The 60,948-nt window shown below is 36.8% G+C and overlaps 1 protein-coding gene and 1 pseudogene across 2 annotated transcripts; one reads left to right on the top strand and one right to left on the bottom strand.

The window, feature by feature from the left end:
* The first annotated feature begins 33,948 nt into the window (after positions 1-33,948).
* On the top strand, positions 33,949-60,736 carry CFAP300 (cilia and flagella associated protein 300). Its single transcript, XM_081062316.1, has 7 exons — positions 33,949-34,096; positions 34,308-34,389; positions 44,117-44,192; positions 49,839-50,005; positions 54,862-55,034; positions 57,695-57,761; positions 58,609-60,736. The coding sequence occupies exons 1-7, from the start codon at positions 33,987-33,989 to the stop codon at positions 58,735-58,737; spliced, it is 804 nt and encodes a 267-aa protein (XP_080918442.1). The 5' UTR covers positions 33,949-33,986; the 3' UTR covers positions 58,738-60,736.
* LOC308503204 (elongation factor 1-alpha 1-like) lies at positions 52,813-54,261 on the bottom strand (annotated as a pseudogene). Its single transcript has one exon. The product of its transcript is annotated as an elongation factor 1-alpha 1-like (transcript).
* Positions 60,737-60,948: the final 212 nt, after the last annotated feature.

Here is a 60,948-nt window from a genome sequence, read left to right on the forward strand (position 1 = left end):
TATAAAAAACTTAGTCAACACAACACCAAAAAATCAACCCAATTGAAAAATAGCAGAGGACATGCAAAGACAATTTTCCAAAGAGGACATACAGATGGCAAACAGACGTATGAAAAAATGCTCAACCTCACTATTTATTAAAGAAATGCAAATAACCACAATGAGATACCACCTTACTTTAGTCAGAATGGCTATCATCAATAAATAAATAAACAGCAAGTGCTGGCACGGATGTGGAGAAAAGGGAACCCTCAAGCACTGTTGGTGGGATTGCAGATTGGTGCTGCCAGCCACTATGGAAAACAGTATGGAGGCATCACAAAAAATTGAAAATGGAGCTACTTCATGACCCAGCAATTCCACTCTTGGGTTTCTATCCAGAAAATTCCAAAATGCTAATTCGAAAAAATTTGTGCACCCCTATGTTTATTTTGGTGCTATTCACAATAGCCAAAACACGCCCTTCGGTAGATGACTGGATTAAGGAACTGTGGTACATTTATACAATGGAGTATTACGCAGCCATAAAGAAGAATGAAATCTTACCATTTGCAACGATGTGGATGGACCTAGAGAACATTATGCTAAGTGAAATAAGTCAGACAGAGAAAGACAAATACCATATGATCTCACTTATATGTGGAAAATAAAGAATAGAATAAGTGAATGAACTAATCAGAAACAGTCTCAGAGACATAGAGGAAAAACTGAGAGTTGCTAGATGGGGGTGTGGGGATAAGCGGGAAGGTGAGGGGATTAGAAAGCACTGTCGGTAACCACAAGATTGCCCAGAGATACGAAAGTCAATTTGGGGAATATAATCAATAACATTGTAAAGATTTTGTAGGGTATCCAATGGACTCTTGTCTTATTAGGGAGACCACTTCAGGGATGGTGTAGATGCCTGATCACTGCACTGTACACTTGAAGCTGAAGCTGAACAATAATGAATGTCAACTATAATTTTATATATCATAAATGGAGTACAGCATAAGGAATAAAGACAGTGGAAATATAATGGCTGTATGAGATGTCAGAGGAGTAGAAGATTGGGGCCGGGGGGTTATCACTTTGTGAGGGGTATAAATGATAAATGTCTAACTATTACAGTGTTTTGTACACATGAAACTAATAAAAAAAATTTTAATTAAAATTAAAAATATTTAAAAAAAATTAAAAAATTAAAAAATTTAAAAATATATATACATACACACACACAGATAAATGAGTATAAATGAATATGTGGGTTAGTACACATGTATTTCCTTACTCTGTCTACTAACAGGATTTGACACTCAGATCTTGGTTTCTAAATGTCACTCTCTAATAAAAGGAACCAGGGCTTTGGGGGAAGTGGTTGATTCCAGGATTTGCACAGGGAAAATACAAGAGAGGCCTGGAGTAAGGATGTACTAAATAAAATAAATAAATAAATAAATAAATAAATAAATAAATAAATAAGGCAACATTTTAAAAGAACACAGGAACCAGCCTGAAAGGTCTCCCAATAGCCAAAGCTGGAACAATTTGAACAACAAAATAAATAATAATAATATTACAACACAAAGAATAAAACAAATATGTATGTCTATAATTATATAAGTAATTGATTAAATGAATAGATTGGGGAGAAGAAGCAACTTTTCTTTACAGAAGAATTTTGATTAATAAATGTAGAAGAAATGAGAGAAATAGAAAAATCATTATTAGAAAACCACACAATTGTTGCAAGCAAAATCAACAAATGGATGCTAAAATTAGCTGGGAAGTTTAAGAAAAAGGATATATTTACATAGCCTCAAATATCTCCACCAAAGTATTTAGTAATTACAAAGGAAAAAAGTAATTTTACAGTAGAGAAGCATGGCAAATAGCATCTGAACCAAGTGATGAAGTTTAAAATTACCAGTAAGAAAATATATCAATATTATGTTGTACTCCCCCCCCCCGCCATATAACGCACTGAGAAGAGTACATCACTTCTGCAATATTCCTCCCCAAAATCTGCAACCTTAATTAAATCAGGAGAAAATCATCACACAAACTGGGACAAATTGAGGACATTCTACAAAATGCCTCACTGATACTTTCCCAAAGTGTGAAATTTATGAAAGAAAAGGAAAGACAAAGTCACCATCACAGAAGAGACTAAAAGACATGAAACATAACATGTTATCTTGAATTGGACCCTGAAACAGAATAAGGATATTAGTGGAAAAACACTGGTGAAATCCTAATAAAGCCTGTAGTTTACTTAATAGTATTATACATGTTTGTTTCTAAGCTTTGCTAACTCTACCATGATTATGTAAGATGTCAATATTAGGGAAAGCTAGGTGAGTGGGTATAGAGAACTTCTGTACTATCAAGACAACTCTTCTGCAAGTCTAAAATTATTTCTTAAAAGTTAAAAAATTTTTAAACTCTCAAAATGTTTAAAATCTTTTCTTGTACCAGATGTTCTTATTTTTAGTTCAGAACAAATTTCATTATAACTATATAAAACATTAAACATATTCTTAATAGTTTGTTTTACAATGTATTAAGCACTTGTGTACATATGCCATTTTGATGTGGATTATACAGAGCAATGTTCCTACCCACAGGAATTAACAATTTGGACAATCTGTTTGAAAACCATATTCCAAGCCCAACATCAGTGATGCTAAAGAAGAGAAATCTCACTCTTGTCAAAGTAGTAGAAGAGCCTCAAAGTGCTCGATAACGAGGCAGTATTTCCCACTGCCTCTGCATGGATAGCAAAAGTAAGAACTCTGGGTGGGAAACACTGTGAGAGACTTTTATGAGGCCCATTGAGTCCCCCCTGGGCTGTGGCATCCTACAGGGGAAGGCTTCACTTCACCTTCACCAAGGTTCTCATGGTCACAAGCCCTCATTCACTTATGGCGTATCTCTAACCAAAATGACAAAAAGAACACCTGTTACTGCTGTATTCAGTGGGGAGGGGGGTGGGGTGAACCCCTTAAGTACTGGTTATTGAAAGAAAAAAAAAGTCTATATGCCGTGAAAAATTGATTTTATCTTATAATAAAGATCTTTATCCTGTAGTAATAGCTAACATTTAATGTAAGCTTACAATATGTCAAATCTTGTGCACAACTCTTTATATGAAGGATCTCCTCTAATCCTCCTAGCAACCCAATGAGGTAAGTGCTGTTATTGTGTCCATATTTCAAGTGAGGGAACTAAGGTAAAGTGAGGTTGTGTAATGTGCCCAGGCCACAAAGCTATGAAAAGACATATCCAGGAGTCAAACCAAAGTCTATTTGACTTTAGAGCTCACTTAATCCCTATAATATATAACCAGGTCTCTTTACACAAAAGAATTTTCTAGATGATTATGAGTATGGGCATATCTACAAGATTTAAAACAAGCAAAAGTATTTTTTCCTCTTTTTGCAGATATATTTGAAGTGAACATAAAACAAAAACATTTACAAACAAACACTTATACCACCTAGGTGGAGAATTGTTTAATTTGCCGCATGGTGCTTAGGGCATGTTGAAGCTTCACTCTAATTCCTTTAGCTTTTGTAGACCACAAGTGGAATGTACCATGTCTTCCTAATGCTGAATATGTCTAGGTATTACCTGCTAGCCAAATGGCAAACAAAACCACTTTACCCATTTAGCCAAATAAACAATACTAGTGTAAGACAGGGATGGAAAAACAAGGATTATTTAGTCTTAGCCGTGTATTTCTGAAGTGCATATCATCCCCCAAGTTGACAAGGGGGAAATAGTAATTATCCTCCAAAATTCCCTTTCCCTTTTTTGTTGGGCAGAGCCTAACTCTCCCTCACCACCTGCAAGTCAAAATAGTCCATCTTTGGTTTGCTTTGGAGGTTGATAGCTGCTTTTTAGTGGTATGTACGGAAGGAGGGGGTGGAAGAATCAATGAAGAGATTAGGTAGGAAATTTTCTCATTACATCATCTGTTCAGAGCACTTTTATTTGCTCACTTATTAAATATGCCTTTTAAGCGCTATGTGACAGCCAATACCACAGCTAGAGAAACAAAAATAACATCCTCTGCCTTCCAGGAGCTCAGTTTCCTGGGGAAAGAGACATAAGTAATCAACTGTAATAGGACTAAACTTGACCCCAAAGGAGTGGAGTGGAGAAAGCACATAGCTGCACTTAGCTCTGCTGGGGCAAGTCAGGGTGTTGGGGCTCGAGGTGTAAGTTGGTGTTCAGGCAGAGAGACGCAGGAACAATATTCCGGAAAAGAGAACAGCATGTTCAAGGACTCCACAAGTAGTTCAGCATGACTGCAGCTCAGGTTGCAAGTTGAGGAGTGGCAGTATATGAGGTTGGAAAGACAGACATACGCCAAAAAGACACGGGTAACTGCCTTGTTGTCTTCTTACTAAATTATAGAACATGTCTTAATTCATCAATATATTCCTAAGTGGGTGTGTACCACATACAGATCCTCAAATAACATTACATGAGCAGTCCAACGTGTTTTTAAGTGTAATTTTATGTCTATCAGAATCAGTTGTAAAACTAGGTCAGTTATGAACTAAGCCATTATAGCTCAGGGTTTTTAAAAAAACTAATATCATATACTGCCCTCTAGTGGTTATGAAACAATGGACTTTTCTATCACAGTCAATGCGGGTAGCTTTCACTCTAAAAACAAGGCTGGTTGTTTCCAAATCTTGGCTATTGTAAATAATGTTGCAATTAATATGGGGGGGGTGCAGATATCTTTTCAAGATAATGATTTTGTTTCTTTCAGATAAATACCCAGAAGTGGAATTGCTGGATCATGTGTTAGTTCTATTTTTAATGTTTTGAGGAGTTTGAAAGTTGCTTGGGTGTTGAATTTCTTGTGGTAATCTTTTTGCAATATATACAACCAATAAGATATCTTCCCTCACTAATATATTGCTACCTGATTTGAAAATTAGTGGTCTCTGACAACACTTGTTTTATTTATGTATAAATATGTATACTTATGTATATTATGTATATTTATATATGTTGTAGACTATGGTTCATGATATAATTCATTCTGAAAGTAGATATGGTCTAATTTTTTCCCAAATGGTAAGTTGGTTAAATTTAATAATACAAATAATACAAATAAAATTCTCCATACACTAATACTAATAATTAAACAAAGTAAATATATTTTCTAATTTATATGCATTTCACGGTATTATCTCAAGTCTCTACTAAGAAACTCTAAAGACTAAATATTCTTAAGGATAACAAGACAATATATGTATAATAAAGCTTACTGTTATAATAGGAATAATAAAGCTCTCTATATGACAATAGGAAATTTGTTAAATTATGTACTTCATATGATGACCATTATGCAACCATTAAAATCATATTTTCAAAGAATACTTAATGAAATAGAGAAATAGCAATGATTCGTTACTAACTGGGAAAAGAGGATTATGGAGCTACACTTTTTGTGTCTTAACTATGCAAGGAAACAAACATAGAGAAAGAAAATCAGGAAATTATTGCAACAGAGTATTAGCAGTAGTGGTTTCTCAGTAGTAGGATTTCCGGGCATTTTAATTTTCTCAATTTTTTTTATATTTTTCACACTATCTACTTTGTGCATTTATTACTTTTTTATCCAGATAAGTCCAAAAAATTAACAGCATATGAAATTGTCTCCTTTGATAAATACACAAGAGGAGAATAAATGCCCCTCAAACTTAGGCTTTCCAGATATCCTATGAAGCTGAATTATAAACCATATAACAGTTTTTCCATAATGGAGCTTGAGTTTGCTTGTCACAAAAGCATTTTTCAGGGAAGTTTTTAAGTAAGTGTTTCTAAAAGGGGCTCCTGTGCCTTCAGAATCAGAAGAAGAGTAAATAAGCACAAATTTGCTTCAAATTTTTAATTTTAATATATGAATACCAGGGAAAATAAACTCTCCAATAACTTCCTCTGGAAATGTTATATCAGTCTGATTTTTGTTCCAGTGGTTAGCACTTATGAAAACAAGGTATAATAAATTACGATTAGAGTATTGTACTACAGAATGGTAATATTAAAAGACTGCTTTAATGATTGTTAATGCTTATGTTTCCTAAAATTTGGAAAATGACCTAAAAATATTTATGAACCACCTAAAATATTTTTTTAAATATCTTCTCCATTTTTAACATTTGATCCTCATATTTTAATGCTTATGAAGTAGTTGTCATAATGCCTTTCTCCCAGAGATTTTTATAATGCTTAAATATTAAAAGAAGTTTAAGTAGTAAACTTTCAAAGAATTTTAAAGTAAGAAAGAAGTTTACACATTATCTACTCAGAAACTCTTCGTATTAGTGATGAAATTCAAGTACTTTTAAAATGTCATTGGATAACATCTATAATTCTAATGTCCATGGAAGTAAAATTACTATTTTGCCTTTGCGGTTTCTACAGTCCAGCAAAAAAAGAAAAGAGAATATATACTTATGTATAGAAAAGTGAGAGCTTTATAAGTTACTGCATTTTTTGGAAATTAGTTCAAAGTTCTGTGATTTATTTATTTATGTATTAACTCAGTACAATTCTACTGAGTACCTCTTAAATCATATCTGTGCTTGGGACTTCAGACTTCAACAGAGATAAAACATAGCCCCCTGTCAATAAATGTATAGCCTATGAGTTCTTCAAGGCTGATAAATAATTTATCACAGCAAAGTGTGATCAATGTTACAATAAAAATGACAAAGATTGTAATGAAATCACATAGGAGTATCTAACCCAGACCTGGGCTGTGAAGGCAAACTTCCTGGAGAATCTGACTACTAAACTGAGACCTAAAGGGTAAGTACGTCAGACAAGCAAGGATGGAGAAGGAAGAAAGGGCAATTTCAGGTGTTACAAATAGCATTTGTCAAACTCCACCTGCTTTATCTTTGCTTCATAGATCTCTAAATCAGAATGAGAGAGCTTCCAGGCAAAGAGGGCAATTGAATGCACACTTTTACCTCTGCTCCTTCCAGAACCTAACTTAAATGACAATTGAAGGATAAAAACGAGAGAATACAAGGAAAAAACGACCAGGACAGAAGACAGCACAAAACCTTTGAAGGCTAGAAAGCAAGTGGTCACATGGTAACTGACTTAGATGACCGAAGAAAGCTAATACCCCTGCTTAGTAGAGGGGGAAGCCTGAAAGCAAGCCAGTCTGTCCCTGCAAAGGCACAGAAAAGCTCAGGTTTGAAGGACAACAGGGAGTTCTGAAAACTGGGGGAAAGGTGACACTGAACCAGGTTAGTTGAAAGTCTGTTTAAGAAGCAGTTAGATGGGAAGAGAGGGGTTATCACTTTGTGAGAGCTGTAAATGTCTAGTACATTGTTTTGTACACCTGAAGCTAATATTATTATTATTATAATAATAACAATAATAATAATAATAATAATAATAATAATAATAAAATAGAGAGAAAAAAGAGGCAGTTAGACCCCTGATCCAATTCCCCACACCGTAGAGCTGGGCAATTCCCCTTCTTTTACCAAAGCAGGAATGTTTAACAAAACTAAGAATAAAAGAGAATTTCTTTAATCCATTAAAGGGCATTTAGTGGTTGCTATGATACTCTGCTGAGATTCCCCCAGCACGACTGAGTCACTCTCCAGGCATTGCCCTCAGGCCAAAAGTCTCTTCACACATAGTCACACCCAACCTCTGAAGGCAGCCCTTTTCCAATGTCTGGTTGATGTGCGGTATACAGCGCCAAACCCCTTTGCCTCAAGGTGGGACAGCTCCAAAAGGCAAAACTATACAATAGCAAAAAACAACAGAAAATGTAACTGGGGAAAAAAAAGATACCATTTACATAAACGGCAAAAATTTAAAGTACCAATGACCAATCTTTAAACAGATATGCAAGCCTTTTCTGGAAAAAAAAAAAAAAAAGACATTTTAAAGGGCTTAAAAAGATGGAAGCATATGCCACATCATTGGATTTTAAGACTCAATGTAAAAAAGGTGTTAGTTCTTACCATTGATCTTAAATATTCAATGCAATTCCCCTCAAATTAAGGGCTGTTTGCGGAACTTGACAAGCTAATCTGAAAATTTATGTGGAAGAGGGAAGGAACAAGAATAGCCCGGATAACACCTGTGTAAGAATAACCTGGAGGTACTTGCTTTATCAAATAACAAGACTTAATAGAAAGCTCTTGTAATTAAGATAATGTGGCATTCTCTTAATAATATCACAGGGATACATATAACATTCAATGGAAGAGAATAGAGAACCCCAAAATAAGTCCATGCAAACAAAGAAATCTGATTTATGACAAAGTAGACATTATAGATGAGTGGGCAACGGATAGTGTGGGGACAGAGTCCCAGAGAGCGATTTCCAGGCTCTCGACCTCACATGGAAAGGTGCTGGCTCAAGTAGTAGATGGCCATCAGCTGTGACTAGTTGGCCATCAGCTGTAACCATTAGCCATTAGCCACTAATATAACTGTCGTTATATTAGCTAATAAGTGCGGATTGCAGCTAGCAAGTGGGGTTGGTTGGTTGGCTGGCAGAGAAGCAGACGGTGGATTGCAGATCGTGTGTTTCCTGCTTCCTGTGTCTCCAACCCAGCCACCAGCGAGGCTATAGTGGTATGAGCCCCCCTCCTATCCATGGATCCACTGGTGTTCTTTTATGGCCTCACCATATCCTGCATTCTTGTGAGGGGAGCGGGACCACAGACCACACATGACAGATAGACGTGACAGCCATGGGGTGCACTGCCCAGATTTCGTTTCAAGAGATAAACTGTCCCAAGGAGGATTCTGGCTGACAACCTTTATCTGCTGTACCTTCAGCACCCACCACAGTGTTTGTAGGATTGCCATGCTCCCCCCAGGCTGTTCCCAGTGACTGAATATATAATCATGTGCTCCATAATGATGTATCAGTCAACAACAACAGTGGTCTTATAAGATTAAAACGGAGCTGAAAATAAAATAATAAAATAAAATGGAGCTGAAAAATTCCTTCTGCCTAGCGACGTAGTCATCAGGAGCTCAACACATTACTCACGTGTGTGTGGTAATGCTGGTGTATAGTGTTTATGAAGTCTACATTAGTGTCCAGTAATGTCCTCGGCCTTCACATTCACTCAATGCTCACTCCTGGACTCAGCCAGAGCAACTTCCAGGTCTGCAAGCTCCATTCCTGGTAAGTGCCCTATATAGGTATATCATTTTTAATCTTTTCTATACTGTACCTTTTCTATATTTAGATATGCATGCTTAGATATACAAACACTTCCTAGTGTGTTATAGTTGCCTGCAGTTGGTGCAGTAACATGCTGTACAGGCTTGTAGCCTAGGAGCTCTAAGCTATACCATCTAGCCTACATGTGTCGTGGGCTGTACCATCCAGCTTTGCGTAAGCGCACTCTGTGATGTTGGCACAATGACACAGTCAAAATTTTCTAATGACACGTTTCTCAGAACAGATCCCTGTTGTTAAAAGCAACGTATGACTGTAGTGAATGTACTAAAAGCAGACCATCCTTGCCCAGTGAGGGACTCCTCTCCTGAGCAGTCCTTTCTCACAGGTGCCTCATTAGCCTGGGCAGGACATTTTCCCAGAGCTGCCGCTTCCTTCCCTCTCTCTTTTCTCAGGTGTCAGATCCACATCATACTATCAAGCCTTTCCCATCTAACCCCTGTCTTGCTCCACTTTATCCTTCATTGGTGTTTCCTCCCGATAAATCTCGTACACCTCTAATTCCATTGTGGTATCTCAGAAGAATTGAACTGGCATGATTGGTACTAGGAATGGTCCAAAAAAACAGCCTATAGGGCAGAGAGATCTGTATGGTAGGAGAGGCACAAGCATCGCTAAGAGCTTCAATGGCTGGCAAGGAGAACCCCAGCCTAAGTGGAATGTTGACCACAGATTTTCCCTGGCACAAGGTGGTGGCTCAACTGCTGAGTATTTCACAGATAATAACCTGGGGAAATATTCCAATGGAGAAAAACAGTCTGACCAGTGCAATAACCCAGGCCTTTCAAAGACACAGGGCTGATGATGCCTGCAGAGACAGGGGCTGGTTATTGCTAAGAGAGTTGGAACCCTTCAGAGGGATAATGAGAAACAGAGAGCAGTCCACGAGCCATTAAGGCTACGTGTGAGAGTCACTATACACTTGCGGTGGTGTTGCTTACAAAGAGATCCTTGTATCCCTACAGTGGAAGAAAGCACAGCTGAGGAGAAATCACAGGACTTAAGAGGTAGGACGGGGCACTGCAGAGGCCATTAAATGCTCTGTTACACTAAAGTGACAGCACTGAAACATGGGGACATCTGAGTAGATATCCCCAGAAATTTGGGCTCAGCAGATCCCCAGCTCTGTGCCTACTCTCCTACCATCAGAGGGGAACCACACTGAAGTTCTTAGTAATTCTGGCACTTGTCCCACTATGCAGATCCTTCTTACAGACCCTTCAGGCCCGGCGCTCCCATAGCTGTATTGTGCAGGGATGTAACACTCGTTATCTTCCTGTCAGCCAGGAGACCAAGTGGAGACAACTCTGACTGGTATCGATTGCTTGTGGTAGAGAGGTCTCAGTAGGGTCTTCTCACCTGGGATAAGTACTAGCTCTTAATAGAAAGAGGCTGTATCACTAGGAACTTCAGTGCTGGTTCTCCTCTGTAGACCAGGGCCGAAAGTCACAGAGCAGGGTTCATTAATAGTGATGGACATGATGAGCCCCCAAAGTAAGACAGACTTCGTAGCAGCACTTAACTGCCAGAAGCCAGGGAACCATAGTTACCATAACAACAAGTAAGGTTAAAGAGGCATCGAAGAGAACTTGACTGAGAGATGATTAATAGAATTTGGGGTCTCTAGAGGCAAAATCGCCAGGTTTCCTTGACAGGTGCTACTTAACATCTACAATCAGCAAAAGGTAAGAAAGGAGGAGTTGGAAACTGAGGATGGGGGTCCCAAAAAACAGTTGCAATTCTTTGCTCAGTTCCCAGACCCAATCCAATTTTTAGATCTGGAACCCACGGAACAAAGAGATGGCCAAGTCCCAGGAAGAAGTACCTTGCAATACCTCCAACAAATATATGCTATAAAGATTCTTTCAGTCCTTGCCTAAAGAAATCTATGGCCATTACAGTGACTGTATACTGAGGAAAGGGGAATAACCAAATTTTAAGGAATGTTAGACACAAGCTTTTAGTGCACAGTGATCTTAAGCTACCAGAGGATGTGATCTACCAAAATAAGGGAGTAAACTGTGAAAACAAAGATATGAAATCTGAGAAACAAGGTAGCTGTGGTGGCAGTTAGAGTGCACCTTGCAGACTTCCAACTTCAGGAGCAGAATTGACCCAGGGCCCTAGATGCTGTGCTCTGAAATCCAGCCCAGTCCACACCTCCCATGCATTGGTCCCAGCCAACAACTCCATGACTAAGACAGGCTTATTCCTGAGAGAGACTAGAACTCTACTGATGGGCCACTTGAAGACTTGTTTAATTTTCATTAGACCACACAGGGATCTAAGACACTTCCATCCAATCATCCTTCCCTCAAGGTCAGACTTGCCCTGTGGTCTGATGGATTAAATGAAAGTTAAAAGGAAAACAAAGCAATGAGACTACTTCTAGACATATACACCAGAGAACTGAAAACCTATGTCCACACAAAAACTTATACACAAATGTTCATATCAGCATATTCATGATAGCTAAGAAGTGACAAATAGATAAATAAAATGTGGTATATCACATAATGGAATATTATTTGGCAATAAAAAAAGAATGAATTTCTAATACATGCTGCAAAATGGATGAGTCTTGAAAATGTTATCCTAACTGAAACAAGTCAGTCACAAAAGGACACATATTGCATTTCATTAACATGAATGTCCAGAATAAGCAAATCCACAGAAGCCAAAAATAGCTTCGTGGTTGCCAGAGGCTGGTGGAGGGGGAAATAGGGAGTGATTACTAATGGATATGGAGTTGTTTTTTTATGGGATTATGAAAATATTCTCAAATTAGACAGTGGTGATGATTGCACAATTCTATGAATATTAAGAACCGCTGAATAATAGCGTTTGAAATCTTGCTTCCTTATATGTCATCAGTTTGGCTCAAATAAACTCATAAAAAAATATTTTAAAACACTGAATTGTATACTTTATAAAGATAAATATTATGGTATGTAAATTATATCTCAATAAAGCCCTGCTGTAAAAAATAAAACCCCAAAGAACAGTAAAAAAACAAAATAAAAAATAAAAAAAGTGCAGAGCAGAGGAAAATAGTAAGATTAAACAAGGAGGAAACAGAAGAAAAGCAAAAACTGTATTTCCGGTAAATGTGTTTCATGGTTAATAAATGAGGGATAAATTATAGAGATCCTCACTAGTGGGGTCACATTGACGCTTAAGTCTCAACTTTGAACACAGTAAGTATAAGGGTCATATTCCTTTTGATGTGTCATTTCTGCATACAAAATATTTTACATACCAATTACCACCAAAAAAAATGTCCAAATGGTTGGTTTTTTTTTTTAACTTTTATTTTAAGAGTGTTTTTTCCAGAACCCATCAGCTCCAAGTCAAGTAGTTTCAATCTAGTTGCAGAGGGCACAGCTCACAGTGGCCCATGTGGAGATCGAACCGGCAATCTGGTTGTTAAGAGCACCGTGCTCTAACCAACTGAGCTAACCGCTGCCTCAATCAGTTTTTTTAAAAACATTTTTAAGGGCTACGGTTAGAATAGAAACTTATCACAGAATCTATTTCATCAACATAGAGAAGGATGACTATTTTCTTGTTGGCTTAAGAAAAAAAGAATAACTGGGATTTTTTTTTTTTTTTTTGAGTTGCAATGTTTAGAACGTTTTATTAAAGTACAAAACTGTTGGAATTATGCTAAATAGAAAAACATAGTAAATATTTACAAAAACATGAACAACACCAGTCAGGCCACACACATGTAAAATGCAGAAAGGTCTTTAAAAAATAACTGGGATTTCTTAAAAACAGAACTATTAAAGCCACCAACTCAGCAAGCAGATACTGCATTTCTAGGAGAATCTAGCTGATCTATTCCCCATGCGAAATATTCCATTGTATTTATTTAGGTTGTTTTCCAAATGTGTGTATTACCGTGAGTAAGGTTTTCTAATGGCTTTTTGCCAAATGGTTTGGGAAGTCAAAAATATCATCAAAGACCCAGAGATGCTATCAGAGCATTACAAGAGAAGACTTGGAAGGTGTATGTGGCTAGGAAGCCAAGAGGACCTTTAATCCAATTGAATCATGAGCCAAAAGCATCGTTTTAAATAGGAGAGAATGAAATCCGTCTCTTCCATAAAACCATCTCATCTATTTCCAGTTTATTTTCATGACAATCTAGAAATTGCATGTGATTTAATTGGCAAGGTTAGTTTTTTAATTTATAAGTCAGATATAAACAAGTAATCTCCTCCCAGAAACATCTGCTAAAGTATTTCTCCTACATGGAGATTTCATTGACATATATTTTCTCAGTCAAGTCAATTCTTAAATAGTTAACATAACCTCATCTTTCAGCATGGTACCTAAATATATACCAAATAAACACAAACATTTTTAAAGAAAACTTTTTTTAAGAAAATAAAATAAAAACAAAAGAAGCAATTCTTTCAAAGAACAGTGTGCATTTTAGATATTAAGAAGGCAGGATTGTGTGTCAGCCTCTAAGCCTACGTAGCTAATATATCTGTCTCTTGAATCTTTTTTTATCATTATGAGTAAAAATTGCTATGGCAATATTAAAATTTGTACATTATATCTACACTTTTGTTAAAATAATTTTAAATATTTCTATTCAGATATACTATTTTGAAAATTTCTCACTTCAAAAAGAATGATTATTTTTATGTCCAATTTCCAGAATACATTTAATTTTAAGGTAAAATTCAAACTTCCTATCAATCAAGTATTTTGATATGATTTTTTTAAAGATTAAAGCAATCAAATAAAAATAATTTAAGTGACACTTGATTTAACATATATGATCTGACAATAGATTCAAGTACCCTATAAACAGAAAGCCAAGAAAGCCCCAGCTAAATTTTAGTCAGCTTTTATTGAGGACCCACTTTTATGTTAAGACTTCATAAATTAAGGAACTCTAGATAATTTTTCAGAAGTAGACAGTGGTCTGCAGTCATGGGCAGATTTTGAGCAAGTTACAGTGAAAATAATTTACTGACATTTATGATTGATGTCAACTGATATTGACAATGATAATTTAATGACAATTTATTGAACACTTACCAAGTGCCAAGCATTCTGCTGGGCACAGTACATGATAATCTCATTTAATGGTCTCAGAACCATATAATGTAGGTGGTACAGTCTTCCCCCTTTTAACATATGGGAACTGTGAAGCATAGGGAGGTTAAGAAACTTACTCAAAGCCACACAGAAAGTTTGACAAACTGGAATTCTTTATATATATATATATGTGTGTATATATATATATATATATATATATATATATATATACACATATATATATGTGTGTGTGTGTGTGTATATATATATATATGTGTGTGTGTGTATATATATATATATATATATATATATATACATATATATATATATATAAAATTTATTGGGGAACAGTATGTTTCTCCAGGGCCCAGCAGCTCCAAGTTGTTGTCCTTCAATCTAGTCGCCATTTTCAATCTTTAGTTGCAGGGGCACAGCACACTATCCCATGAGGGAATTGAACCAGCAACCTTGTTGTTGAGAGCTCACCCTCTAACCAACTGAGCCATCTGGCTACCCCTCCAGAAGCTCAGCAGCAGCTCGTTGTCTAGTTGTGTCGTTCAGTCTAGTTGTGGAGGGTGCAGCTCCACAACAACCCTGTTGTTCAGAGTTCGAACCAACAACCCTGTTGTTCAGAGTTCGCGCTCTAACCAACTGAGCCACCCAGCCGCCCGTGGAATTCTAAATCAGCCTATCTGACCCCAGAACCTACTATACTACCTCTTCAAATTCAGAATGAATTTTCCTTTAGAAACATATTGTAACTGTAATTAGTTTCATAGGCTAATCTGTAAAAGCCTAGAAACAAGTTTGGACAATAGACTGCACACATATAACTGACTTTAATGACTGGTGAGCCAATTCAGACACAGAAGAAATTGGTAGCAAAAAGGATATTTTCTCTTTATTTCCAGCAATGATCGTTATCTTGAAAAAAGGTTTTTACAAAATTTTAAAGCCAAAGAATCATCTCTGCAAGTGAAATCTTACCCAGCACTTTAATTTCTAAAACAGATAAGAGTAGGGCTGCTCTCACTGAAGTGGGAAAGAAAAAGCCTTATTCTCCTTCCTCCATTCCCCAATATAGACCTTAAGACACATCCCCCAAAATTCAAGGTTCCAAGGAAGACAGCCTGAAAACTACTGAAGTAGAGAGATTGCCATACACCCTGTGGATCTTATTTTCCAGAAACCATTAGACACATTATCTTAGGATGTTCTAGTAGACAAAATAAATATGAGTTGTAAGATAAGATAGTTATGTGTAACAATAGATCTGCCTATCTAATGGAAGGTCTTCAATGTCATGCCAGAGGACTTTGTATCTGGTCCTATCCCATTCAACATTTTTCATCAATAACTTGTATGAAGTCATAGAAGGAATGCTATGAAACAAAATGGGAAGCAGTTGTAAATTATCACCAAATATAATCAAAGAAAGTGTGACCAGCAAGCAGGAATATACATTTTAAAATGTTGAATATTTTTCAGAGAAACCATTTTTAGTGAGACCTAGTGTGCAGGAGTAGATCCTTGAAGGAGTGAAAGCACTCAAGACTTCACCTTAAACTTAATAAACCCAAAAGTTAACTCACCTCCCTCCTTACACAGAGTTAACTTTCCAGTTGTATGAATTCTTACCCCCTCCCCAGGCTGCAGGAATGGATTGCTCACAGGACCACAGGGAATGCCCAAATCAAAAGAACAGAAAGCTAAACTTCAAGACGCCAGAGTGGGGGCGGCCCAGTGGCTCAGACAGTTAGAGCTCCATGCTCCTAACTCCGAAGGCTGCTGGTTCGATTCCCACATGGGCCAGTGGGCTCTCAACCACAAGGTTGCCAGTTCGACTCCTCAACTCCCACAAGGGATGGTGGGCTGCGCCCTCTGCAATTAGCAATGGCAACTGAACTTGGAGCTGAGCTGTGCATGCCACAACTAAGACTGAAAGGACAACAACTTGACTTGGAAAAAAGTCCTGGAAGTACACACTGTTCCCCAATGAAGTGCTGTTCCCCTTCCCCAATAAAATCTTTTTAAAATAATAAATAATAAATATCAATATAAAAAAATAAATAAATAAATAAAAAAGAAGCCAGAGTGAACTACAAATTAAATGGTCTAGAAACAGATACAAAAAACAAGGAAACAGGCAATAACTGATCCATGGATCACAAGGAGAGGTCTGGGTCAAATGTCCTTTTGTTTTGCTTATATAAACTGGTCAGGGTGTGGAGCAAGGGCTGACAGCCAAGTTTGAAAGTCCAGAGTCAAAATAGACACAATTGTCTTCGAGGTACAGTGGAATCGGTCATTTTCCTGGTTAACCCAATGGGGAGTTGTAATAAGTTCCAGGCTATTACTGAGGTGAGTGCATATTCATATGATCTCTTTCAACCCCCAAGCATTATCACAAATATACTAAGTACTTGAGCTGAGTTGGTGTCAAAAGCAATTTGATGCTTTTCCACTCTGTATTCAGTTCCCCATCTCAGACTAACAGAGTGTGGGATAGAAGGCAGGGTTTCAGCTGGCCAGATGAAGCAAGGAAGTGGTGGAAAATGGGGTAGATAACCATGGAAGAGAGGAATTACAGTAGGAATATTACAGCATTCATGAATTCCACAAAGATGAAAGACCTATCTCTGGTTGTTGCTATCGTTGTTGCTGTTTTTTATGGGAAGGCAATACATACATGTTGAAAGGAGAGCTAAACAGTGCCTCCCTCATTGCCCAGTAACAATAGGTCTATGCTTTGTACTATTAGTAATAACCATGTAACAGTGTTTTAGAGAGAATTACGTGATAACCCATGAAAAATGTTTAGAACAATGCCTGGTAAAAACAATGCATGCTCAAAAATATTAGCTATTGTTTTATTATTATACTATCATCACTATGATCCTCATTCTGGCACCTGTCAATCCTCTTGAACAGCCTGTAAATCCTTCAGGTACTGGGGGGGGGGGGGTGATGTAGAGAGAGGATGGCACCATGAAATGGGAATGTTTCAGCCCAGATCTGGAATAAGGGCAAGACTAGGTCTAGAACGTATATGAATGCCATCTTAAAAATTGATTTCAACTGCTTAAGGTGTGTCTTCTGTTAATTACCCTCTCTGGACCAAATAAGTGGTGATGCTTCTTGTAGGCCTAGGCTCTAGGGAGTTGGTCTACTTTGGAGATCAAAGTAAGTAAGAGCAGGTATGATCTAAGATGCTCATTAGTGTCTCAGTAATGGTGGCACATAAAGAGCACGAGGGAGATGGAGTGTCTGATGCAATCTCTGGAAGTTTGCAACTACGTAAGTCAGGAGATACTTTGTTTTTGACTTGGATAGGGAATATACATCTCATACCCTCACCACAGCTCCAAGGACCCCAATTTAGGTTTTTTTTTTTATTCCCAGGCAGGGTCTGAAAATAGCCTCTGGTAAGTGACTTGGCTCATGATTCAAGGCCCACATGGGTTGGGAAGCTGGGATGAAGGGTGAGGTTGTATGAAAATTTATGGGAGTCACAGATAATGCTATTGGCAGCGTTCAGAACATAAAGTATAGAGTATGGGTTTCCAGGCAAAAGAGGCTAAGAGCTAGAGAAAAATACATGCAACATATGAGGAAAACTATCAGTCCTCACAGTCCAATTCCATATGTAACTCAAGGGGACAATTTTATAGAGCACAATGGCCATTAGAAGAAAGTGTCTACCAGCAAAACTTACCTCTTCCACAGCAGATTTGGGTTTAATGAGCTGCTGGACCATGTCTTACAGTATATTCTAGTCTTTTTCCTTATGTATTGTATACGTTTTACAGATAATGGTATGGTTATTACATAGCTTTTCTTAGCTACTCTTTTTTGCCTAACAATATATCAATAAGCTCTTTCCGTATCATTAAATTGTGTTTTATCAAATGTTTTTTTTCATTCAACAAATATGTACTGAGCACATACTCTGTGTCAGGTGCTGTCCTAAGCGCTAAGGATATAGTGATGAATATGACAGATTAAGTTTCCTGTCTCATGGAGATTTCAGTCTGGTAGGGGAGAAAATTAATAAAGAGAAAATAAAAATGCCAGGACTGATAGGTGTTATGCAAAGGATTAAAATGAGGTGATATGATTAAATGTCTGAGACTACTTTCAGTTGGATGATCAGAGAAGGCCTCAATCTTAAATTGAGAGCAAATGACAAGAACCAGCCATACAAAGATTAGGGTAAGAGTATCCCAGACAAATAGAAACTTGGGGCAAAGGTCTAAAGCAGAAACAAGCTCAGTCCACGTAAGAAACAGCAAGAAGGTTAGGGTCACTGAGTACAGTGCTGAAGGGAAATGAGGTAGCAGAGATTAAGAAGGTCTGGATTCCCCACCAGAGGACAGAAGAGTGGAAAGTTCTATTCCAAATGTAAAGGGACACCATAGGAGTTTATTTTATATAAAAGAACATGTGTACTTGCACTCGCATGTGGAAGCTTTAGTGAGGTATAATTTATATGCAATAAAATTCCCTCAATTTTAAGTCTATAATTTCATTAATCTTAATAAAAGTATATGTTTGTGTAATCAACATCATGATCTATGATGTAAAACATTTTCAGCACTCCACAGAGTTTCTTCCTGCCTCTGTAGGAATCCCCTTGCCCCTAACAACCACTGAGCTGCCACTAGAATTTTAACTTCTTGAAAATGTCTTATCAATGGAATCTTGCAGTCAAGACAAACTACATAATTTGCAGGCCCAGAGCAAAATTAAAATGTGGCGCTTCTTGTTAAAAAATTATTAAGAATTTTCAATGCAGTGAAAACAGAGAATTAAACCAAGCATGTGTGTTTGGCTTCTTTGCATGGAGATTCATTTACGTTTTTGCGTGTTCCTGTAGTTTGTCGTTTTTTGTTACTGAGCAGTACTGCATTATGAATGAGTCACAATTTACCTACCAATGGATGGACATTTGTGTAGTTTTCAGTTTGGAGCAGTAATGAATAAACTACTATAGCATTCAAATACAAGTCCTGTGTGATGTCTTTTGAATAGAAGTTTTTAATTTTGATGAAGTCCAATTGACTTTTTTTCTTTTATGGTTCACGCTTTTTGTGTCCTACTTAAGAAATCTTTACCTAACCCAAGGTAACAAAGATTTTTCCCATGTTTTCTTTCAGAAGTTTGAAAATTTTAGGTTTTACATTTAGTTTGCTCCATTTTGAGTTAGTTTTGTGTATATGGTGCAAAGTATAATTCAAAGTTTGTTTTTTCTTTTCTTTGTACATGGATATTCAGTTGTTCCAGATCCATGTGTTGAAAATGTTGTCCTTTCTCCACTGAATTGCCTATGCACTTACATTTAGGTCTATGATCTGTAAAAGGGTTTTAGTCAGAGGAGTGACAAGATCTTTTAATAAAATCAGGCAGCTGCTATGAGAACAATGGATTAACTATAATGAAGCAAAAGTGGAAGCAGAGAGATCAGTTGGAAGACTATTTATAGTACAGGTGAAAAATGATGAAAGTTTGGGCTGGTTTTCAGCAGAGGAATGATAAGATCTCATTGTGGTTTTAATTGGCATTTTCCTAATGACCAATTGATGTTGAGCTTTTTTAATGTGCTTATTTGCCGTCCATTTATCATCTTTGGTGAAGTGTCTATTCAAACTATTTGCCTTATTGTTGTTGTTATTTTATATTTAGGTCCAATATTTACTGCAGAGTTTTAAGCAGAAGAGTGATGAGATCTCATTTTTGTTTTAACTGCCATTTCCCTAATATGTAAAGATGCCAAGCATTTTTCATGTGCTTATTTGTCTTTCATTTAATAATGTCTTTGGTGAAGTGTCTATTCAAATGATTTCTCTCTCTCTCTCTCTCTTTTTTTTTTACATTTAGTTCTATGATCCATTGAACGATTTTAAGCAGAAGAATTAAAAGATCTTTTAACAAGATCATGCAGCTGTTAAGAGAATGGATTTTAATGAAGCAAAAGTAGAATTACAGAGATCAGTTAGGAGATTGTTTATAGCTCAAGTGAGAAATAATGGAGGCTTATACTGGAGTGGGTGTGGGAGACAGGAAAAGAAATGGACAGGTTTGGAATATGTTTTAGAAGTAGACTTGATAGAAAGTGCTGGTAGATTAACTGTGGAAGATAAGAGAAAGATTGGGAATTTAGGGTAATTCTTATATTAGGACTCAAACTGCAATAAGGATGGAGGGGCTGTTGACTAGGATAGAAAAGACTAGAAAGTTGTGGAAGAAGCAGGAGGGGAAGTGGTCTGTGTGAAATGTAGGTGCTTATTTAATATCCATGCCAGATGTGGAGGCATTTGGAGACACAAGTCTGGAATTTCAGAGAGAGGTCAGAGCCAACAGTTTAAAAAAAAAAAAGTTGGCATGTAGATGATATTTAAAACTAAGATAACTTATTATGTATGAAATTGTGTGTCCCCCCTCCTCCCAATTCATAGGCTGATGTCCTAACCCCCGTGTGATTGTATGTGGAGATAGAGACCTTAAGGAAGTATTTAAAGTTAAATGAGGTCATAAAGGTGGACCTCTAATCCAAAAGAACTGGTGTCCTTCTAAGGAGAGGAAGCGACACCAGGAGTACATAATTCCTAAAAGGTCAAGTAAAAGGAAAATAAAGAAGAATCAATAAGATTTAGAAACATTGGAGGTCACTAATGACCTTTACAAGAGTAGTCTTTGTGGATTGGTGCAGACAGGAGTGTGACTGCAGCAGATGGAGTAGAAACTGTGATATCAGACAGTGACTACAGACAAGTCTTCAGGATGTTTTGTCATGAAAGGGAGCTAAGAAATAGAACAGTAACCAGAAGGGGATATGCAATCCAAAGAAGTTTATGAGTTTATTTTTGTTTGTTTTGTTTTTAAGATGGGAGGTAATAGTGCATGTTTGTGTGAACGATCAAGTAAAGACTAAGTTGAGAATCAAGTAGAGAGAGAATCAATACAGAAGAGAGGGAAATAGATGCGGGAGGTAGGTCCTTGAGGAAGTAGAGGAAATGGAATCCAAGTGAAGGGTTTGATGTTTGATGGGGGATGGGACAAGTAAATTGGCAGAGTTAATGGTGTAAAATGAAGGGATGCTCTCTGATTGCTTCTATTTTTCTCATTCAAATCTGAGGCAAGGTCACCAGCTAAAGTGGGAATGGGAATTTAGAGGCTATAGGAGAAGGTGTGGTATAGTTGTTTTGGGAAGTGGGAGAGTGAACATACTATAGTGAAATCCCGTAGGACTGCCCACTAATGTTGAGAATCCAAGAAGGAAAGTCTTCCCTAAAATGTTTTCAGCTGACATAGCCTTCTATTTCAACATCCTAAATGGACCTCAGCTTCACCCCTAAATCAGGGACTGGAACTACCTTCACTGAGAACATTGGGCCTATATCCAATCAGGAAACATCTATGATTCTGTTAGCAAGGAAGAAGGCTGGGTAGGCAACCAACAGGATCTCCAACATATTGCCAAGTTGGTAAGTGAAAAAAAAGAGTATCATTGTTTTAATTTTTACTTATTTCTTTGATTTTTTTTCATTTTGGTTGGTTATTTAATATTTTTTCTTTTGTGAATCATTTGTTCATATAATTTACCCAATTTTCTATTTTTAAATTGAGTTTTATGAGCCTTTTATGTATTCAGGGTAGCAATCCTTAATCTATTTTATTAACTTCAAAATGCATTTCCAATTATCATCTGGCTTTCTTTTTTGGTTATGGTGTTTTACATGTGCAGATGTTTCTAATTTTGTATCTAAATCTGCCAATCTTTTTCTTTCTTGAGTATCCCGCTTAAAAAGGATGCCCCGCCAGGTAACTCCTGTGGCATCATGCTTTGATTTTATAAATATTTACATATTTATAATGTAATTTTATGGTTTGATCATATGTATGTCTTTAATCTACATGGACATTGTTATACAGTGTGAGGTGGAGATTTGATTATTTTTCCTGTATGTTTAGTCATTTGCCTCAATGCGGCTCTGATCATGTTAGTCTTTTAATTAAATACTATCAATACTCTCCTTACCCTCCTAACTTTACCTCCAAAATAATGTCCAGATTTCCTGTCCTGGCATTCAAAGCACTTGATTGTTTGGCCCCATTTTATTTCCTGTCCCATTTCACAGACTGATTTTCCTATTGGTTTTCAAACTGTACTCAGATGAGACCCAAAGGGTTTCTGAGACTCTTCTTGGCATAGCATAAGGGAGCCAAACAGGTAAGAACCCAGCACTCTCTCCTGCTTCAAGCACAGAAACCCCCCTTTCATGTGACTTACATGTTGATGCTTCTAGACAAGAATTTTATTGAAAAAATTCCAATGCTTCAAAAGAAAAAAAATCTCACTTCTCTAGACCAATTGATCTTCCTATGCAAGTCTCATAGTGTCTGCTTATCATAAATCAAGTTCTATAGGAAATAGACTTTGAGCCAGTTTATTTCCTCCATAAGAGGTTTATTGAGGGATGATGTTCCCCTATAAAGAAGGAAGAAAGACTAAGCAGAGGGAGATGTTGGAACTACGAAGCAATTACACAGAGATCCCAGTCAATCCTAGAAGGAACTTTAAAGCTTAGATGAGATGTCCCAAACTGAGGTAAGGGGGCAGTGTTGTCTAATCATTGAATTGTGGCTGCCCTGACGACTAGTGTAAACTTAGATAAAGGAGCTCTCTTTGGTGATGGGCAGTTCCTAGAGAGAGACTCAGAGCTGTAAACCATCCACAGACCACAATATCAACAGTTGGAGGAGTGAGTGCCTCAGTTCTACTAGGGGTTTTAGGAAGCACACACAGCATCTGCACCACTTCTATGCATTGGCTCAGGCTGTTTTTTGTCAAGGATGACATTTCTTACCACCTCCAAATCCCACCCATCCATTAAGCCTAGCTCAAATACTATATCCTCCAATAAATATTACCTGATTCTTATCATTGTAAATAATTTTTTCTCCTTTAAATTTCAAGCACTCTAACTATATTCCTCTTATGGCACTATGGCATTTATCTTGTTCTACCTTCCACTAGAGCTATTTTTTACTTTAATAAATTGAGAAATTTTAATGATGCAGGCAATAAAATAGGACCTGGGGATACAGAGTGAACAAAACAATTATGATTCTCTCCATACTTTAAACAAATAATTAGAAGTTAAAGAATTCACAGTAGTAAAAGAGCATGTAGAATGGAATTTAATTCAAACAAAGGTGTCAGGAAATAACTCTCTAAAGAAGTGATATTGGGGCAGCCGGATGGCCCAGTTGTTTAGAGCATGAGCCCTGAACAACAGGATTGCCGGTTGGATTCCCACATGGGCCAGTGAGCTGCACCCTCCACAACTAAATTGAAGACAATGAGCTGCCGCTGAGCTTCCATAGGGGTGGCCAGATAGCTCAGTTGGTTACAGCATGAGCTTTTAACTACAAGGTTGCCAGTTCAATTCCCTCATGGGATGGTGGGCTGTGCCCACTGCGACTGAAGATTGAAAACGGCAACAGGACTTGGAGCTGAGCTGCTCCCTCCACAACTAGATTGAAGGACAACAACTTGGAGCTGATGGGCCCTGGAGAAACACACTGTTTCCCAATATTCCCCAATTAAAAAAATTAATAAAAAAATAGAGAAGTGATATTAAATGCAAAGAATAGATAGAGAGTTGCTCAAACAAAGGAGGTGGTGGGGATAAGGAGTTGGTTATATTCAAGTAAGAGACGGCTGCAAACGCTGATGTTGACATTTATTCACGAAATATATTTATTGATCCCTTCCTTGTGCCAGACATCATCTTAGGTGCTGGGGTTCCATCACTAAACAAAATAGAATAAAATTCTTCCTCCCATCCCCCACCATGGAGCTAACATTCTAGGAAATGAAAAAAATCCAATATATGTAGCATTTAGAGAACAAAGGAAAAAGTGGTGCAAGATGGTAAAGATAGGGTTGTAAAGATAACTAGAGGCAGACAACTAGTGGCCTGGTAAGAATTTGAAGATTTTAATACCATAGGACCTGATCAGATTGTTTTTTAAACAATCACTCTGACTGTAGTGCACATGCCCTGTCTCCCTTATTATACTGTAAGCTTTTTAGAATATTGCTCTATAACTAATAATCACATAAGACCCCTTTGTAAATAATGGACACCTAGTAAATAATAACACTGGCTAATACTTCATTGCTTTCTATGTGCAGGAGACTAGTCTAAGCACGTTCTGTGTATTAAATCATTGATCCTCAAAACACATACTCTCAGTTGGCTGGCTGAAGGGGAGGAGGTATGCCGATTGCTTTGGAGCATTGGAACCTAAACACACCTGAGAATCTACAGATATTACTTTCTATGTATGATAGGAGAGAGAGGGAGTACAGAAAAAAATCAAAATGCCATACACATAGCTCCATATGCCTTTTTTATTCATGTCTTATTCAAACCAAATCATTTTAAAATATTCACAGTGAACTACAAAGATAAGAAATACATGGACACGAAAACAATGTGATCCTATAGCCAAGAAAGACTGGTATAGGCATTTGCACATCTCTAGGACCCTCATCATATCATCTGCATTAATAATTATTCAAGTGTACTTCTAAAAAACACAATGACAAATATATGGTGATGGAAGGAGAACTGACTCTGGATGGATGGTGAACACAAAATGGGATTTATAGATGATGTAACACAGAATTGTACACCTGAAATCTATGTAACTTTACTAACAATTGTCACCCCAATCAGCTTTAATTAAAAAAAAAAAAAAGATGAGCTAGTTTAATAAAATCACTGTACTTTCTGAGGAGCCATTTATTACAAATCATAACAATCTCATAAGCATCAAAAACAGACCATGTGGGGTGGGGCATTAAACCTCAGGAATTTGTCACCTGGGATCTGTAAAGAGACCTGCCTGATTGGGAGACCACCTCCACCCCCACCCCTTTCTCCCAGCTTCCTGACATTGCCACACACAAGTGAAAGACTCCTCTGTGGACTTGAAAGAGGGGCTGTGCCTCACTGACTGAGAAGCTAGCTAAATATCACGTTTATGAAGAGGCATCAGGGAACAGTCAGGGACTGAGCCTCACAAGTATATTCCTATTTCCAAAGGAGAAACAGCACAATAAGCCAGGCATCTCAGAAGATGAGGAAAAGCAGTACGGGTGTGAGGACGTGGCTCTCTGGTGAAGGAAGGTCACTGTTATTATGGAGGATCTTTGACCAGAATTCCATTTTATTACAAAGCAAGAGTGAAATAGCTTAGTGGTCCTTTCCTTCAAGCAATCCCAAAAAGTCAGTTCTTGGATTGTGTGTAGGTTTATCTATAGGTTTACCCATAAAGAAAAACGTATAAATAATACTCAAGAGCTACACCCTCTCCTACTTGAATTTTAGAGATTTATTTCTTCACACGAATTTCCCTAAGATTCGACCCCTTCTGTCTCTAGCGTTTCCTTCCAATGCAGACTATAGTTATAGCCGCTCCTTGGGCCTTATCCCCTTCTCAGTGCTGAAGGTGTGGTAGACTGATTTGAGTAGAAAATTGGGGTGCCTTGCTTTTTAACATTTCATAAACTTGGTTTAAACAAGTGTAACTAGGATTTTGCAATAAAAAATATTTTTCTAGAAACCAAACAAAACTACCATGAATTGTACCCAGCCATTAGAAAGGCAAAGGAACTGCTTTTCTTGACAGCCCTAAAAAGCTTTAAATTAATGTCAAAGACAGTTCTGTCACAGAACAGAGGGAGACACATTCCAGCCCCTACTTGTTTATATCTTCCTGGGGCCATAACTCCACCCCACTCCATCCCCCCTCTGCCCCACCCCCAAGGGAGACATCTTCCAGAAACAAAAAGAAGTCAGATTTAACCCTCTCCTTTACCACAGGGTCTTTTAACTGCCAACAAATATGTGACATGATGAATAACAGGCTGCTATTATACTAAACGTAGTCAAAATTAATAAGTGAATAACATTAATATTCATTTAGTCAGCACATACCAGGAACTTTTTCTCAATCAATTCTCCCAATCAGCCAGATGAGGAAACTGAAACTTAGAGAAGGTAACATGCCAAGTTATCTTCACATAATCAGTAAGTGGCAGATTGAAGAGCAGATTGACTTGACCCTAACGTCTATGCTTTTACTACAGTACTACACTACCTATAAATTAAACATTTTAAATGTTATCTTTAAATAGGCTTCTTAATCATTAAGAGGTGAAATTGTTTTAAATTAAACATATCCAGATAGCAAGTGTACTATGGCTGAACTTAATGTATACAACTGGTCAACCTAGTCAAATTATTTTCTTTTTCACACACAATGTATAATATAGATTAATAAAATCAGAATAGTTGATTCATTTACTCAGTAAGTTTTTTGGAATTTCCTCTTGTATGCCAGTCACTAAGAACACAGTATTGAATAAAATTACCAGTCTCTGACCTCTTGAATTTTACTGGCTGGTGAGAGAAAAAAACATTAACTACAGAAGCACACAAATATTTAAATAATTGAACATTGTTATAAGCAATGTACGAGACAAGTATGTGTTATGAAAGAATAACCAGAAAAACTAATATTGATTGAAGAGTCAGGAAAGTTTCTAATCCGGGAAGTATGCTAAAAGTAAAGGGGAGAAAGATGTTCCAGGCCGAGAACATCATTTTTGCCAATGCCCTGAGCAAGAGAAGAGTTTGGCTCTTTGTAGACCAATAATCCCTGAGTAGGGAATCTAGGAAGGAGATAGGAAATGAGGCTGGGAGAGAGAGAGAGAGAGAGAGAGAGAGAGAAGGAAGGAAGGAAGGAAGGAAGGAAGGAAGGAAGGAAGGAAGGAAGGAAGGAAGGAAGGAAGGAAGGAAGGAAGGAAAGAAAGAAAGAAAGAAAGAAAGAAAGAAAGAAAGAAAGAAAGAAAGAAAGAAAGAAAGAAAGAAAGAAAGAAAGAAAGAAAGAAAGAAAAAGAAAGGAGGCTGGAAAAGAAGAATACAGATTATCAGGAGTTTGGATTTACCTTAAGTTCAATAGAAACCCATTAAAGGATTCTCAACAGTGTAGTTTTAGAACCCGGTTTATCATTTTTAAAAGTTCGATCTGGCTACTGTGTACAGAATGGATGTCAGGAGGGCAAGAGTGAAGAGGGAGACCAGTTAGGAAGTTTTACTTACAGTCATCCAAGCAAAAAGATGATAGTGACTTGGACTAAAGTCAGCAGTGAAACCTGGAGAGAAGTGGAAAGAATGTATACACATTTAGAAGATTATTAGACTTAGTGATGAATTTGATATGGGAGAAAATGGGAAGTGGGTGGGACAAGGTTGGATCAAATAAAAGTCCTGAGTTTGGAGAATTGAATTGAGCAACAGGGCAGGTAGAGGGGCAGAGTAACTTTAATATAAGAGCAAAAGAGGATGGGACTTGTAAGTATAGTGGATGAATATTGTCTAGATCAGCACTTCTCATTTAATGTGTATGTGAATCACCCGAGGAATCTTGTTAACATGCAGAGTGTGATTCAGTATGTCTGGGGGTGGGGGGCACAAATACTGCATTTCTATAAACTCTCAAATGCTAATGCTGTTGGTCCAGAGACCACATTTTGAGTAGTATGGCTCTACGCTAGCAACCTTATTTTATACACATAAGGTTGTAAACTTTTTGCCAAAATTAAAAAAAAAAAAACTTTTTATTTAATTATCATGATTTCCTAAAGAAAGTGTATTTTAATTACAAAAATGTGAGCATAATTTAAAAATAAAGATGGTTCTGTAATAAAAAGAGATTTAATTTTGGGAAAAGTACATCACCTTTAGTTTGCCCATTCGGCCAGAGATGAAGTGAAATTTTTATTATGGACTGATTTGAATAGCCACTGATCGAAACAAAATAACTTTTGATGAACAACATTTTTCAACTTTTAACTAGTTGTGGTCACAGTCACTATTTCATTCTTCTATAAAAGTCAAAAATCTATCATTATTTATCAGGAACGTCTAACCACTAGAATCAACCTAATATTGTTGGCTTCTAAGTACGTTCAGTAAAACTTTTTCAAATCATTAGAATTATAGAAAATTTACACCAAGTAGAACTACAGAAAGAAAATAAGTGCTGTTTTGGAACACTGATGTAAGTTGACATGAGAATTAGCTCCCTCTTCACATTTTTGACTGTTTTTGGTCAGACTTACTTTAGGTCAGATGTATATGTATTCTAAATTACCAGAGAAAAGCTAGTAGCTTAGCAACTTTAAACAGTGACTAGAAAGCAAATAAATGGTCAGTGAGAAGAGTAGTACTGAATTTTAGAAACTTTAGAGGAAAATTTTAGAGGAAGCAAGTAGAGTTTCAATACATAGAGTAGCAAGGTGACAAAAATTGTTCAATAATTCCAACTATTGTAAGGGCTTTGCAGGCAGGATTGATATTTTATATACTTTGGAATTCTCATACTGCCTAAGAATATGCAGGGTACTAATTGGTCAGAAGAAAGGAATGTAAAACCTGAAAGAACAATAACAGTTAATTACAAAATGATAATGTTTCATGTGGTAAAATTTTACAGGTAAGTGAAGTGAATGGGAGCCAGCAGTAATAATTAACATACTTATCCTGTAGTATCAATTTACAATCTAATGAGGCAGTCAGTATTAGTGTTTATGTTTTAAGGATGCAAAACTTAGGTTCATAGAAATTAACTCATGAAAAACTAGAAACAGGTAAGGGAGAGGAAACAATCATTTTCCAATCAGTCTCTAGAGGATAGCCAAAAATTGCGACATGTCATGTCAAACCTTATGTCCTATATCCACAAACTATATATTGAGATTCTATTCTTAGAAGCCCATATGAACATAGTCATTAATATTAATGACTAACATACATTGTGCTATTAAGTGTCAGTCATTGTGATAAGGACTTCATACAAATTAATTTAATCTTCATGATAACCCCATGAGTTAAAAAAAAAAGTCTTCAATTTACAGATGAGGAAGTATAGACACTAGAGCTAGAAATTGGATTTCATTGTCCATGCTATTAAATATGCTGTGAAAATACCAAAACTGATCATGAAAATCAATAAAGATAAAACAAACTACAAACGTGTGTAAAACTAAACACTGTATAAGAACTGCTTTGTAAATATGGAAGGTTTCTTTCCCTCATATACAAGGTTTTACAATTAAGTTTGTGAACTTGCCATAGTGCACCTACATTGGCAGCACTGTACAAACAGCTCAGTAATGTTTCATAACCTTAGTATATCAGTGTCTCACAGCTGTGTTTGTCAATGTGTGGCAGTGTCTTGCTGAGTGGCGTTCATTATTGTTATTGCATGTTTTTGTGTGTCATCACGGCAATATCTGAGCTTGAATTAGAGCAATGAACAAATATTAAGTTTCTTGTTAAACTTGGCAAGAGTGGAAGTGAAATCAGAGACATGTGAGTCCAAGTTTATGGGGATAATGTAGTGAAGAAAACGGCAGTGTACAAACGGATTAAACATCTTTCTGAGAGGAGAGAATGCATTACTAATGAAGAAAGCTCAGGGCGGCCAGTAACAAACGGAACTGACAAAAACATTGCAAAAATTCATCAAATTGTGCGTCCAAATCATCAGCTGACTGTGAGAAGCATAGCAGACCAAGTAAACGTTGATAGAGAAATAGTTAGGAAAATCTTAATTGAAAATCTTGGCATGAGAAAGGTGTGTCCTTTCTGAGCTCACTGATGAACAAAAGCAAAGGAGAGTCAAAGTTTTCCAAGAACTTTTGGAGAGGCAAGATGATGTTCTGGGCCGTGTATCACTGATAATGAAACATAGGTGTACCAGTACTACCGTGAAACAAAGCGTCAAAGTGCACAATGGAAGTCAGCCAATTCTCCACTACCAAAAATGTTCCATCAGTCCAAATCAAGAGACCAAACGATGTTGCTAACCTTTTTTAATATCAGAGGGATTATTCATTATGAATTTGTACTAACTGGACAAACAGTTAACCAAGTTTACTCTTTGCAAGTGCTGAAAAGGTTGTGTGAAAAAGTTAGACGGAAACGACCTGAACTTTTTGTCAACAATTCATGGCTCTTGCATCACGACAATGCATCAGCTCATATGGCACTGTCTGTGAGGGAGTTTTTAGCCAATGAACAAATAATTGTATTGAGCACCCTCCCTACTCACCTGATCTAGCCCACAATGATTTCTTTCTTTACCTGAAGATAAAGAAAATATTGAAAGGAAGACATTTTGATGACATTCAGGACATCAAGGGTATGGCATGACATGGGTATGTATGACATGACAGAGCATGACAGCTCTGATGGCCATTCCAGAAAAAGAGTTCCAAAATTGCTTTGAAGGGTGGACTAGGTGTGGGTGTTGGTGCATAGCTTCCCAAGGGGAGTATCTCGAAAGTGACCATAGTGATATTCAACAATGAAGTATGTAGCACTTTTTCTAGGATGAGTTCGCGAACTTAATGGTCGTACCTTGTATACTTGTCTGGCCAAAGTTTCTTACTGTGTGAGTTGATGAAATTTAGACTGCAGACATCTTTATCTGGTAAAATTCCCTATAGAAAATATTCTTCATTATTCAAAAAACTTGAAAAATGTGTATCTGGGATTATGAATATTTGTACTCTTTTTGCTTCTTTGTTTTTTTTCTTTATTACACGTGCTGTCTATGTGATTTTTTTAAATTTAAAGATTGGAAGATCCCCAAAAAACAAAAACATTGTCAAGCCTGAATTAAAAAAGGTTGAATGGAACATATACCAATCATGCATATTTAAGTGACAACTAACAATTAGGAAACTATCAATTTCCAAGTAAACATTGAACTTTAATACTATATACTCAAAGTATAACCACTGATTATAAGGTTGAAAAAATGATGAATTTTATCAACACAATAAAAACAATTTACTTTTTTTAAAAAGATTTTATTGGGGAAGGGGAACAGTGTATGTTTCCAGGACTTTATTGAGGAAAAATGGGTTCTTCCCAGGACCCATCAGCTCCAAGTCAAGTTGTTGTCCTTCGATCTTAGTTGTGAAAGGTGCAGCTCAGCTCCAAGTCCAATTGCAGCAGCCTTATTGTTAAGAGCATGCGCTGTAACCAACCGAGCTATCCAGGTGCTCCCAAAATGATTTACTTTTGAGTAATGCAAAATGTATGCAAAGAAGTTCCAACACTTAAATTAGCATCTTGAACCCAAATGAAGATAATTATATCTATATTTTTATTTTGGGATTAAAAAAGACACAAAGATCACGTATATCAAACTTCATTACACTGTACACTTTAAATATGTGCAGTTTATTGTATGTCAGTTATATCTCAATAAAGCTGGAAAAACCTAGAAAAAAACTACTACATGGTTAGGTCCCATGGAAAATGTTTTTTTAAAGTATAACAATCGCTTGATTTTTTTTTTAAGTGCTACTGCAACGCAGTTGGTTAGAAATGGTCTCATCAATGTATAGAGGTAGATTGAATGAAAAAATCGTATGGAAAAACTGAAATGAGCTTTAGAAAAATTATTTTGAGCAGGATCCTAGACATAAGCTCTCTGTGTGAAAAAACTAACATGGAACATAAAAGAAAATTAATTGGACTTCATTAAAATTAAGACTTTCTGAGCATCTAAGCTACAAGCAAGCTACACACAAAAAGGAAAATATTTGCAATACGTATACCTGGCAGTGGACTCATATCCAGACTATTTAAAAACTTCCTATAAATAAGAAAAAGACTGACAACCCTTCACGGACGAAACACTTTACTCAGCACTTCACTGAAGAAGCTATCCAAATGGCCAACCTGCATATAAAAAATTATTTGACAACATTAACTATCAAGGAAATGCAAATTAAAATTCACAATGAAAAATTAATACAACCTCACCAAAATGACTAAAATTTTAAAAGATTGATAAGACTATGTGCTTGCAAAAAAAATTAGAACAACTGGAAATCTCACACATTGCTTGCTGGGGTGTAAATTGACCTACTTTAGAAAACTTTTTGGTACTATGTAGTAAAATCACTATACCCTAGGACTGAACATTCCAATCTTGCATATTATTTCCAACAGGAATGAGTGGGTAGGTCCATAAAAGATGTTTATAGCTGCCTCAGAATACCCTCAAACTGTGAACAATCCAAAACGTTACACTGTGGTGTAGTAATGCAATGACTAATCAACAATGAAAAATAGTCTGTGTGTGTGTGTGTGTGTGTGTCTGCGTGTGTGTGTGTGTGTGTGTGTGCTGCTTCTGAGTAAGAAATAATCAAGATGAGTTTGTGAAGATTAGGAGAAAAGGAAAAGGAATTAGCAAAGAGCTGGAAAAGAAGTATCCTCCCATTCCGAAGTCAGGTACACCGCAATTAGACAAAACAAAACAGCAAAAATTATAGACACAAAAGGTAATTTTCAATAGAAAACAAGAAATATGTGTTTCCAATAGCCAAGATATGGAAACAACCAAAATGCCCATCGGTAGATGACTGGATTAAGAAGCTGTGGTACATTTATACAATGGAGTATTACGCAGCCATAAAGAAGAAAGAAATCTTATCATTTGCAGCAACATGGATGGATCTAGAGAACATTATGTTAAGTGAAATAAGTCAGAAAGAGAAAGACAAGTACCATATGATCTCACTTATATATGGAATCTAAAGAAAAGACTATGTGAATGAACTAATCAGACAGTTTTGGGGACGCAGAGAAAAAACCGAGAGTGGTTAGATGGGTGTGTGGGAGGGGGTTGGGAATAAGGGGAAAGGTGAAGGGATTAGGAAGCAGCTGGTAACCACAAGATGGCCTCAGGGTTTTTTTTGAAAATTAATTTGGGGAACTTATTCTATAATGTTGTAAAGATTTTGTTGGGTATCCGATGGACATGCGTCCTATTTGGGAGACCACCTCAGGGATACTGTGGATACCTGATCATGGCATTGTACACCAGAAGCTAAACATTAATGAATGACAACTATAATTTTATATATATAATGTGATGGCTCAGTGTGAGGTCGGAGGGATAGTGGATGGGGGGAGGGGGGTTCACAGTATGAGGGATATAAATGATGAACGTCTAAGTATTACCTTGTTTTGTACACCTGAAACTAATAAATAAATAAATTAATTAAAATTTTTAAAAAAAAGAAATATGTGTTTCTATTAAACAGCATATTGTATTGTGGTGTGTATGGAAAAACCGTGTTAAGCCTTCAGATGTAGATGGTAAAACAGAATAGTTTCCCAAGTAGTCACATACACATTTGTCTTCCAAAATAGATAAATCTAATTAATTCAGAATAGTTTTTCTTCAGAAATGTTTTGAGTCATCTAACTTAGGTAACTATAAACTTAAGATGACAGCATTTGAGACTAGGAAATTAACCCATGCTGAGTAATTATTAAGAGTTAATTTCTACAACTACGTATTGGCAATTTCTCTTTGTCTCGGACCCCTAGTTTCCACCAGCGCCAGGCGGGGTAGACGAGTAGGAGATGGGACGAGGAGGAGCGCCGGCACCAGCGCGGTCGGAAGCGGCGCGGATTTCCTCCTATGGCAGCCCGCGCTCTGCGTGGCCCCGCCCCGCCCCGCCCCCATAGCGTCGGGCCCGCGTCTCTATGGAAACGAAGCCCACTAACGCGCCAGCGGTACCACCATGGCTGCTGGGGACTCGGGGGGTTTGGACCGCTACTACTTCAGATACCTGCCTCAGAAAACGTTCCAGTCTCTGAGCACCGCGGAGACCACCAGCCGGCTCCGGCAGTGGTGAGAGGCCGAGGGGCGAGGAGAGAAGAGCCCCCTGGCCCTGGCGGCGGTGGAGACGCGGGCCCGCGTTGGGTTGGCTCCATCCCGAGTGAAACCCGGAGGCAGCAGTCACACCTGTGCAGGGGCGGATTCCGTGGGTGGGCCTGGCCGAATGGGCGCTCTCCGAGGGTGCCAGCCTAAAGCTCACTGTTTCTTCCCTCCTCTACTCCAGGTCCATGCTGGGCAGAATCCAGGCACAGGCGTTCGGGTTTGACCAGAATTTTCAGGCCCACCGGAAGGATGATTTCGTTATGGTTAGTATGGTTGAAGAGTTCCTTGGACCTCTACTGATTCTCAGTTTTTTCTCCCTCTTCAGCCTCAGTTCTTGACGCCATTACTTGTGGACTTCGTTTTCCTGGAGTTTTAAGAATAATGGCACGTGCCGATGATACACGTTAAAAGGAACTTGTCTGTTTCCCATCATCATATCGTACATAAGCTCATCTTCAGTATCCTATTAGAGATCCTTTCAATTTTGGAAAGTCGGTCTCTTTAAACTCAGTCTCCGTTTTTAATACGAACACCTCATTTTTTTGTATCATTACCCGGCTTTATTTGCTAGGCTTAGCTTCAAATTACTTTTGGTGGTTTCTCGACATCAAACCTACTCTTGTGAGACAGGGCTCTAACAACAGTTCCAAATGAGAGATTCTAAAAAAAGGGGTAAGTCGTTAGCTGCTGGGAGTGCTTTGAAAAAAGAAAACACTCACTTGAAAGTACAAGTTCTGGTGCGTTGGTTAAAATTCAGTGACATTATTTTAAATACTGGGTTTGTTTTTTTTTCCCTCCCCAATCAAAAGAAAAATACTGTTGTGATCTGTGATATTATCTTTGCCATTCTTGTCCTTCAGGCATTGACGTTAGTCTGTAGTTGGCATAGTTTATTCAGTCGTTTACACACACTTCCTGAGGGCCTACCATGTGCTAGGAATTCTGTCAGGTGCTGGGGATACAAGATGGAACAAGACAGGAGCCTGGCTTTCCCGGATCTTACAGGCCTGTGGCAAGACTAATAAACAAAACAATCAGGTCATCTCATATAGAGTAATAAGTGCAGTAAAGAACGTAATGCCCTAATTAATAAACCAAAATATTTACTATGAGGGTGTATTAATTTCCAGGGCTGCTGTAGCAGAGTATCACAAACTGAGTGGCTTAAAACAAGAGAGATGTATTATCTCACAGTTTTGGAAGCTCTAAGTCCAAAATCAAGGTGTCAGCAGGGTTATGCTCCCTCTGAAATCTGTAGGGAAGAATCCTTCCTTACCTCTTCCTAGTTTCTAGTGTTTGCCAGCAATCCATTGTTGGCTTGCAGCTGCAGAACTCCAATCTCTATCCTATCAAAGTCACTTAGCCCTCTCCCTTCATGTGTCTATGTGTCTCTTCTCTTTTTATAACACCAGTCCTATTGAATTAAGGGCCCTCCCTGCTCCAGTAGAACATCATCTTAATTAATTACATCTGTAATGACCCTGTTTCCAACTAAGGTCAGTTTCTGAGGTTCTAGGAAGGACATGAATTTTGATGGACACACTGTTCAACCCTTAAAAGCCTATTTCTCTTTCCCTAAGATAGTGTTATCATGTTAATATAGTATAATGCTATTATAATGCTACTGATGATGGCATTAATGACATTTCTCAAATATTCATGGTTAGATTTTTGTATTTTTCATTTATACCAGTACTGGCTCTCAATAATTAAAAAAAAAAAAAAAGATTAGGATTTAATTCACTGAATTTTAGAGTGCTGTAAAATTCTTTAAATAATTCATTTAATAAATATTTGTTGAGTACTTAGAACTGTGTCCCTGCTGAAAGGTGTTAAAAAGGTAAAAAGATCTGATCTCAGGTTACAAGGCATGTACAGTTTGGGAAGCTAGAAATGTAAAAAATGACAGCACAATGAATTGCTATAATGGAGGATATATAAGGTGCCTTAGGCACAAAGAAAAAGATCACCCAATGGAGAGGCACTGGTATTGCAAAAAAACTCATGGAGGAGGGTGTAGAATTCATTTGGGTTGTTCAATAGACACAGAATTCTTCAATAAATTCAAGATTTATCCATAAAGCACAAGAAATTTCCCTAATACCAGCAATTTTTTTCTAATTTTCAAAATAATTCATGTTTGTTTACCCTAATTTTTTTCCTGTGAGGTAGACAGTGTTATTTGCATATTGCAATTCAAAGCAATGTACTCATACAATCATTTTTACTCATGTAACTAATTTGGAGGAGATAAAGCATTGTGGCTAAGGGCATGGCCCAGAATGAGATTTACGTTAAAGCTAAGAATTTTCAGGGCCCCTCACTGGCTCAAGCTCCTCACTTGCAGAACCCCCTTCCAAAGAACTCAGAAATTCTAGCAATCTGGTCACATGGTCATATATTTTTGAAAATTTTCAAAAATAGATGTTTTTGTATAATTCAAGCCCCTAAAAGTATATGAGCTTAAAGTCCTGGATCCTCCCCTTTTTTACCCTCTAGTAAGCTATGTTCAAATTCCAACTCAGTGACTTTCAAGCTGTTTGACGTTGAGCAGTGACTTAACCTTCCTCAGCCTCCTTTTGCTTTTCTACAAAATGATCATGTGCTTGATACATAATAAGTATTTTTGAATATGAAAATCATGCTGAATATCTGATGGGATTGTTACAAAGATTAACGGAAATAATATACATAAAATCACAAAATGCCTAGCTCATATAAGTGCTATTATTATTAACATTTTTGTACTACTTTACAAAGTATTTTTCTATAGCAATAGTGACTCCTGTGTGCCAGATTTAGCTTTCACCACTTTTTATATATTTGTCACTAATCTTTACAACAATCTGGTAAGTTTGGTGTTTTGACCGCCATTTTATGGCTGGGGAAACAAACTCAGAATTGTTAAATAATTTGTGTGGGAATTCCCAGAAAATAGCAGAATCAGGCCTTCTGATTTAACTTCCATGTCATTTCTATTGCAAAAACTCATAACTGAACAAAGGATATTGCTTACACTAGAATTCCAAATTTGGGGTTTTCCCTTTCAACTCGAAAACAAAGCATATTCTGAAGTCCATTTGTGAGGTAGTAAATGGGTGGAAAAAAGGTAGAAAACATTCATCCAGCAAACATTTCTTTAGTTCCCTGGTCTGTACAGACAAACAAGACACAATTAAAGAGAGAAAAACAGACCAAAAATTGCATTGCAGAGAGACATGATGTACATACCCTATGCATAAGGTGCTGTGGTGGCACAAAAGAGAAAGTGATTTTTTTTGACTGAGGTGGTCAGAGGAGGGTTTACAGAGGACAAGTCACTTGAGCTAGGGCCTGAAAGAAGGAAAGGTTGTCAGGTAGACAAAGTGGGGGGATATTTTAGAAAAAATCTTTTGTGCTACACAAAGGAGTTTGAGATTTATTTAGCTAATGAGGAGTCACTGAAAGCTTTTGAACAAGACAGTAAAATATAAAATACTGAGGACACTGTGGCAGAAGTGTGGAGGGTGGATTGTTAGGACTGAGTCTGGAAGCAGTGAGACCAAAGTGGAAACTGTTGTCCTCCTGACAGTATATGGTGATGTCCTGAATTAGACAGTAATAGCAGGATGGCCTGCAGAGATATTTAGGAGAAAGGCGGTACTCAATGACTAATAAGATACTGAGAGTAAGGCAGAACGGGAACATGTAGGATAACCAAGTTTCTGATTTGGTTGTTTGGAGTGGCAGATGATACCATTAAATGCAGGAAAAATGCAAATGAACATAAATGAAATGAGTTCAGTTTTAGGCATGCTAAATTTGAAGTGTATCCAAGTGGCAGTATCCTAGATAGTTGAATATAAGATCTCACTTTGAGTTTCAAGAGAGAGCTCTGGGCTCAGTACGTATTTTTGGCATCCTCACCATAGGACTAGGGATAATGGGGAATCTTCCAACATAAACTGCAAGGAAGGTCCTTAATTTGCAGAGCTCTCCTGAAGATCTGCTCAACACTTCTGCTTACATTTCATGGCCAGACTGCTTACGTCTCATGGCCACATACCATGGAGACTAGAAAGTGCAGATTTGTAGCTGAGCTCGTTGCTGTCCCAAATAAAAGTGGGATTACTTAAGGAAGGAGAGAATTGATGAGAAACCGATCCAACACAGGTAATACAGTCTGCCATACAGATGATATAGTCAAATATCTACTCATATGTCATGTGTGGCATATTATTATAGTAGACATGCATTAAAAATTATATATAAAATAGTATGTTCATTTAGAAATACTTTTCCACTCACATTTTATGAAACAAGTTTATTCAAATCTTCACATGCATTTTGACGTCAGTATCTTTGTTATCACTAATTAGTTTATGAATCATCTAATATTTGCCAAAGCACATCAGCTTTAAGTTATTTAAGATACAGAGAATTCCTCCGAATGCCTCACTGGAAATTCTATAACAAACCCGAAATACCATTTGCATACATTAGGGTAGGGTTGTTGGGGGTTTTTTTTATTCATTTTTTAGGCATACAGTTGTAATCTCAGGAACATAACTATCATATTGCTTTATTTGAGGGGCCTTTATGGCGACCTAACTTCCATTGGCTCCAGATCAACTTATTGCAGGCTACTTAGCCTACTTCCATTTATAATGACATCTAAATGTAACTGTAAGTTGATATCCCCTGGAAATGATTACCAAATCTGAATTAAATTTTCCTTTTAATGACTCATTTAGAAGACCTCTAAAAAGCATTCAAAACCTGTGTTGATTGAGGTTAATTCCAGCTTATATTTCTTTTCAAAATGTATGTTAAATAAACTAAAATAGTTGCATGAACACTCTAGTTTGAAAGAGTTTGTAAAATGATAAGGCAACTTCCTTTTTTTCTGAGAAAAAATTTTGGGGGAAACTTACTTTTCGTAATTGGGCATGTATGATACCTGGACCGTGTTTACCTTTACCCCCACCACTAGGATGTAAATGTCATGGGACTTGGTCTTACTTGGCATAATGTAGACATTCACAAATACTTGTTGAATGTGTTAACCTTCACCCACTCATCAGTCCTTTTCACTGTTCCCTTTCTTATTAAATGACATTCCTCCTGGTTTTTCATGCAAAAATTCTAGGAGTCATCCTTGATTCATCCTTCTCCCTTTTTTGCCCTTACTCCTAAATATGAACTGAAACCACCCACCTATCTACCTCCCTACTTGCTGTAGGCTTGACTGATGTGAATATCAGATCTTCCTGGATCACAGCAGTACCCTCCCTCCTGACCAGTATCTGTAGCCTTTCAATTCATTCTCTACACTGCAGCCATATTTTAAAACTATGACTCTAATCACCTTTCCTCTGCTTAAATCCCTTCAGTGTCTTCTTACTGCCCGTAGATCAAAATGCTGATCAATCTAGATCCATCTTAGATTAAGATCAAAATTTTTGACTTGATCTTCAAGGTCTAGTTTTACTCCTCTACCTCATCTGACCATTGCCCCTTCGACTTTGGTCACACTGAACCTCTTTACTTTCCTTGAGTGGGATGCCCCCCTCCTTTCTTACCTTACAGACCTTAAACTTGCCATTGTCTCCACCTTAAAAAATAGTTTTTCCGAGTGCCATGCAAGAACCAGATCAGAACAATTTGACTGCTAAATTTTCAGGAATCTTTGTTTGCTGGTTGCTAAACTATTGGCAGCTTAAACTCCACCGTGGAAATCAGCACATGGCTATTATACAATCAAGGCTTTTTTGGGAAGGAGGGGTATCAGTCGTTAAACATTTACCAGTATACTCTTTGCCCAGCTCCCTGCTACTCATCTTTCAAATCTAAATCTAAATGTTCTTTCTGCATTATCCTTTCTCTCCAATATGATTCGATTAGGTCTGCCTATTCTGGGATTCTATAGCACCCTGAACTTCATAATACTCATGGCATGTTAGTTAATAACCACCCTTTTAGTCTGTAAGTTCCATGAGAGCACGGATTGTCCATTTGATTTTAGAATTAGGAAATCAAATATACTTTTAGTTGAGTGATGGGAGCAGGAGCCAGATACAGAGGAATAACTGGTAGAGAAATTAAACAGATTCCTCTTTTAAGAAGATATTTAGGAAAAGAGTGATAGCTGGAAGGGAATGTCAAGAGAAATACTTGTTGCAACAATCTAAACAACAAAGAACTATTCATAGAATCAACAATCCTGAAATAATCCTAACCCTTACCTTCTCCACCCCCTCATCCCACAAGCCTACAACCACTACTTCTGAGGTACTTGTGAATGGTTTGGTATCTGTTCTTCCATAATTTATGTTCATATAGAGGCTTCGTTTTGTTTTATCATACACATAACTCTTAAACTACTCTCTTTTTACTCAAAATGCTTATGGTTTTTCTTTAAAATCAATACAGTTTATTGAGTAACTGCTATATGCCAGGCCCCCTCTAGGCACTGGGAATACAGGAGTTAGTAAGAAAAACAAGGCGCCTTCAATGGAGCTTACATTTTATTCTAATACGTGCTTTCTTTTCAATAGCTGCATACCATCTAATATAAATGCACTGTATTTTATTCAATCTTTCTTCCATTGATGGACATTGAGGTTGTTTCCAGGTCTTGACACTATAAACAACACTATAAACAAATTCCTTGTATGTAAATCTTATCTACTGGTGGTTTCATTTCAGCAGGACACGTACCCAAAAGTGGAATTTGTTGGATCATAAGATATGCATGTTTTTAATATTCAAGATGATATTCAATTACTTCCCAAAATGTTGTAAAGATTCACACTTCCACCAGCAGTGTGTGTGAGTGCATATTTTCTGGTACTTTTACCAAAAGTTGCCAGTCTTTAAATCTTGCCAGTGTGATGGGTAAAAGTGATACCTTCTGGTCTTTATTTTCATTTCTCGCCCTGCTCTTGAAGTGGAGTATCTTTTCATAAGTTTATTGGCTATTTGTATTTTTTACATGACTTTTTATATCCTTTGGCCATGTTTAAAACAGGCTTGTCTTAACCATTGGGGATATCACCCCCATCCTTTTCTAAAAGATCATGTTATAGTTGACGTTCATTATCATTCAGCTTCAGCTTCAGGTGTACAGCGCAGTGGTCAGGCACCTATACCGTCCATGAAGTGGTCTCCCTAATACAACAATGTCCATCGGATACCCTACAAAATCTTTACAACATTATTGATTATATACCCCAAACTGTCTTTCATATCCCCATAGCAATCTTGTAGTTACCAACTGTGCTTTCTAATCCCCTCACCTTCTCCCTCCCACCCCCTCCCATCAAGTAACCCTCAGTGTTTTCTCTATGTCTCGATCAGTTTGTTCATTTATTCTATTCTTTAGATTTCACATATAAGTGAGATCATGTGGTATTTGTCTTTCTCCATCTGACTTATTTCATTTAGCATAATGTTCTCTAAGTCCATCCATATTGTTGGAAATGGTAAGATTTCATTCATCTTTATGGCCAAGTAATACTCCGTTGTATAAATGTACCACAGTTTCTTAATCCAGTCATCTACCGATGGGCATTTCGGTTGTTTCCATATCTTAGCTATTGTGAATAGCACTGCAGTAAACATAGGAGTGCATAAATTTTTTCAAATTAGTGTTTCGGATTTCTCTGGATAGATACCTAAGAGTGGGATTGCGGGGTCATGAGGTAGTTCCATTTCCAGTTTTTTGAGATACCTCCATGCTGATTTCCATACTGGCTGCACCAGTCTGCAATCCCATCAGCAGTGCACGAGGGATCATTTTCTCCACATCCTTGCCAAAATTTGTTGTTTGTTGATTTATTGATGATAGCCATTCTGACCAGAGCAAGGTGGTATTTCATTGTGGTTTTTATTTGCATTTCTCTAATAATTAGTGAGGTTGAACATTTTTTCATATGTCTGTTTGCCATCTGTATGTCCTCTTTAGAAAAATGTCTCTTCATGTCCTCTACCATTTTTTAATTGGGTTTTTTTTTGGTGTTGAGTTGAATGAGGTTTTTAATAAATTTTGGATATTAACCCCTTATCAGATGTGTCATTGACAAATATATTTTCCCATTCAGTAGTATGCCTTTTTGTTCTATTGATGGTTTCCTTTGCTGTGAAAAAACCTTTTAGTTCGATGTAATCCCATATGTTTATTTTTTCTCTTTTTTTCCCTTGCCTGAGGGGATATATCAGTAAAAATATTACTAAGGGTAATGTCTGAAAGTTTACTTCCTATATTTTCTTTTGGAATTTTATGCTTTCAGATCTTACATTTAAGTCTTTAATCCATTTTGAATTTATTCTTGTATATGGTGTAGGGAGGTGGTCCAGTTTCATTTTCTTGGATGTGTCTGTCCAGGTTTCCTAGTAACATTTATTGAATAGACAGTCTTTACCCAATGTAAATTCTTGTTTCCATTGTTGTAGATTAAATGACCATATAGGCATGGATATATTTCTGGGTTCAATATTCTATTCTGTTGATCTATGTGTCTGTTTTTATGCCAGTACCATGCTGTTTTGATTACTATAACCTTGTAGTATGATTTGATGTCAGGTATTGTGATACCTCCCATTTTGTTCTTATTTCTCAAGATTGCTGTGGCTATTCGGCATCTTTTATGGTTCCGACATAAATTTTAGGATTATATGTTCTATTTCTGTGAAAAATGTCCTTGGTAGTTTGATAGGAATTGTGTTGAATCTGTGTATTGCCTTAGGCAGTATGGACATTTTAATGATATTAATTCTTCCTATCCATGAGCATGGTATGTGTTTCCATTTATTTACATATTCTTTAATTTCTCTCTTCAGTGTCTCATAATTTTCTGAGTACAATTCTTTTACCTCTTTGGTTAAATTTATTCCTAAGTATTTTATAGTTTTTGAAGCAATTGTAAATGAGACTATTTTCTTAATTTCTCCTTCTGATAGTTTATTATTGGTGTATACAAATGTAACTGATTTCTGAATATTAATTTTGTATCCTGCTACTTTACTAAATTAATTTATCAGTTCTAATAGTTTTTTTGGTGGCGTCTTTGGGGTTCTCTATATATAGTATCATGTCATCTGCGTATAATGACAATTTTACTTCCTCCTTATCAATTTGGATGCCTTTTATTGCTTTTTCTTGTCTGATTGCTGTGACTAAAACTTCCAGAACTATGTTGAATAAAAGTGGAGAAAGTGGGCAACCGTGTCATGCTCCTGATCATAGGGGAATGGTTTTAGCTTTTCCCCATTGAGTTTGATATTAGCTGTGGGTTTATCATATATGGCCTTTATTATGTTGAGATATGATTCCTCTATTCTCACTTTCTTAAGAGTTTTCATCATAAATGGCTGCTGGATTTTGTCAAATGCTTTTTTTGCATTTATTGAAATGACCATATGGTTTTTATTTTTCATTTTGTTAATGTGCTGTATCATATTAATTGATTTGCAGATATTGAACCACCCTTGCATACCAGGAATGAATCCCACTTGATTGCGGTGTATGATCTTAATGTACTGCTGAATTCTGTTTGCTAATATTTTGTTGAGGACTTTTGCATTTATGTTCATTAGGGATATCGGCCTGTAGTTTTCTTTTTTTGTAATGTCTTTGTCTGATTTTGGGATCAGGATGATAGTGGCCTCGTAAAAAGAGTTTGGGAGCCTTCCCTCCTTCTGGAATTTTTGGACTAGTTTGAGGAGAATAGGTAATAATTCTTTTTTGAATGTTGTTAAAATTCACCTGTAAAGCCTTCTGGTCCAGGGCTTTTGTTTGTTGGGAGCTTGTTGATTACTCATTCAATTTCACTGGTAGTAATTGGAAAACTTCATTTCTTTATAAAGCATTTATTACTTAGACATTTTACGAATTTAACTGTCTTTCCCCAATTGAATTAAATGAGATTTTATTGTAGTTATTTTAGAAGTTAATTTTTATTATTGTTTAAAATAATGTATCTAATTTGTTCCCCTCAAATTGTATTTTAGGCTTTTTTCAAAGACCCAAATGTCATTGCCAATTTGAAGTTACTTTCAGATTCTTCTGGACAGTGGATTACATTAGGTAAATAAAATTTGTTTTCATTTTTTCTGATGATTATTTTATTATAACAAAATTTTGCCTCGGAAATTTTTATTAAAATACAAATTGTGAATAATGACTCAGTTGTTTGATAATAACAAGGTCAAGTATGATCAGCTGTGCCAGGCCTGCCCTGCATCTTTCTACTATCCTGGCTTAGCACATAAGAGCAATTTTCCTCTTATTTCATTATTTGGAAAGTATTTATTGTGTACCTTTCATGGACTCTGCCAGAAGCAGGGAAGATTAAGAAACTCAAGGAACTTGTTGATATGTTTAAAAAAAAAAAAAAAGTGCACTAATGTGTCACTGGTGCTACCATAGAAGTGGGAGCAAGAGGAGGGGAGAGGTCAGTTCTACCCAGGGGAAGGGGCCAGATAAAATTCTACTGATTTGAGGATACTTGGGCAAAATGTCAGTTGGGGCAGAAGAATTAATTTCTGACAGGAAATAGCCACCATGGAACATTCTTTAAAAATAATACCTGTCACCCCAATAAATTTAATTTTTAACAAGTAATAATAGTGCATTAAATCTTGGAGGAGAGAGTCTTGAATTCTCAAAAGGAGAAATTTGTATAGGTAATATTTTTATAGTACTTTGAAACACAGCTAGAAATCTTTAAGGAAAATTACCCAAACACTTAATAACACTCAAATGACTTAATAACTCTTAGGTCAAGGAATAGATCAGAGAGTTAATAGAAGGCTATTTTGAAAACAAAAACATGAAATATATACATATGTGTTTATATATATATATATATATATATATATATATATATATATATATGTATATATAATTTTTATTTTATTTTTAATTTATTTTTTTCCATTACAGTTGACATACAATATTATATTAGTTTTAGGTGTATAATATGGTGATTAAATATTTATATAACTTACGAAGTGATCACCCTGATTAGTCTAATACCCACTTGATACCATTCATAGTTATTGCACTATTATTGATTATACTCCCTATGCTGTACTTTACATCGCCATGAATGTTTTTATAACTGGCAATTTGTACTTCTTAATTCCTTAACCTTTTTCACCCCATTTGGTAACCATCAATTTGTACATAAACACTATATTTTAAACTTTAGATTGAGGCCTCTTAACAGTAGAACAAACCATTCCGTTTAGAAGGAAAATCTGATTGGTAACGTGAATTTGTATTCAAGAAAAAGCAAGTTGATTTTAAATTGGATGGGGTTGTTTAATGAATTCTGACATTGCATTTTTACGGAATTCTAGGAGCCTCACACAAAAACAACTTTTTTTAGTATTAGTCAAAAACAAGATTACAAGCAGTTCATGATGTTAGACTTTAGTAGGTCATATTTTATTGCTTTTGGCTAAAGGACTATTGCAAAATTTATAAAGTAAAAAACTGGTACAGTGTGATCTTCAGACTACTTACAAAGTTAAACTAAGTGAGCAAATATATTTACCAATTCAAAATCTTCGAAAGGAAATAATCAGAGCCATGTATCACAGTGTTTATAAGGCCTTTTTACAGTAACTTCTGTCAATTCATATACAAAAAATAAGGTTCATTGAAAAAAGTGTTTACCCTTCCCCCTTATTCATACATACTTCACAAAAGACAACTGACTTTTTTGAAAAAGGCATTACAAAAAGAGAGGTTCTAAAATTCCACATATGCCTGACAGAATCAATTAGAAGTACTCTGAAAAATAGGGCAGAAGAGGTAGCACTCATTTCAAAAGGAGACGCTTCTTGTGGATTGCTAGTACTCTTCCATTAGCTTGTTTTTATCTCCTTCTACTTGCTTTTCTTCTTCTGAAATATTGACCATCTTCTCTCTAATTTTCCTCTGGGGTCCTTGATAAGCAAAGAAACAGCTTGTTAAAATGAGAGAAAAGACATTCTTATAGCAAGATAACCAATTGTAGAGAGTGAGAGGGAACCTCCTTCACTACTGGCTTCGTTGTGTTGATTGGCAGTTGTTGGTGCTGCTTCGTCCTCTCAGCCAGCTGCTGTAGCCTCCTTCATTTAGACACATTTTGCCTTTTTCTGACTAACATATAATGGGTGCTTCCTATGTGGTCAGCTAGGAGCATTATGCACATTATTACCTCTTTTAATTCTCAAAACAACTCTGAGAGAGGCATTATATAATCCCTATTTCACAAATGAGGAGTCAGAGTCATGAGCTAAGTAATTTGCAGTTTTACACAGCTGGCTGGGTAGAGTTGAGATTCAAATCCAGGGCCAGAATTCAAGACCTTGACCAGTACATCATCCTGCCTCTGACACTCCCACCTTAATGGGATTGCCAGAAGAGCACCAACTCAGACACCAAATAAAACCGAGACAGTGTATTATAATGTTAGTATCAAGGGCAAAAAATAATACATTTTTAACTTTCAATGTGATCATAATGATGCATTATATATCTTATAAATGCTGGAGATATAATTTAACCAAATTCCTACATAACAGATGGGATGTGTTATGCGCTGATTTGTATCCCTCCAAAATTCTTATATTGAAGTCTTAAACTTCAGTGTGATGGTATTTGGAGATGAGGCGTTTGGGAGATAATTAGGTATATATGAGATCTTGAACACCCTCAGTAATGGGATTAGTACCCTTATAAGAAGAGGAGATACCAGAGCTCTCTGCAGTGTGCAGACACAGCGAGAAGGCAGCTGTCTTCAATAGAGTCTTCACCAGGAAATGAATCAGCCGCACCTTGATCATGGACTTCCCAGCCTTCAGAACTGGGAAAAATTAATGTCTGTTGTTTAACCAGCCAGTCTATGGTATTTTGTGATAGCAGCCCAAGCTGACTAATACAGATTTTGGAAGTGGAGTGCTCCTGTAACAAATACCTAAAAGTGTAGAAGTGGCTCTGAAACTGTAATGGTAATGGATATAGGCTGGACGAGTTTTGAGGTGCAACCTGGAAATACGGGTGTTAAGGTTGATTCCGGTGAGGTTTCAGACAGAAATGAGGAACATGCTATTGGAAACTGGAGGAAAGGCAGTTCTTGTTATAAAATGGCAGAGAACTTGGCTGAACTGTGTTTTAGTGTTTTGTGGAAGGTGGAACTTACAAGTGATAAAATTGGATATTTAACTGAGGAGACTTCTAAGCATAGTGTTGAAAGAGCAGCTTAGCTCATCCTGAATGCTTATAATAAAATATGAAGGAAGATGAAGAAGGAATTGTTAAGCAAAAAGGAACCAGAATTTGAAGATTTGGAAAATTCTTAGCCTATCCATATTGCAAAAAATGAGAAAGCTTTTTCTGAAGAGAACACTAAGAGTGTGGCTGAGCTACCATTTGATAAAGAGATCATGGGTACAGTTCGTGGACTTAATCAGGCATTCCAACAGAAGCTAGGAGTAGGATGGGATTGTACAAGCAGTGACACTGCCAGTTTGAACTAAAGAGGACAGAAAAAACTAGATGAAATAAAGGCTGTCAGACTTCTTAGATCCTACAGGACATACCATAGAGCCATTTGGCTTCAAACGTGCTCTACTTTTCAAAAACGAAGAACTGAGACTGCAATTCGGAAATAATCAGGGCCACCCTCTCAGTTTCAACAACCATATTGCCTTGCGCAGAAGAATAGTGGAGGTGGGACCACTACCCCAGTGGATCTGGAGGGCAGCGCATGGACAAAGAGAATTATTCTTGAGGTTTAAAATCTTACGGAATTTGCCTTGATAAGTTTGAAAGTTGCTTAGAACTATCATTTCTTCCTTCTTTCCTGTTTCTCCTTTTTGGAATGGAAATGTCTATCCTATGCCTGTCTTACCATTGTATTTTGGAAGCACATACCTTGTCTGGTTTCACAGGTTCATAGCTGGAGAGGAATTTTGCCTCTCGATGAATCATACCTCTAGTTTCACTCATATCTGATTTAAATGGTATTTAGATGTATTTAAATACCCATATCTGATTTAGATGGTATTTAGACTTTAGAGTTGATGCTGGAATGAGTTAAAACTTTTGGTGCTTTTGGGATGGAATAAATGTATTTTACATATGACAAGGACATGAATTCTGGAGATCCAGAAGCAGAATGCTATGGACTGAATGAATTATGTCCCTTCAAAATTCATATATTGAAGTACTAACCTCACCCATGACCTCATCTAACCCTAATTACTTCCCAAAGGCCCCGTGTCCAAATGCCATTACGTTGGGGGTTACGGCTTCCACATATGAATTTAGAGGGACACAATTCAATCCATAGCAAATGTTATTTCTATGCCTCAGATTAAGTAGTTTGAATTTAATTACCTTCTCTCACCATCCAAACCCTCTTGTCATTCCTCATATCAGACCTAGGGTAGATGTGTTAAAAATGGTATGTTGCTCAGTGTCAGCCCCTCATTCCATGGCTACCACTTCATCTTCGAAGACTGTTTGGCTCTTCACTGCTCTTGTTCTATGGTCTTCTAATATTGCTCAGACCTACTCCGTCGTTATCTGTGATCTGTTTCCTTCAGTTCCCCCAGAGGATTTTTCCTCTGAAACAAAGGAACTTTTCTTAGCAGCATTGAAATTACATACACAGTTCTTGGCTTGAGGCATCCTTCTTGCCTTTACACTAGTCCAGCTCAGGTCGTAGCAGGACTCTAGGTGGACAACCAGAGTGAAGAAGTGCAAATTATAGCCAGTATTACTCTTCTCAAGCTCAAGCTACTTCTCAGGTCAAAGATCTAGCAAATGTATTGGTAGAGGACACACCAAGGATCACGACACCTGTATCTACAGTCTCCCTGGAACTTGGAAGAAAGAACTCCACCCCTCTCTATCTGAGTGAATTCCTGTGTATGCGTGGGTACGTAAAAGAGAGAAATTGAGTGATTCATTGAAGCAATAATAAAAATATTCACTTTAAACTTTATGTCTTTCTGTAACTTAATAGAATTTCTAGTAATAGAAAATCCATTCCTGAAAGAGACCTTAAGGAAATAAGTGTGGGGTGGAAGAAGGGTTGGAAGGGTGAAGAACTAGAGCTACAACAGAAAAATAGACAAAACACCATGATTTCAAATTTCTCTAATTCCAAACTTGTGATAACTTGGTTGGGGCCTTATTTGAAATTTACCTTAAAAAGGAAAACCTTTTCTGTAGTAAATACTGTAAATGAGATCACAAGGGAGAAATTTTTAAATGGAGAGGAACATTTCCAAGATACTTTAGAAATATCCATTACTTATATTAATTAAAATTTTTATAGTATGAATTATATAGCATTAAGCATAATACAAATCCAAAATCATATAAAGTAACTCCTGTGCTTTTATAGGCAATTCTGATATATGCATTAAAACTGATCTAAGAACTCTACTACCCCAAAAAAATCGATTTCATTTTAAGCATTTTCTAATTTACATATCCTTCATCTAAGCCCGAAATGGTGAAATTTTTTTATAAACTTTCAATGATTAATAAAAATGAAAAAGCTGCAAATTACAAATTTAATAAAATCCTTAAACTATGTGTCTTTTAAATATATCAAAACATGTCAGATTTTGTTACTTTGAACCTCTGCATAGTGATATTTGTTTTGTTATAGTGAAATAATTGAAGGTAATAAATTTTTATGTCTCTTTATAAAATGTCTTTTTTCAGGAACTGAAGTGAAAAAAATTGAAGCTATAAATGTTGCTTGCACACAGATTTCGATGTCATTTTTTAATCGGTTATATAGTGAAGATATTGTACGAGACAGTGGACATATTGTTAAATGTCTTGATTCTTTTTGTGATCCCTTTCTTATTTCTGATGAGTTACGAAAAGTAAGTACAGAATTTTTAAATTACACAACAGAATTTTATTTCAGGAAGTGACTAATGTAAAAAACTTTTGCCTGTCTAAACCCATAAATTACCTCTTCTCACTGAATAATGATCAATAATAGTCACTACATTGGTAGATTTCTTCTTGGATGAGACTTTTACTGTCAATTTACGTAATTATGTATGTACTCAGTAGTTCTCAACCCGGTGTTACTAACATCTAATGGGTGGAGGCCAGGGCTGCTGCTAAGCATCATACAATGCACGGGACGGTCCCTCACAACAAAGTTATCTGGCCGAAAGTGTCAGTAGTGAGTGCTAACAGTAGAGAAACCCTGGACTATTTAATTGATGGTTATTTTTCTTCAATGCGGGGCTCTTAACATATCAAATCAATATTTAAAAACATCCCTCGAGTAAAAGAATTTTCGTATTTCATTGCAGAGATCAAAAAAGCCATTTGACTAAGTTAATTTTGTTTTAGTGAAAGGTGTACTGAGCTTGGATTATGTACAGGGTTTTGGTATCAAATAGGTTTAGATCCAGGCTTTGCCACTTGATGACTATGATACTTAACCCTTCAGCTTCAGTTTCTTTATCTATAAAATGGCAATAGTGTAAGAATTATGTGCGATAATGCCTTTAAAGTTCTTAGCACAATGCCTGGCACTTAGTAAAATATTAATGCCTACTAGTAATTATTAACATTCTTCGTTAAAAGAAAAGAGAGACGTACAAGTCTAATGTATTGCAAATCCAGATAGGAGTGAATTAAAGAAGCTACTTATGCACCATTCTGGACACAGGATGTCTGTAGGAGACCAGGAGGCATCCAGCCAGTCTGTTCATTGAGCTACGCTAGTACAATACCTGAGAGAAGAAAATAAAATGAACTAATTGAGAATAACCAAACTGATACAACTGAATGAGACTATGTATAGTTTACTCTTTAGTTAAGTGAAGTATATTTATGTTTAACAGGATAATATAAATACTATACAGTGGGGCTCTGATATTAATTTCTACTCATTACCAAGGATTGGAAATTACTCAGAAAGTGTCTGGTCTAGTCTGGGTTTCCCTTCTTTTGGGTGCGACTAATCTCAGCCCTTCTCTCTGTCCCTGACCTGTGCTGGCATACTTAACTTTTTTGTCTCAAAAGGCCCAGGTAAGGCCTTACCCCTGATTTTGGAGAGTTCACCAGCACTTCCACAGAGAGAGCCTCAGCAGTGCACTTTTTTGAAAGGAGGATTTGCTTTCCAACAGAGGACTGTTTAAAACTTCCTGCCACTGCCTGTCTTGTTTATGCCATGAATAGCACCTCTATTTAGGTAGTGGCCGGAACGCAGTGTTTTCTGTCTATGGTAGTTGCCTGTATGTTTTACTCTTGTGTTTTTTGCCACTCTGTGGCCACAGGAAAGGTTTTAACTCGGTTATGTTCTGGCTGAAAAATAAATAAATAACTTCCAGATTTAGCCTGAACTAAAAAGGGCCCCCCATTGTGCAGCAACATAGATTCTATTGGCACACTGTAACATAAGTACTGATAATAACCTCCTTCCTGACTATGGCTCAGAAGTTTGATTCATTAATCATTCCATACCAGCTCTCTGAGGGCTACACAAGTGAACAGTCTGTATGTGAATGGAGAGGGAGGAGACCAACCATAGAATGTTACTGTTTTAACACTCATTCCAAACTTTGTTTAAATTATTATTATTTTTAAATTGCACAGCCTAATCAATTCAATATATGAGGGTGCTCGTAAGCAATGTGTTAACCATTCTTAAGGGCTTTAGTTACCGTTGTGTTAAGCCAGATCTTTAGGTAGCTACAAAGTTGGGCTTCAACATCACATCATTCCTTATGGAGGAATGGAGGGAGGAATGGGGAGGGAATGGAGAGAGGGGAGATGGATGTGTAAGTGGCTCACCCAGAAAGCAGTAAACTATGAACCACATCCCTTTACCTATCTTACTATATGTAACTTTGGCTTTCATCAAGTCGCCATAAGTAAACTGTATATAGTCAACACCATAGTGTTTATTATTTTTAAAAATGCCTCTTATATAATGACCTTGTGATGGATTTTCATTTGAGATTGGGGTAAATAAAATGTTAAGCTCAGCCAATTTTCCTAATTAAGTGTACTTCTTACTACTAGACAGTGATTGTTGTATAACTTATATTTCCCCCTTTTATCTGTATGGTAGTGCTGTTTTGTACAATTTTTATAGCTTTTCTCCATTTAGAGTTCCTGATGTGTATTTGTTGTCTCTTCCCACTTTATTTATTGGTTACAGTTTTTGTCTTTTATTATTTTTATCTTATTTCATCTATATTTTATTGTCAGCTATCTCAATCTTTTTTAAAAGTAGGTAGGGTATAAAAAAATTCAATAAAAGACATATAACTTACATTCATCACCTTGTTCACGTCCACCACAGTCAACAAATTAATCTATAGTCTGTAATGCCCAATGGTAAAAGAGAACCCCCAACTCAAACTGTTTTTTTTTTTCTCATTAAACTTTGTTTTGATGGGCCTCAAAATTCTGTGCCAGATACTTGGTCAAGTTGTTTCCATTGAAAAGTACTGATATTAAAAACTAATAACTTGAAAACTGCCACACAAAAAAACAAATGGTCCACAAAACATTCTCCTTTCCTTCTGAAGGTTTTACGATGCAATGCAATCATGAACCAGTCTTTTACTATTAAACTTAAATGGCCAATTGCGACAAACAGTTCTGAGACCATTCTTCCACCACTGATTAAGACTGTGGTGGCAGGTATTGGGGATAATATTTATTTAGCCTTCTGAGCTTTCTGGGCAGACTTGGTGACCTTGCCAGCTCCAGCTGCCTTCTTGTCCACTGCTTTGATGACACCCACAGCAATTGTCTGTCTCATGTCACAAACAGCAACACAGCCCAGAGGAGGGTAGTCAAAGAAGCTCTCAACACACATGGGTTTGCCAGGAGCTCTATCATTGACGGGAGCATCCCCAGCTCTCAGAAACTTTGGGCCATCTTCCAGCTTTTTCCCAGAATGACAATCAATCTTCTCCTTCAGCGCAATAAATTTGCAAGCATTGTGAGCTGTGTGACAATCGAGCACAGACGCATATCCAACACTGATTTGGCGTGGATGGTTCAGGATAATCACCTGAGCCATGAAGCCAGCTGCTCCCATTGGTGGGTCATTTTTGCTGTCACCAGCCACACTGCCACAACGAACATTTCTGACAGACACGTTCTTGACATTGAAGCCCACATTGTCCCCAGGAAGAGCTTCATTCAAAGCTTCATGGTGCATTTCAACAGACTGTACTTTAGTTGTAACATCAACTGGAGCAAAGGTGACCACCATGCCGGGTCTGAGAACACCAGTCTCCACTCGGCCCACAAGGATGGGACCAGCACCATCAATTTTGTAGACATCCTGGAAGGGCAGATGCAAGGGCTTGTCAATTGGATGAGTTAGTGGCAGGGTGTAATCCAAAGCTTCAAGCAGCGTGGTTCCACTGGCATTGCCATCTTCATGGGTGACTTTCCATCCCTTGAACTAAAGCATGTTAGCACGTGGCTCCAGCATGTTATCACCATTCCAACCAGAAATTGGCACAAATGCTACTGAGTCAGCGTTGTAACCAATTTTCTTAATGTAGGTGCTGACTTCCTTGATGATTTCCTTGTATCTCTTCTGGCTGTAGGGCGGCTCAGTGGAATCCATTTTGTTAACACCCACAATTAGTTGTTTCACACCCAATGTGTAAGCAAGAAGGGCAGGCTCACGGGTCTGCCCATTCTTGGAGAGACCTGCTTCAAATTCACCAGTATCAGCAGCAACAATCAGGACACCACGGTCAGCCTGAGATGCCTGTAATTGTGTGTTTGATAAAGTCTCTGGGTCGTGGGGCATCCATGATGGTCACGTAGTACTGCTGGTCCCGAATTTCCACAGAGAGATATCAGTGAGCCCACACTCATGTTCAGCTTTCAGTTTATCCAAGACCCAGGCAGACTTGAAGGAGCTCTTTCCCAGCTCGGCAGCCTCCTTCTCAAATTTTCTGATGCTTCTTTTGTCGATCCCACCACATTTATAGCTCAGATGACCAATAGTGGTAGACTTGCCGGAATCTACGTGTCCAGTGACAAGGACATTGATGTGTGTCTTTTCCTTTCCCATTTTAGGTTAGATTTAGCAGTGGTTTTCACCACACCTGTGTTCTGGCAGCAAACCCATTAGGAAAAAGCCAACCTATTTTCTGAAAGAGGTAGCAAGGTCTCAAGAGAGCAAGAGTCAATGTAGATTGGTGATGTATAAGGTGATATTATTAGAGAGCGGGAAAAGGAAAGGTGGTTATGAGGCCCCAGTTACCTGAATAGTTCAAAATGGAGTAATAGTGGGAGTAAGAAAAGTAGTGATCCAAACACTACTAGAAAATCACCATTGTGTTTAGCTTTAATAGAAGCAGTCTATAGACCATATGGGATGGAGAAGTTTCTCCATTTATTTGTGCTGTTGTTTCCAAGTAAGATTTAAGGTGAGGCAACACTAAAATTGAAACAGCACAAACAATTACTGAAGATACAAACTAGAACAAAGAGATGAAATAGAAGACTTAGATTTCGATTTCTTTCTTTCATTGAACATTAGTACCTAATGATAGGGTGGGGCAGGAGAGAAACAAGTGCTGTGGTTCTCACAGATCACTCTCTCCAATTGACTCAGGATTGGTTCTAAAAACAGGACTAAGATTATTTTTAAATATCTAAATTGAAACTTTCAAAAACATAAAAATTAGATCCTCAAGTTATGTTACATTAAGATGAATTTTGTCATCTTGCATAGGTTTTGCTAGTAGAAGACTCAGAAAAATATGCAATATTCAGTCAACCAGATAGAGAAGAGTTCCTGTTTTGTCTTTTCAAACATCTTTGCCTTGGTGGAGCCCTTTGTCAATATGAAGATGTGCTTAATCCATACCTGGAAACAACAAAGCTTCTCTATAAGGATCTAGTGAGGTAATACTGCTAGATTACAACCTGTAAATCTCTGGGTAATAGAGTAAATTATTTGCTTAGCTATGGTGGGATTACCTAACATCTGTTTGTGGTCCTATTAACAACCAAAGTGTGTGAAAATGGCACCACCCTGACCTGCTTCTCACAGCCCCCTCCCATTCCAGGCTAGAAAATTTCTAGATGTCCCTGACCTTGGTGCTCAGTCCTCTCATTCTTCACCTGCCTCTTTTTGTTTCCTCATTCAGACCTGTTACCCGCTCCATCCCTTATTAGCAACTGTGTCTTCCACATCTCCTTTTTTACACTAGGCCTCCTTTTAAATCTCAAGGGAACATGAGATCCCTCAGGATGTTTGAATTTGCTTGACTAATAGTCAAAAAATGATTACCTTTGTTCTAAAGACATGGGAGAATTTCATCTAGGTGTAATGTTTACTTTTCAAACTAATCCGAAACCCCATTTTATTTTAGGTGTTCCACTAGGTTTTGTTTTGTTTTATTTTTGAAGATCAAATAAGGATGAAAACTTTACAAATCTTTTACTTATACTTTAATTTTAAACGAAATGAATGCTCTCTGGTTGGATTTTTCAGTGATGAAGATATTGGATCATCTTTATAGGCAAAGGGGATAGGAACAAGGAAAGCAGAGTCCCAGAGTTTAGTTATAAAATGTACTTTAATAAAACAACAGAATTAGCTTCTCATTGAATTCTTGATTGTTACTTTACTTATACTCAACCCCTCAATTCTCATATCCATTCCATGTGTCATATAGCTGTACAACAAACAGTATGTTTGAGCTATTTTAGTTTATTTTTGATATGGTTTTAAAAACAAAAATATTTCTATAAGCTGTCTCTGATTTTTGGAAAAGAGTTATTAAAATTGTTGGAAAAGCTGTTAGGAACAGAATTTCAGAAAAAGCATACACATACCTACATCAAGCATATTCTGTCCTTAGCATTTGGAGCCCATGAAAACTTACAAGACCGCTTCTAGCACTCCCTGTGGATACTCTGTATTATACACACACACACACACACACACACACACACACACACACACACAGCCCCCAAAGTGTATTGTCCCTCATCAGCCACACGAACCTGCGGAATTTTTCACTACCATGTACTGTGGATGAGGAAATTCTATTGGAGATATTTGAAAGAAATAACCGTAGAACCGAAACATTGAAGAAACTGCTGTTTTTCCCAACATTCCCTTCCCTATATTCTCACCTATTATTTTCTTCTACACTCTTTGGGTGCTAAGAAAAATTATGACGAAAGAGTAATGGCCACTTGTTAAAGGAATAGCCAAAATTCGTGACATCTTAGAGAAAGGTAGGAATCGTGTCCATGGAATTACTTAATTAGACAACCAGCAAATGTTAATATTGTACACAGAACTCTGCCAAGCTCTAAAGAGACTACAAGATAGGCATCTGACAATCCTTGACCTTAAGGAAATTATGACAAACTAACATTAAATAATAGGAAAGGAATTGTTTAAAATCTTTTATACGTAAAATTTTTATGTAGTCAAATGTTCAATTAATTATAGGCAAATGTTTGTAGCTCTTTATGCTGTAATAAATACCCCCAGAAGTTCAAAAGAGGAAATTATCAGTGTCAGCAATCACAGAAGTCTTGATGGAATGGAGGCCTCGAAGGCCAGCTAAGAGGAGGGCAGTCTGTTCCCAGTTCAGGAGAGACGCACCACAAGTCCACATGCGAGGGGAGGCTGGAAGGAGCCCAGCCCAATTAATGACAACATTACTGTTTTTGTTGAGAACCATTAAATATTTTTCTCATGATCCAAATTTAAGCATGCTTATTTATGAATTTCTTTTGTGAATAAAGAGGGGGTATGAAATTGTTTTCCCAAAGCAACTTCAATAGAAAATTATAATACTTGCTTAAGCTGGCGTAGGTGCCAACACAAAGCAATTGAATGGAGTAAATTATCCCAGAGTCCCTTATTTTATATTACAAGCATCCTGAAAAATCATGCTAGGGCTTTTTTTCCGGTTAGGTCTTGTTTTCGGGAAAACACGGTATGTTGCCACAGGTAATTTTTTTGTGGGGAGAGTAACTGAAAGAGAGCTATTCAGAGAAAATGCTTTTAAATAGCTTCCATATACCTTATTGTAGTGAATTCTCCTATAATCCTAAAAGGAACCATAGTATGCTTGGTTTACATATGGGAGAATTGAGTTTCAAAAAGTCTTGCCCAAAGTGAAATAACAAATCAGTGGCAGAACTGGCATTTGTGTTTACGTCATGTAATTCTTTAGCTTAGTATGCATTTATCTACCCCTTACAGCAGTATACTGTGAGTCTGACTTTTACCATTTCCTGTTTTTCTATTAATTGTCCCTGGCCTGGGAGTCATTTCTTCATCTGAGTCTTAGACTGACCTCAAACCTTCTAACTGTAAAATTCAATTTTCTGCAATTTTAATTCAGTTGACTTTGCCTCATCCTTGAAAGAAACCACAGATGTCATGCGTTTCAAACCACTTTAGTTGGATATTATATATTTCCATGTTTTATAGAAATAAGAACACCTGAATACTGAAAGGTATCAGTCTTTTAAATGGAATATGTCAGTGCTTGTTATACTAAAAATGTACGTTTTCTTCCCCACCTCCATTTTAGTGTTCGAAAGATTCCTCAAACCAAGAAAATACAAATTACCTCTTCCGTCTTTAAAGTTACAGCATATGTAAGTATTGAGGGGAAATTTGCAACCAATGAATTTAATTACTTGTTATTAAAAGAGATTTTACAACTGGAGTTAGCAATTAGTTCGATGTTATGCCTAGGAAAAAGATGATGGTACCTAGTTTTTTGTTAAAATTAAAATTTAATAAGGTATGCTTTTATTTGGAGAACTGTATGAACTTTTCCCCCTAACTTCCTCTGTCATGCATGTCTAATAGTCCTTACTTATTTAAGAGCTAACTCTATGACTCAGATGCAGTAAAATATAGTTCTCTGTCAAACCACAAAATAAATAAGTCAAATAAATAAGAACACCGTAAGTGTCTTTATATCACAGAATCAAATGCTTGAATTTTAGTATCATACAAAAGATTATTGGCACATTCAAAGCAATTTTTAAGTATCTTCATTCAATCATTTCAATATTTGTTGAATATTTACTGTGTATCAGCTACTGTGCTGGGCTAGGCACTTTTTGTTGATAAACAAAAGAAATATAATCTCTGCCCTCATAGTACATATGGACCATGTTCGAAAAGAAAGCAAAGATAGAATAAAATTACAAAATAAAAAGTTTTGCAATATTAACACTTTAAAAGCACTTTTTCAAAAGATAGGATTTCCTTTTGGACTATAAATTCCTTAGGGTCGAGAGTTATTTATGTTTGTGTAATACTGTACATATATATTATAAGTGCCGTTGACTGCTGTCAATATTTAACAATATTGGTTAACTGCCAATTTATTGTCAGAGATTTGATGTGTGTTTCATGATATTTTAACAGAAAATATGTTAGTCAAATGTTATTTAAATGTAAATATATACTAAATAAAGTTGTCTTTTTCAGGATTCTGTTGGTATGTGCTACCCTTCAACAAAGAGTCATGAACAGACATTTTCGTACTTTATTGTGGATCCTATCAGGCGTCATGTCCATGTTTTGTACCATTGTTATGGTGTGGGCGAAATGTCTTAACAATATTCTTTCAGATTATCTGTATTTACTATTTTTTATTTACCAATTTTTAATTTTAATACTGATATATATACATATTAACTTGCAAAGTAATTGTTTAGATAGATAGATAGATAGATAGATGATAGATAGATAGATAAACAATTACTTTGCAAGCTAACTCAAGTAAAATGTGAAGAACCCACTTAGAGCAGAAGCAATCAAATGCCAAGATGCCTTTCTTTAAATTTGTTTGGAAAACTAACATAGGAACCAAATTCCATCACTAACATAATTTATACCACTATTTGTAGAATTTTTACAGAAAGTTACAAAAAACTAAAAATTTAGTTCATATTTGTTGCATTAAGGTTCAAACGAGTCCTCAATTTTTCATGTATTTTATTTTAGAAGCTAATTAATTCTGGATGAAAATGTGGCAGAAAACTAAACATCTGTACCAATGATCATTAATATGAATTGTTAGCTTTTTAAATTTGAGTTTTATTTAATTACATTTTTCATTGCATAAAAATTTGTATCTCAATGACTGTGAAAAGCATAACAATTTCTTTGCTTCATTTGTTCCACATAAAATCCTCAATTAAAATATGATGTCTGAAAGTAATTGTAAACTCTTTTATCACATAGTAAATTAAAATTGCAACTTCCCCACAGCTAATACAAGATCTACATATAAACAGAGAGTTTTTCTGATGGTATTATTAAGTTGGCAAAAGAGTAAATAACACCGTTTCTTGGTACTGTATTCTCATTACATTCATAGAATGAATATATGACAGATTTTTTAAAAATGGAAATGTAATTGACATGTGTCCCAAAGGTGATGGAGAACCTACAAAAAATGTTGAGACTTTGAGGAAGGGAAAGTTTGGAATATTTGTTTCTGTGTTGTGGGGATAAGGATGAAAATCTTGGATTTGAACCTATGGCTAAATCTGGCAATTTGGGTATAGAAGTCAGAAGAGAGAGTTTGTTTTACTTCTAAAACCTAGCACAATGCCTTGCCACATTAAAAGTTTATTGAATAAATATTTTCCAGCTATGTTCATAATAGCCATTGATTTTTTAAAAAATCATATAAAACACAAAATCAAGAACTAAAATGCTGCCAGTCTTGCTGCCTACCACACAGATCCCTACAATCTAAGGACCCTCTCTTAAGCAGTTGGTAGTCAGTTCTTTTTGAGTACCAGTTCTGTGCAAGGCACTGTGCTATTTACTTAGAGGAAATATCCACTCCCTATAAACCTAGTAGAGATGGTCATCTGTAAGAGTATGTCTATAAACTGATTGTTACATGAATTCAGAGATGGAAGAGATCACTGAACTAGGCCTGGGAAGGGCTTGGTTTAGCTTCTAGAGAAAGAATGGGTGGAGGTTCAACAACTGAAAAGGAGAGCAGTCCAACTGAGTAGGAAAGCACAATGTGGGGGGCGCCCTGAGCCTTGCTCTGGGATGGAAGTTCAGAAGCAGAAGATGGATAACTGATACAGAATGGTTGCCAATGTTTTTCTCTGCTTTAAAGGTGGAGGTAGAATGCACCTTCGAGAAAAGATTGATCCATTGTTTTGGGAAAATCATTTTAATGATTATGTAAATACTCTGTATTAAGAGGTAGTAATAAAGAATTTGGGCTGGACAGTCAGATTTCCTGGATTCTTAGTTCTGCCATTACTTGCTCTGTGACTTTGAGCTAGTTGTAACCTTTCTGTACCTTAGTTGCCTCATGTGTAAAATGGGGAAAATAATAAGACTCCTTCTCAGGTTATTGTGAAAATTATATGAATATATATATGTGTGTGTGTGTGTGTGTGTATGTATATATATGTATATATATATATATGTATATATATATACACATATATATACATATATATGTGCACACACACGGCTTACAATGGTGCCAAGCACGTAGTTTAAGTGTTCATACATTTTGGCTCTTTTCATTCTCTATTGAGGAAAGATGCAAAAATAAAGAACTATGAGATCTGACAATTAAGTTTGCAAACTCATCCTAGGAAAAAGTTCTATGTACCTCATTGCTGAATATCATGACAGTCACCTTCGAAGTCCTCCCCTTGGGAAACTGCACCGACACCCACACCTAGTCCACCCGTGAAAGCAATTTTGGAACTCTTTTTCTGGAATGGCCATTAGCGCTGTCATTGTATTATCCTTGATGTCCTGAATGTCTTCAAAATGTCTTCC

Source organism: Rhinolophus hipposideros (genome assembly GCF_964194185.1).
Source record: "Rhinolophus hipposideros genome assembly, chromosome: 10".
In the NCBI taxonomy this organism is placed as follows: domain Eukaryota; kingdom Metazoa; phylum Chordata; class Mammalia; order Chiroptera; family Rhinolophidae; genus Rhinolophus; species Rhinolophus hipposideros.

Excerpts from the sequence above, each read along its gene's own strand:
- CFAP300 (XM_081062316.1), top strand. The coding sequence starts at position 33,987 with ATGGCTGCTGGGGACTCGGGGGGTTTGGACCGCTACTACTTCAGATAC. Across the intron at positions 34,097-34,307 it reads ACCAGCCGGCTCCGGCAGTG|GTCCATGCTGGGCAGAATCC; the intron begins GTGAGAGGCCGA and ends CCTCTACTCCAG. Across the intron at positions 55,035-57,694 it reads CTCTATAAGGATCTAGTGAG|TGTTCGAAAGATTCCTCAAA; the intron begins GTAATACTGCTA and ends CCTCCATTTTAG.